We start from the raw sequence: 72089 nt of genomic DNA, 5'->3' as shown, positions 1-72089 counted from the left end.
AAAGAAAAGAAAAGAAAAGAAAAGAAAAGAAAAGAAAAGAAAAGAAAAGAAAAGAAAAGAAAAAAGAAAGGAAAGGAAAGAAAGGAAAAGGAAAAGGAAGAGGGAAAGGAAGAGGATAAGGAAGAGGAAAAAGAAAAGAAAAATTTAATAGATCCCTGTTCGCCACCCTTCAATGATCTAAGAAGCAACATTTCATGATTAGCAATGCAGACAGAATCAGGACTGGAAAGGTGAACTTGCAAATGTGACCTCAGCATCCTCAGGGTAAAGGTGCTTGTCCTTGAATATGGCATCTGCATCCAGTGATCTTGTGAATCACACACTGATTCACCTGCACTAATGGGCAGTCACACCTAAGAACCCCCATGGGAATAAGCAGATGCTGGTTCTTGGTAGGAGACAGACTCCTCAGAACCATTACGCCTCCTTCCAGTACTGAGTATCCAGAGATATGGCCTCCATAGCAAGCACAGGCAAGGTAGACAACTAGAACTCCAACTCTCTCCTACAGAAAAGATGATAAAACACACAAAGAGAAAAGTTAATGCAGGATTCCTCCGAGAAGGCAGGTTGTGAGAGAGCAATCAAAACACTATTTAGGGGAACAAAAAGGAGAGGAATTAGGGCCAAGGAGGGCTGTGGGCCTCTGCCCCTTAAGCCAGGAGGACAGTAAAGCTCACCCCAATTCCATTTTAGTAAGACTCTTTTTAAGCTCCTCCAACCCTTCAATTCACTATCTTCAATAGTCTTTTCATCTCTCAAGATCCAGATCAAATGCCTTCTCTTTTGCGGAGGCCTCCCTGACCCCAGCCCATCCCACTTCCAACCAAAATTAACTGCTCCTTTCTCTACACTCTCACTGCATGCTAATCCTTTCTTTAGCATCTTTTACTTTGTAAGATATGAACATGTTTGCTGTCCCCAAATGATCTGTAAGCTTGCTAATGGCAGGATCTGTCTTGGTGACTTTTGAACAAAAACAGTCCCTAGACTGTACTGGAAGAATATTAAATGCTCAGCGAGTTTGACAATGACAGACTTTTGCTATCGACTGGAAATTGGACAGCCTCCCTTCCCCACTTCACTCTCCTCTTTTTCCAGATATGTCATTGGTGGGAAAGTAAGGGAATCCCCAGTGCAGGGAGAGTTGACTTTCACCCTGGCTTAGCCTCAGTTCCCACAAAAAGTGGAACCTGAGACAAGGACTTCTGGGAAGAGAAGTGGGTATGGAGGGGCTGAGAAGAATGAAACAGGGAAGGAGGAAAAGTCAAAATAAGGGATATTATCAATCTAGTCCCTTCTTGGGCAACTGGGGTCCTCTTCCACTGGGGCTACTCTGAAGAGCCATGTAGAAAGTACCCCACAATTGTCTCCTCCATGGCCAAGAAATGGGAGAAGATATGCATACGCAGCCATTGATCAAGGGCTACCTATGCGATCTTAGCTTCCTCATACTTTGGGGTGTGTGGCTATGTCAGAACGACTGAGCAAATTTGCCGGAGTCCAAGGTGAGGTTAGCAGAGGTGCCCCAGGCCAGAAAGCAAGCTATAAATGGTGCAGCTGAGGTGAGGTGCAGCCAAGTTACACCTGAGCAGCAACAACTAGCGTAGAAAGGTGAGCTAAGAGGATATGAGGGGGTCCACACGAAGTATCTGACACACACGTTGTGATGATTTTTAGTGGCCCTTTGTGATTTCTATCCACGTAGAGACTAAGTCTTACCAATCCTAGCATTAGTCATTGTCAAGTTGTTAGCAAACAGAAAGTGTCAGTTGATATAGCTAGAATTTTCCCAAGCTTCACCAGGCTGTGGGTACAGAGTCATGATAGACACCCAAATTTCCATGGCTCTAACCCTCTAGCTTCTAACTAGCTCTAGCTTCTGAAAGCTCTAGTCCTCCAGCTGTTTGCAAGCTTCTCCCAGCTATTTCTCTAGGCCTGCTGAGAGTGCTTCACACATGCTTAGACAACTGTCGGCTGTCATCGCCATGTGGCATCAGCCATGTTTTCCCCTCCTGCTCGAGATCCCCTCTCGTATATCCTGTCCCAAGCAGCTCCTCCCTGCCACCTCTGCTGCCCATGGCCACAATGAGACCACACTGAGAGCGGAACTTCCCTTGTTCCTGAAGTTGCCAAACCCTCCAGGTGCCAAAATGACACATTTCTTTCCATTTTCCTTGTGCCAGAGCCATGTCATGGCTCGTACAGAAATAGGAAGATGCAGGAGTGCCTGGGTGGCTCAACTGGTTAAGTGCCTGACTTCAGCTCAGGCCATGATCTCACAGCACGAGTTTGAGTCCTGTGTCCGGCTCTGTGCTGACAGCTCAGAGTTTGGAGCCTGCTTTGGTTTCTGTGTCTCCTTCTCTCTCTGCCCCTCCCGGACTCACATTGTGCCTCTCTTTCAAAAATAAATAAACATTAAAACAAAAGAATGGGAAGATGCTTTTTTAAAAAATGTTTATTTATTTTTGAGAGAGACAAAGCATGAGCAGGAAAGGGACAGAGAGAGAGAGGGAGACACAGAACCTGAAACAGGCTCCAGGCTCTGAGATGTTCCCACGGAGTCCCATGTAGGGCTTGAACTCACAAACTGCAAGATCACGGCCTGAGCCAAAGTCAGCCGCTTACCTGACTGAGCCTCCCAGGCGCCCCTGTGAAGATGCTCCTTCCCCCTCTCCCCACCATGTCATACTTTGAGCCAGGAGTCTGCCAGAAGTGATGCTTCAGACCCAGAGGCTCAATCCCTGAGGGTAGTAGCTCCCTTGGCTTCAGTTCTAGTCCAAGAGTTGATTCTCCCCTCTCCCTTGTTCTCTCTCTTCCCACTCTCCACCACCACCACCAATACAGCTCACGCAAAATGACCTCCTTCCTCCTTCAGACAAAAATACATATCCTCATGCAAATAAACTCAAGAAAGCCAGTAGCTTCCAGCCCATCACAGAAGCACTCTGGACATGCCCAGGCAGACTGCAACACCAGCCGTGCTCACAGCCTCAGCACAGGTCATATCTCCCTATCATGGAAACTATTATTTTCAAATTTACGTATTTATTTTGAAAGACAGAGAGAGCACAAACAGGGTAGGGGCGGAGAGAGAGAGGGAGAGAGAGAATCCCAAGAGGACTTCACACTGTCAGCACAGAGCCCAACGTGGGGCTCAATCCCACGAACAGTGAGATCGTGACTTGAGCCAAAACCATGAGTCAGATGTTTAACTGCTTGAGCCACCCAGGCGCCCCATGGCAACTGTTTGATATCTTCTGTACACCAGTGATTACGTGCATTGAGGCTTAAAATCAAGGATGCAGTTTGGCACCAAAAACTCCCAAGCGTTTGTGTGGTGGTTTTTTTTCCCCCCTACAGTTATAAAATGAAATCTCACCAGATGTCCCAAATAGCTTTTTATCCTGGCATTCTCCCACATCACTTCACCTTAAAGAAAAGTGGTTTTGGGGTTGACAAAGGTACTTAACCTCCCAGTGACCTACCCTCCAAGATCCATGTGGTATGAGTTAACTCCAGCGCACACAAAGTTGCACCGGATATATTTCTAAATGACAAAGTTCTCTGAAAGTAACCTTAACAGACCTGCAACATCAGTCCTCAGTTATGCCTATAGAAAAAAAAATGTGTTCACAACATGCTACAGCTTGGTCCAGCTCTTTGAAGAACAATGGCTAATGAAAGCCAGGAGCAAAAGAAAATGGCAATAAAATAAGGTGGCATACTGACAGCTGAGATCTAGTATAATATCTATGGGGGGTTCTGTGGCTCCAGGATTAGATTGCTCTCACTTCAAAAAAGCCACCCATGAACTCTGTCAATCAGCAACTCAGTCATACATACATAAAATTCTTTCCCCTATACCCTGCTCAAAAAAAAAAAAAAAAAATTTTTTTTAAAGATGATGCCTAAAAGACAATGTATAGATGATACACATTCTATTAGTGAACAGGTGCATTTTTCTCCTCAACTAATTTACAAACCGAGTTGAATTTTAATCCAACCTTTAGCATGCCTCACTTTTACAAAAGGAATTCAATTTATCACTCTCTGTGGACTTCAAATAAAAAAGTAACATCAAAGTCGAGCAGAAAATGAAAGCCCTGATTCAGACATTATTTTGCTTTCCTCTCCCAAGTAAATATTTGCACTTGCCGGAGGAGCTTATGCTGATATGTCTGTAAATTGATTACAAATTTTTATAAGGAGGTAAGTAGCCAGGAACAAAGGAACGCAGACTGAAGTTCCCCTGTGCTCTCGTCTGAGTGACCTCCAGCCGACTGTGCAGATGACCTGTTTAGAAGGAAGACGATTTGGTCTCCATGGAAGCTCAGTGTGTGGGCTCTGCTTTGACAGATTGACAGCTGTGCTAAATGATGTTGAAATTACATGTAATAGATTTTAGATTATGACTATTGTCCAGTAAGGACTGAAGAGTCCCTGCAGTGACAGGGGACTCAGGATGGTTATCTTCTTAAGCTCATTCCAGACTAAAAAGGCATTGGCTCTTATAAATTGGGCTTTTTCTTTGTTGTGGGGAGGTGGTAAGTACCAAAGTAGTTTCACTAATTAGAAGCTATAAGCCCAGAATAACCGTTGTCACTCATTCCTAGAATGAAATATAACCACGCTCAGTACATTTCTGGACACAACTCTACCCCAATTTAAAGCTAGGCATAAACGAAAGCTCAAGTCTTCAATGTCATGATAGCCAATTACAGTATAATTAGCCAAATTGGCATTTGGAGTTTGACTCTTTGCAGAATTAGTGGGCTGCTGACCTTATCCTGATATGTCTTTATTGATATGCATGATTCTCTGTTTTGTTTTCCTTGTAGAAAGGAGGAGAGTGGGGCTTGTATGAGAATGGCCAGGAGAAAGGAAAGCAAGGGACAGGATGCGGATGTCAAACCGCAAGGAAATGGAACAGATGAGCAAGAACAGACTTGAACCTGAGTACAACTGAGACGGGTCCCAAGGACCCCCCAAAATGAGGAGGAACCAAGTGCCTATATGAGAAGGTAGAAGTGTAATGCCTGAAAAATGTCCATTTTAAAACACTACCATATTTATTCCCAAAGACTGGGGGCTAGAGGATACAGATGACCTTAAATGCAGGGGTTTAAACGACATTCCCTTTGTCTTAGTCCACCATGACACAGGTCATGCCCGACCTTTATCCTTTGAGAGCACGGTTGGTGTATTGCTCCGGAGATAGCATCCCTACCCAAAGGACTTGAATCTCTGTAAAAAACAAACAAACCAAAAATAAGCAGTTTATTAAGCCCCTGGATAGAGGAGAATAAAAGGAAAAGGGGGGCCAGGAGGATAAAATAAGAAAGATGTTTTACGCTTCATCAAAATACGAAATTACATTTCAGGTGTATCTCCTCCAGCATACTGTCACCACTACCCCAAAATGAAGCATGAGTCGTGTGGAAACAAGTTCCTTTTCTGAATAAACAGAGCAGTTCAGACGAGTATATGTATTGGGTCTAGAAAGACACTTCAAGAACTATGGTCTGAAGTTCACTGAGTGCCAAGGGAAACTGCCATGATGCAGTCACACCCACATATTATCCATGTGGCCTCTAGCCTTGGTCTCACCTGGGAGCCTGTCAGAAATGCAGACTCTTAGCCCCACCCAAGACCTACTACGTCCACCCAGGTGATTCTCATGCACATTAAAATTCACCCCAGCTCAGATTATCAGTCTTCACCCTTTAAGTGTATTGGAAGAAGCCAAAAAGCAGAACTTAAATTTAAAAAAAAAAAATTTTTTTTAAACCCCTGAAAATAGTGAAGGCGGTGTCACATTCTTTCTTCCTTGCCTCTCCCATTGAGAAAAGCATCCCAAAGTGCAGAAGAGCATATTTTGTGTAGGAAAGAGAAATAAGAAAATATATATGTATATACTTATATGTATATTTAAAACAAAGAAGAAAGATAGGACAGATAAAACAAAAAACAACGGTTACTCATAAGGTGTGACGTAAGAGAACTGGGTTTAGAAGGGATACAAGAGGAAGTGACACCTCTCCAAGTATACCTTTCCATATAGTTCTTATCTATGGAAGCATGTTAATATTCTGCATATTCAAAAAATAAAAAGAAACCAACAAGGATGGAAAGAGGAAAGAACAACCTAAAACCAAACTAAGACAAATAAACTAACTGCATTTCAAGTGAATTCTATAACCACAGTGAAGGAGATAAAAACAAAACAAAGACCTAATCTAAGTAACTTATGAGCATAGTATTTGACTGTATAGACAGTCCAAAACTTAATGATCCTTCCACCTGCGATTTTTCAACGGAAGGGCCAACAAACCACAGCTCCCAGTCAGCCGCGTGATCACGAGGGTAAATGTACAACCATTCTGTACACATGCAACCAGTCTGCTTTTCACTTTCAGTACGGTATTCAATCAATTACATGAGAGTCAGCATTTCATTATAGAATAGGCTTTGTACTGGATGATTGTGCCCAACTGTAGTCTAATATAAGTGTTTTGAGCACGTTTAAGGTAGGCTAAGCTATAATGTTTGGCAGGTTAGATGCATTCCATGAATTTTCAACTTACAATATTTTCAACTTACAACGGGTTTGTCGGGACATCGTCCCATCATAAGTCAAGGAAGATTTGTAAGCTCTTGGGTAAGACTGAGTGATGATGAGAGCTACAAACAGATCCTGAACTCTTTTAATAACTTTGTTTCTTGCATAGGTATTGGCACAGCAATCCTGAACCTGTTTTAAATGTATTACAGGAATTAACAAATGAGTGAATGTATGATGTTGTTGAGAATCAAGGACCGGTGCCTGCTTGAGACACACACCAATGGCTGCAGGAAAGAGCTGTTCCCCTGAGCCTGGCATCCGGTATGATTTACATGGAACCAAGTTACACAATAAGAGACAAGCGGGAATTCCAGAGGGACACATGGAGAAGGCAAAGTGAAGATAAAGGCAGAGATTGGAGTAATGTAGCCACAGGCCAAGAAATGTCTGCAGCCACCACAAGCTAGAAGAGACAAGGAACAAATTCTCCCCTAGAGCCTCCAGAGGGACCATGGCCCTGCCTATACCTTGACCTCAGACTTCCAGCCTCTGGATCTGTAAGAGAAACACTTCCAAATGTGTGATAATCCATTACAACCTCCCTAAGAAACCTGCAAAGTAGATGTATTATTATCTCTACTTTCTAGATAGGACAATAGAGGTATAAGAGCTCAAAAAACTTGCTCAAGTTCCAGAACTAGTAAATAATTTAACAATAAATTAACCCAGGAAATGTGATTCTAAAGACAGTCCTTTTATAACCTCCATTGCAGACTCTTTCTGCCATACAGTCATTAAAGATAACAGTGTCATAGAGTAGCCATCTTTCCACATCAAAATGTGATTATGTAGAAAACAAGTCACAGAACAATATATAGGGATATTTTGGTAAGCACACATGGAACCTTACCTTATGAAAAGTTCATAGAGAGACCGAGTAAAGAACTAAAAGCAATAAATATCAACCCGATATCAAAAGAAAGGAAAATCCCCAGTAGCCAGAAACGAAGAAGGAATATAAAACCCAAGTGATAAGCATGTGAGTAAGGGCCGGGGGTTAATATCCATGAAGAAGCAAGAAGCTTAGTCTCACTTTTCTAAAGAAGACATCCAGATGGCCAACAGACACATGAAAAGATGCTCAACATCACTCATCATCAGGGAAATACGAATCAAAGCCACACTGAGATACCACCTCAGTGGCGGTCAGAGTGGCTAAAATGAACAAATCAGGAAACTACAAATGCTGGTGAGGATGTGGAGAAACAGGAACCCTCTTGCCCTGTTGGTGGGAATGCAAACTGGTGCAGCTGCTCTGGAAAACAGTGTGGAGGTTTCTCAAAAAACTAAAAATAGAGCTACCCTATAACCCAGTGATAGCACTGCTAGGAATTTACCCAAGGGATACAGGAGTGCTGATGCATAGTGGCATGTAGACCCCAATGTTTATAGCAGCACTTTCAACCATAGTCAAATTATGGGAAGAGTCTAAATGTCCATCAACTGATGACTGGATAAAGAAGATGTGGTTTATATATACAATATAATACTACTTGGCAACGAGAAAAAATGAAATCATGCCATTTGCAGCAACGTGGATGGAACTGGAAGGTATTATGCTGAGTGAAATAAGTCAGTCAGAGAAGGACGGATATCATATGTTTTCACTCATATGTGGATCTTGAGAAACTTAACAGAAGACTATGGGGGAAGGGAAGGGGAAAAATAGTTACAAACAGAGAGGGAGGGAGGCAAACCACAAGAGACTCTTAAATACAGAGAACAAACTGAGGGTGGATGCGGGGGTGAGGGGCATTGAGGAGGGCACTTGTTGGGATGAGCACTGGCTGTTGTATGTACGCCAATTCGACAATAAATTATATTCATACAAAAAAAAAAAAAGAAGCTTAGTCTCAGAATATACAACACAGGGAGTAGGAATTCAAACCTCCCACGAAGCCAGGACTCATGAAAAGCTATCCCTCAGTGAGGGGGGATGAGATACAAGCTCCACTTACTGGCTCAGGGAAGGGGCTCAGGAAAGGGTGAAGAAAGCTGGTCTGCACACTGTATAAGGGGAAAAGATCCCCCATTACAAACAGCAGCCCCAGGCCTGTTCCACACGTGTATGTAGGGGTCTGAAATCCCCTGCAGTATGGGAATCTCCAGCCAAGAAGTTAATGTAAAAACGGGCCTCATGGAAGTGAAACCCCCAGGCCTTCCCGCAAAAACAAACACAAAGCCCTTTAAAAATAAACTTTCTAAACCCTAAAACATACGGAACATTCTAAGGCACACAAACACACACACAAATAAGTACATTGTGACTGAAAATGAGCTCAAAATGGAAAATTACAAAGCGGTCACCATGAAGAAGAGTCGGCAGTCGCTGCAAACAGGAAGATTTCAGTGGTCAATAAAATGACAACCTGTAAGCGACTGTTAAATAATTATGTTTCCACTGATAAAATAAGAAGACTTGAAACCTTAAGGAAAGAATAGGCATTGTGTAAGAAGAACTAGTAGATCTGCAAATGACCAAACAGAACTTCTAGAAGTGAAAATCTAACATTCATCAGGTAAAAGAGCAGATTGGAGAAGCATGACCAGAACACAGATGTACGGAAATCATCCAAAATACAGCAATAAGAGATAAAGAGATGGAAGATAGGAGAGAGCAGTTAAGAGAGATGAGAAGATTAAAAATACATCTCATTAGAATCCCAGGAGAGAAATTAAAGAATGATGTAGAAGTCATAACCAAAATATAGCAGCTGAGAAATTGTGAGAATTGATGAAAGATAGAAGTATCAGGATCTAGGCAGAAAATAGCTTCCTCAAACTAGGTAATTGAGAAAAGTTTAATAAAGCAACGGTTTACAAAGGTGAGCTGCTTGGGTTTAGGAAATTAACAAGAGGTTCAGGAAATTAACAAGGGGTAGAGAAACACCCACCTGCTAGGAAGAGGAAGGAGTCTGAAAGGGCAAGGTGAGGGAGAGGTGACCAGAGCTCAAAAGAAATAGCTGCATGAACAAGGTCGTCCAGAACAGTAGCTGTGCCTTCAGTGAAGGGTTGCAGCCAACCCCTGGTAAATTAGCATGGATGATGCCCAGAATAAACACACCAACTTCACTCTCCTTAGCCCTTGGAGCCTCTGCTGGTGACTCACACTAACGGAACTCTATTGGAAGCAAAAGGCAAGAAGAGATGCAATCCACCCACTAACCTTCCCAGTTCAGGGTCTTCAAGTAAAGGCTTGCTAGAGGTCCTCACTGTAGCCCCAGGGTGCTTTATGTTTTCCTAAACCCTGCCCCACTTGTAAATAGCCCCTAGGCAGTGTACATAGGCAGTGTGCTACTGCTTCTTGCCAGAATTCTGACATCCTTCACTGGTAGGCGTGTGCCGTGCATGCATTATAAGTGGAAAGAAGAGAAAGGGGAGAAAATACGAAAGTCTATAAGTAAACATACTAAAGTGCTACCATTTTAGTGATTTGGATTCTTTTTCTTTTTAGTTACTAAATTTTCTAATTTTTCTACAGGGAACATGGAGTACAATGTTGCAAAACAGCAATCTTTTAATAATGCTAAAAGTCTACAGAAAATATGGATTCTTAATCAATTCATTCCCCACCAGATTGACATCATCCCTAACCCAGACTCCCTGCCTGATATCAGAGCTAGAGACACAAACAAATGATGTAGCTGAAAAAAAGAAGAAGAAGAAGAAGCAAGATTCAAACCAAGTATTGAAAAATTGTTTTGTAAATAGCAAAAGTTTTATAGACAGGGTTATATGGAGACTTGCTTAAACTCAGTAAAACGTAATCTCCCAACTGGGGCATGGCCAGGTTGTGGAGCTAACATCCAGGCCTGTGAAAGTCAGTAAGAAGTCCTGTGAAACCTAAAAGACAATTTTGTATTTAAAAAGACAACAATGAGGGGCGCCTGGGTGGCGCAGTCGGTTAAGCGTCCGACTTCAGCCAGGTCACGATCTCGCGGTCCGTGAGTTCGAGCCCCGCGTCGGGCTCTGGGCTGATGACTCAGAGCCTGGAGCCTGTTTCCGATTCTGTGTCTCCCTCTCTCTCTGCCCCTCCCCTGTTCATGCTCTGTCTCTCTCTGTCCCAAAAATAAATAAACGTTGAAAAAAAAAAATTAAAAAGACAACAATGAAATCTCATCTTTATCTAGAATGCTTCAAGAAATAGGTGCACCTTCACTGTGGCTAAAATTGAAGCTTGACGTTAAAATGTATAATGCTTGCTAGGTTTTTTGTTTTTTGTTTTTCGTTTTTTTTTATTAATCAACCCACATAGCTAATCATTGCTTGAAACTCAAATACCCATATGCTGAGGCTTGGGGTGACATCTGGCTTTTGATGGATTAGCAGGGAGGTCCTCATTTCATCTCTTGCGTCTGAACGTTGCTACCCGGAAAGTGACACATCCCTTGTCCAAATGCAGTAAACCGACCTGGATTCAGAGGAAAGAGCGCCATCTAGTGCAGCGCCACTCAGTCTAGCGGTTCATTGTGTGCTTCCCTCCCCCCCACCCCCGCCTTGCAGTTGATTGTTCCAGCTCAGACTAGCTCCTGAGATTAAAGATTTCAGCGGGGGTGGGGGTGGGAGGAACGGCTGGAGGAAAGGGAATCTATGGCCACAGACCAACACTTAACTATATTAAAAATCCCAAGTCTTTGGCGAAAACCATTTGTTCTTAACATCGTAATGCTATTAGGCAAGGATAATGATTGATAGAAGTCATTTTACTAGGCAGTCAGATACCAGTGTCAGTTTCTTGGAGTTTATATGAGAAATGACATCATCAGTACAATTCTCTGGTGAGGAGTGCAGAAGGAGTAGAGCCAGCTAGAATCCTTTGGTCCTTAACAGGAGCCACTACTTCCTGACACCCCATCCACACCCCTGGAGAGAATACCTAAATCCTGCTTTTGTCCTTTATCTGAGATAGAAATCTCTGTGCAGGTGGAGAGGAGGAGGCAGTGCAATCACCTGTGGTGAGCCTATAGTCCGCAGAAAGTAGACTTTTGTACATTTCAGGCAGGGCAGAATAATGGGCTTTCGCTTACAGAGCAGCAAGCAATGGGTCTTGGTGGGTCAGACAGGCTCACAGAAGATTCCACCAATCATTGACAGAAAACTTCACAAGGGACTAGCAGTCAGTCTCTTATGAGATGAAATGCAAATGCAGCTGTCTTTGGGCTATGAGTCAAACCCTGATTGGCATGCAAATGCACATATATTCCTTCCAGCTCTAAAATTCTATGGCAACTTACACCCACATTAAACTATGTGATAAAACACAGCTCAGAGCAGCATCAAAACCAGAGTTCCCTGAAATGCAAATCAAAACCACAATGAGATATCACCTCACACCTGCTAGGGTGTCTATTATCAAGAAGACAAAAGATAACAAATTCTGGCAAGGATATACAGGAAAGGAAACCCTTGTGCACCGTGGGTGGGAATGTAAATTGGCACAGCCACTGTGGAAAACAGTTCGGAGGTTCCTCAAAAAATTAAAAATAGAACTAGCCTATGATCCAGCAATCTTACTTGTGAATATACATCCAAAGGAAGTGAAATCACTATTTCAAAGAGATATCTGCACTTCTATCTTCATTGCAGCATTAATCACAATAGCCAATAGAAACAACCTAAGTGTCTATTGACAGATGAATGGAATTAAAATGTGGTATATATACACAATGGAATATTACTCAGTCTTTAACAAAGAGAGAAATTCTGCCGTTTCTGTCAACATGGATGAACCTGGAGGCCATTATGCCAGGAAAGTAAGTCAGACAGAAAAAGACAAATATTGTATGGTACCACTTATGTATGGACTGTTTAAAAAAAAAAACAACAACAAAAACAAAACTCAAACTCCTAGAAATAGGGAGCAGAATTGTTAGCTGAGGGGTAAGGGGATGGGAGAAGTTGGTCAAAGGGTACAAACTTTCAGTTACAAGATAAATAAACCCTGAAGATCTAATGTGCAGCATGGTGACTATAGCCAATAATACAGTGTTGTATACTTGAAATTTGCTGAGAGAGTAGATCTTTTTTTTTCTTATTATTAAATGTAATTTACTATCAAACTGGTTTCCATACAACACCCAGTGCTCATCCCAACAGGTGCCCTCCTCAATGCCCATCACCCACTTTCCCCTAGAGAGTAGACCTTAAGCATTTTCACCAAAGGGGAAGAAAAGATAATAATATGAGATGATGGATGTGTTAACCGGTAATGGGAATCTTTTTGCAACATATACATATACCAAATCGTCATGTTGTACACTTCAAACATATTACAATTTTATTTGTCAATGATACCCCAACAAGCTGGAGGGTAAAAACACAGAGTGCACTCAGCCTTTACTACAACTTCATGAATTCCTACCCTATCACCCAAAAGGCTGGAGGATTTTCTTCTTCAACAGCTGTGCCCTTGGGTCTATACATTTCCCTGGTTGTGTTAGTTCTCTCATTGTATCCTTTTTATTACAGAACTGAAACCTCAGGGTTTAGGAAACAAAAATCCCGGTGCCTCCACAAAGAAAGCTTATATACGTAGTAAGTAATTATAAAAATCCCACATTCCACACCTTTAATTGCTTTGTATTTCATTCTTCCTGCCCAGTTAAGAGTCAGCTCACCACTCATACTTTCACTCATTCATTTGTTGGATTTCCAGCCATCTGTGTTGGATCCTACCATCTGGCTGTCTTAGAGTGCAATGGCATAGAAGCTGGGTTTTATGGATTTCCAACCGAGTGAAGTGCTCTCTATTATTCCAGCAAAGTTTTAGTACTATGAACCGGCAGTATACTTGCAACTTTTGTTAACTCATCTTTGGGACTTTTACCCAAGATTAGACTGTGAAGAGTCTGTAACACATATTCAGCGAACCCCCAGTTTGGCTCGGTGCTGCTGACCACCTTTCCATTCCACGTCAGGACCAGAGAGAATCACACAGGCACACTGTTGTGTGGTGGGGAAGCAGGAGATCAAAAGCCTTCCACTCTCCGTGGTGCTTTGCAATCCCTCTATGTGTTCCACTCTCATTTCTCACACTCACGATGCCCTTCCTAAGTCCTCTTGTCTCACCATCTCCCCTCCTTCTGCACAGAGAGAAAAATGGGGATATGAGGAATGAACTCCTTTCATTTCCTGCTCTCCCATCTCCACCTCTTTGCCTCCACTCCTGACCACACCTCTGGCTCTGTCAGATGTTCCTCCTCTTATTCAGGACTAGTCTTTCCACCTGAGCTTCCATTCCAGCCTTTCCCACTTCCTCAGAGACCTTACCCTGAGAATGAAGGAATGAAGGAAGTGAGGGAGGGAGGAAGGAGGGAGAGAGGGAGAAATGGAGAAAGGGAAAGAGGGAGAAAGAAGCAAGGGAAGGAAATGAAAAGAACCGGAATGCAAAGGGAAGGGAAGGAGAGAGGAAGGGGAGGGGAGGGAGAGGGGAGGGAAGGGAAAGGCAGGAAAAACTCCCTTAAGACATTCCTCTGATTTTCACTCAATCTCTTTCCTTCCCACACAGACCAACTACCCATAAGAGTGTGCTCTCTACCCATGTCTCCGGTCTCTCGTGAACACAGTGCAGTCTAGATTCAGTCTCCACCACCTCACTGAGCCCTAACTGAAGTACTTTTGTGGGACTGTATGGGTGGTGCATGAGGCAGTGCCTGGCATAGGGTTAAAGCTCAGTAAGAAACTTCTCTGGCCAACCTGCCCCTAATTTGTCAACTAGATAGGAGCTCTCCAGTTCTTCCTTTACTGGACTTCTCTCCATCAGTGATGCCTCCTTCTCTGAGCTCTCCCCTATTTGCTTCCAGCTTTCTTCTCTCTCCTGGAGCTTCTCCTCCTTCTGACCACTCCTTATGTCTCCTTTTCAGTATCCTACCCCCTCTATGCCTTAAAATAGGACCCCTTTTAGTCTTCATCTCTTGGCTGAATACTCTTGTTGGGTGACTCGATCAATTCCCACAAAAGCTTTACCATTTTCATTTCATTTGACAAATATGTAATGAGTTCCTACTACTTGCCAGTTCTATATTCCTCCCCACTGGATATCTCCATTGGAATGATACACACACACACACACACACACACACACACACACAAATTATTCCTCATTCTGTACTTCTGGTTTAAGTAAATGAGGCCACCCATCAACCAAGTAAATCAAGTGAGAAACTTAGCAATAGTGTTAAAATTGCCTTTCACCTGTCCCACATCCAAAGAGTCACTGGGTCCTGTGGATTCTACCTCCTCACCTCCCTAGAATCCCTCCCCTCCTCTCTAGTCCACTGGTTGGCTTCAGTTCACACCTCATCCTTTCTCGTCTGAGTTCCCGCAGCAGCCTCTTAACTGGTTTCTCATGTTCATCTTAGTTGCCGCCAAGCCATTCTCCACACTGGCCTTTCTAAACCATGATCTAATAACAGCACTTCTCTGTCTAAAAATAATCTGGTGGATCTCCCTGCCCCAGTACAAAATCCAAACCCGTCAAAGTGCCAGTGGTCTGGCTCCCACCTCCCTGTCCACTCTCATCTTGGCACCCACTCTCCTGCTTCTATTCGGTGCCTGTGGTTTCCCATGCTCTTTCATTCCTCTGTGACTCGACACACCAGCACCTCTACTCTGATCCTCTTCCCCTCCTCCTTTTTGTTCAGGTTTGTGCTCATCTCCAGACTCAGATCAGTTGTCACTCCCTTCAGAATATTTTCTCTGTCCTTCCCCTAATATCCTCAGTCTGAAATAGGTGCCGCTTTCTAGGGAATCCCAATGTGCTCTGTGTTTCCCTCTACCCTATTTACATTTACATATCCATATCCCCTGTGTTTTAGGCTACACTGTAGTTTCCCTGAGGCAAGGGGTCATTGATATTTGGTATCAATAGTACCTATCACGGTGCCTAAAACATAGTAGGTAAATCAATAAATAGACGTTGAATAAATTTTTGTAGAGTGAAAACATTACCAAGCTTTCCCTGGGCTTACTAGCCATGGCACCAATGAAGTCATAGTAACAATATTAAATCAAAGTCCAGTGAATTTAGGCCCCATCTTTTCATGTTAGATTTCAGACTCTGCAAATACACGTGCATATGCACATCGTGCACACACAGTGAAAAGTGCCCAGAAACTGCTGACACATGATTCATTCTGCTTGTAAGAGCTCCCTGTTCCACCTGACCTCACCAGCAGCTCCATCAGTCACAGACAGTCCAAACAGTCACCCGTTTCTGGCACCACCACTGGTGCCCTCAAGCCTTCATGATGGTGGTTCTCGGCAAAGGAAGAGAGAAGGAAGTAAGCAGAGAAAGCCTATCTCCTCTATTAAAGATGCCCCAAAACAATGCAATTTGTGCTATAATTTTATTACACACCTGTGAGTAAAACATCTTTTTACCACTAGTTTGTCCACCGCTGCTCTGCATGGGGCCCCAGGTAGGATCAATGAGGGTTGTTATCTGAGAGAAATCTGAGTATTGGACAATAGGCTGACTTAGTCACTTGTCCTTTCCAAACATTATGGCACTCTTTACAGAGGAATCTCATCTGTCTGGTTCCTCTCTCCCTCTGTCCTGCCCCAATGGTTCTGAGATATGGCTGATTCTCACCTACACCAAACATGACACCTATCTTCACTACACCATGCCTCAGACACTGTGCTCTCATGGGGCACAAATGGTCAATAAGACAGACAGGCCATCACGGAGGCAACATAGAGGTGAAGGGTAGGGTGCTGGAGCTGTGCCGCCTGAGTTTACATCATGGCCCTACCACCTTCTAGCTTGTGTGACCTTGAACAAAATACTTTACCTCTCAGTGCCTCAGTCTCTCCATCTGTAACAGGTGCTAATATAGCACCTACTTTATAGGGTTGTTATAACGAACGAGTTAATTTATGTTAAACAGCATTGTCTGTCACACACCAAGTACTCTATAAAAGTTATCCACTATTGTTATAGTCTAGCCAGAGACAAACAATATAAAATAAACAGACAACTAAGCCAAGTAATTACTAGCTGTAATAAGTGCTAAGAAGGGAAGGAGCCAGCCGCACAAATAGCTGGGAGTACAAAATTCCTGGCAGGGAGACAGAAGGAACAGCGGGTACAGAGTCCCTGAAAGGGAAAGGAGTTTGGTGAATCCTAACACTGAATGAGAGTTGGTGAGCAGAGCAGAGTAAGCCAGGCTCAGAACAGCGCAGGAAGAGGAGAGGGAAGATCAGATTGTGTGAGGCTGATGGGCTGCAGCAGAAAATTTCAATTTCGTTCTATGTCAAATGGAAAGCCATTGGAGGGTTTTAAACGTTATCTGATCTACATGTTTTAAGATTGCTCTGACTAATGGACTGAAGGGTAAGCAAGAGTAGAAACAGGAAGATAATTAGGAGGTTATTACAGTCGTCCCGAATAGAGATGGCAGTGGCTGGCACTAGGGGGTGGCAGTGGAGATACAAAATTCAATGGTCTAGAGTGTTATCTGCAGAGAAAATGCAGTGGACTCTGCAACAGGACAGAGCTGGCTGAAGCATTAAAGGTTAAGAGAAGGCGAATCGTCTCCCTACTGTAACCTGAAAGAGAGAGAGGCCTTTATTTGTAAACATGGTTTTCCATGGGAGACATACAGTCACTACTGTCCATAACACAGAGCAATGATTTACTGAGAGCCTACATAGGATAGAGCTCTGGGGTTGGTAGAAATGACTTTGCTCCAGGATAGATGCACAGATAACTTCTTTTTTCCTTTGATACATGTGCCTGAAAACACTATTTGTAAGTCATCAGAATTATATTTATAAATCTTCTAAATAATAAAAAGGCAAACAAAATAGGTATTAGCTGTAATAATCATAAAAGAATTAACTGATATGTTTTAGGTCAATTACAGAACAATAGACTCATATTTTATAGGTCATATGTGTTCTGTAGTTCTTTGTGGGCCCTTCTCTTGTAAATATATACAGTATATTTATGAATATTTTATAGAAATCATATCATTTTGTTTGAAATGATTAGATTAATTTTACCGTATTTTCCTTTGTAAATATTGACGACCATAGACATGACTGCTTTTTATGTTACACTCTTACTCAAGAATTGTATCCCCAAAAAGGTAAATGAAATTCCCTTTGTGAGAACATTTAGAAACCCACTCTGGCAAAAGCGGGACCTGTCGATGATCTCTATTTACCTTTCCCTGGCTCAGAGTGACACATGACAGAAGTTTTAAAGTCATTGTTGAATGTCTTCATTTCTCTGCTCCCAAAAAGTTTTCTCTCTCATAATCTCTTGTCACTAAAAAAGTAGGGTCCATCTAAGAATAGTATTACAAAAACATTGCGAGTGCAAGAAAAATAATCTAATCAAACCAGCATACGTTTATCGAATAACTAATACTCAAACTCCCTTCTCTGTATGTTTCACTTCCAAACTTCTTTAGTTCACACCAACCAAAAATAAAGTACATGTGGATTGGGCCACCTAAGTAAGAGAATACTTACTTAAATAGAGGAGGGGAGAGGTAGAGTCACAGAAAAATAAAGGAAAAGAAAAGAAAACCAGTCAAACCAGAGCAGGAGCTACCGGCGCCCTGTCCACTTCTCTCAGGATGGTTTTCAAGATAAAAAGTCAAGAGAATTAACATTTGTTGCATGTATGCACTCAGGGAAGGTGAAGCTAATGTGAAAGCAAATGACCTTTTTAGGAGGGTCACGTTTCTTACCATCCATAGACCAGGCAAATTCAGCAAGTGAGTGGAATAATACAATAAGAAGAAGAAGCAGAGCCAGCACTGGGAGATTAGGACAGAGTGCATGAGAAGTCAAGTCAATTTCCATTTATTCAGTCAATGCATGGATGAAGACTAGCAGACGGGAAGCCAGCCAAGGGACTCAAGGTTAAAATGTATACCTTGAGTTAAACATTATGCAGACAATAATTCACAAGTTTTTGGCTGTTTCAAAGTGTCTGAACTAGAAGTTTCTCAAATCCATTGCTGAGCTAGGAATTCTATACACTAAGTTCATAAACATATAAGAGAGAGGATGGGGTTGGAGGAGACTGCATGTCTCCAAAATGGTCATCTTTCATGTTTACATGTAGAGGATGATCTGCTTCTTGGCTAGCTTGATGTTAAGGATCTATTTCACCCATTTGGTCAATATCCAAGATGGCAGGCCTAACTGATTGTCTAAGACAATGGCTCCCAGGGCCAGACTGAAAGCTAGCCAAAGTGCAGGGAAATTATCAAATTTAAATGAAAGCAGGTTTAAAATGGCTATTTTTATATGTGGCACATCATTTTTGAATGCTAAGAAAAAAATCAGTTTAGGGAAGGAAAGTAGGAGTAGAGATGAATATGCTGCTATTAGAAATCCCAACAGAATAACAGGATGCCCATCCCCCCAAAACAAATTTTGAGGAAAGACCCAACTGGTCTCCCTGCTTTTGCCCCGTGCCCCTATAATCTATTCTCAACACAGAATCCAGATAATTATATTAAACACACGTCATATCATGCCCCTCATTTCTTCTAAACCTTCCAATGACTTCTGATATCTTTCAGAGTAATTGCCAAACCTGTAGGGCCCCCAAATGATGTTAAATGGTGAGGACAAGAATAGAAAGCTCCAAAGGACACTTACCCCTTTTTTGGCTCCCCAGTATCTGTGCATCCTTCCCATATAGGATAAATTATCTGCATGGTACGGTCCTTAGTAGGAGGCAGGGCCTACAGCAATGGAAAGAGGGACTGTTCCCTGTCCCTACTCTCTAACCAGTGGAGCAATCTCATGACCCAGGCTAGGCCAGTCTGGTCTGCATTTTTGTAATACTTCCTCAAGATTCAAAGATGGACACTATTTGCAATGATAGAATCAAGGGTAGAGTGGCTGTCATGCTGTATAGGTGGCACCAGCAGTAGGCTGTCCGTCTTCAGTGGTACCACAGTAGCATCCTAACCAGACTGTTCCTGTGCATGACCCTTGCCTTTTGAGCTTTCTTTGGCTCCTGCTCATTTTCTGAGGCTGGTTCTATAACCTCTCCTTTGATTCTGAGAGTTGCTATGAACCTCCAATAAATCTCTTCTCTGCTTAGATTAGCCAGAGTCATTTTCTGTTGTTTAAAACCAAGACTCATGACCAGTAAAATAAGCTTTGTTGCACATTAATGAATCCTTGAATATAAGAGGGCAAAACTGGAGTCTAGTAGTGTGTGCAGAGAGCCAGCTGGCTCTGAATAAAATAGACAGAACTAAGTTTCTTGTAGCACCCAAGGAGGGGTTGCTTACAATGCAATCTTAAAATTTTTTTTTTCAACTTTTTATTTATTTTTGGGACAGAGAGAGACAGAGCATGAACGGGGGAGGGGCAGAGAGAGAGGGAGACACAGAATCGGAAACAGGCTCCAGGCTCTGAGCCATCAGCCCAGAGCCCGACGCGGGGCTCGAACTCCCGGACCGCGAGATCGTGACCTGGCTGAAGTCGGAGGCTTAACCGACTGCGCCACCCAGGCGCCCCTACAATGCGATCTTAAAGGAGAGAGAAGAGTCTGAGTAGTAGGGCTGAGTAACCCATGAAAGAAAGGGATCAGGGAAAAAAATTCCAATGAGCAGCAAGAGGAAAGGCAAAGGGAAGTGAAATTGTAAAAGCTTAATCTAAATGGCCATACCTTTTAGAACCCCCCCTCCTGCCTGCATCTTATCTGCCCATAGTTCCTTTTCTTACTATAACTACTCTGTGAAAGTTAGCAGTTCCAAAGCTTCAGGTGAGATGTCATTTGCTACAGCTGAATAAAATAAAATATTTTTTTAAATCAAGACCTAAGTAAATCTGACTTGAAAACAAAATGCTGTGGAATATGGGGCATGCATTCTGTTTCTACAGGACTATCGATAGTCTTTGTCATTTGGTTGAGTAATCAATTTATTTTATTGCTTGTTGGCCATTACTCAGAGATCGATTTACTGAAACATGAAACACTGGAATAGTCAACAAAGAATGCTACATTTACGAGGTGAGTACTGTTGGGAACTGTGCAAATACCACAGGGAAGTCCCTGTATTACTCAAGTCTCACGTCCCGCATCCCTCTCTGGCCCTGTCTCTGGCCCTCAGCATCTTTTCCTAGTCTCTTCTCCACGTCCCTGTCTCCCTCCATCTGTGTATGTCTGCCTGTTTCTGCTTTGTCAATCCTCACCTCATGTTCAAAAAGGGTTTATTGCATCTCATAAATAGCAAGGTAACATAGATTCAAAGTGGATAAGAAAGGAAAAGAAAAAGAAAAGAAAGATACAGACTAGGGTCAGAAAGAAACTAATACAAAAATACATAATACGTATTTGCAAATGGCATATCTGATCAAGGGCTAATATCCAAAATCTATAAACAACTTATCAAACTCAACACACCAAAAAACAAATAATCCAGTGAAGAAATGGGCAGAAGACATGAATTGACACTTTTCAAAGAAGACATCCAGTTGGCTAACAGAACTTGAAATGATGCTCAACATCACTCATCATCGGGGAAATACAAATGAAAACCATGATGAGATACCACTTCACACTTGTCAGAATGGCTAAAATTAACAACACAAGAAACAACAGGTGTTGGTGAGGATGCAGAAAAAGGGGAACCATCTTGCACTGTTGGTGGGAATGCAAACCGGTACAGCCTTCTGGAGAACACTATGGAGGTTCCTCAAAAAAACTAAAAATAGAACTACCCTATGATCCAACAACTGCACTATTAGTTATTTACCCAAAGGATACAAAAATACAGATTTGAAGGGGTTACTGACCCCAATGTTTATAGCAGCATTAGTAACAATAATCAAACTATGGAGAGAGCTCACTGATGAATGGATAAAGAAGATGGTGTGTGTGTGTGTGTGTGTGTGTGTGTGTGTGTGTGTGTGTTACTCAGCCATTGAAAAGAATAAAATCTTGCCACTTGAAACAACGTAGATGGAGCGACAATGTATTAAGTTAAGCAAAAGAAATCAATCAGGTAAGACAAATACTGTATGATTTCACTCATATATGGAATTTAAGAAACAAAACAGATGAACATATGGGAAGAGGAGGGAGAGAGAAGAGAGGGAAACAAACTACAAGAGACTCTTAATGATAGAGAACAAACTGTGGGTTGATGGAGGGAAGGATTTGGGAGATGGGTTAGATGGGTGATGGGTACCAAAGGAAGGTACTTAGGATGAGCATTGGGTATTGTATGTAAATGATGAATCACTGAATTCTACTCCGAAATCAATATTGCACTGTATATTAACTAAATTTTTTTAAATAATAAAATTAAATAAAAATAAATCTCTTGCCAAAGGAAATGACTTCCTTTGCAACAGAATGTGGAGATCAAGCCTAAAGGAGGTCTCAAAAACAGTGGAGATTGTACTGCGTGGTATAATAAAAATATATATATTTAGTTAAAAAAATGAATACTATGAAGCCGTACTCATAAGCCATGGATGCCATCAATTTTATCCGCACTGTCTAGCAGTCATTTCGAAGATGGAAATACAATTGGTGTTCATAAGATAAAATTATACCAATTGCTCAAGCTTCCTAAATCTGCATAGTAACATAATTTATGAAAATGATGCATCACAATGGCACAATTTATCAGAAAATCCCTCCACCTCAGAAATGGCCCTGCCGCATTTAATAAGCAGAAATAACTGGCAGAGAGTTCACTCACCTTCCCTGGCTGGATGAGCTGGTTTCCCAGTGTGCTTAATGGGAGTATTGCTTCACACAGCAGGTAATAAATTTGTGGAATTCATTACCCCCGGGAGGAGGTGCAGGCAGGAAATAGAAATGGATTCAAAAAGGATTGGTCAAATTTATAAGAGGTAAATCCATAAATGGCTCTTATTTTGTTTGCATTTAATAATATTTTATACTGTGATCAGCCCATCCCTCTTACCTACTATCCTAAGTGCATCCTTACAGCTCCTTACCTTTCCAGTAAGACTTCTGACGTTACATATAATACTTGATTAATATATTGATTAATATACAGAAATACTGTATTTTTTATTCTTTGTTTAGTAGAAATATACTTCAAATTTCAGTAACTGTTCAAATATAGATGTTTTAGCAGTCTTCACATTATCAGCCTATTTTATAACACTTCACAACACATAATTAAATTAGTAATTACAATGGTGTAGTCCCAACTAATACCCTTTAATTATGTAATTATTAGAACAAATTAATACTTGTTTTATTATATAATAATTAAAACAAATTAATTATGTTTTGACAACCGACTTTACTAAACCTGGCTCTGGGAAGATTTGGGAAACTTTCTTATTGCTCAAGGCCCAAAAGGGAGTGAAGAAGGTAATTAGGGTTGGATTAAGCTTGACTGACACTTTGGATGGGCAAGGGCAAGTTATGTCTCTGCTGTGTCCTGTAGCAGCAAGCCCCACTCTATCCCATGATTCTGCCTTCCTGGAAGAAGGGAGATACATGGTGAGTCTCTAAAGGAAACCAGCACATCTCTGCCGTCACCACTCTAGGGATCACCCATAAATATGCAATGTGGCAGTTCTGGGAACCAGACACTGCTCAGCCAGACCTGGGCATTGTATACCCTTTCAAAAGTCTCTGAGCGTTAATGATGAGAGACAGATTCTGCTGGGCTTCAGGTCACTTTCTTCTCTTCAATCTGGGGAAATTGTGGAGCACTAATGAAGTCCTTGAGTGGCTGGGAAAAGGTAACCAGAAGCCACAAGCCTCACTTGTGTTTTAGGGAAAGAACTTCTGGGCACCCAGGGAAGGTATCGATATCAAGGTATCTTGTTTGTACGAGGAGGCACCGAGGTTCACATTGATGGGATTATTTGGCACTTCTAAATGGGATGATTTTGGAGGTGGGAATGAGTGTCATAAACATAGTTTTGCATCAATTAAAGATCTACTTTTTTATGTGTTGGGATTTTTTGTAGCTGTTAACTAACACAGCAGAGGCAGGTCTCATGATCAAATACAAACCAGAAAAAGAAGCTGGTACTATCCTGGTATACCTTCCCATGAGTCTTGCTGGGGCTTGCTCTGAGCCTGATTAAATTGGAATATCACCTCAGACAAATTCCTTACCTCCTCTACATCTTCCTCATGCATAAAATCAGGCAATTAGACTAAGTTATCTTGAAGGATTCTTCCAGCTCCAAGCTCCCATCTCTCTGGCCTGGGCTCATGGTTCTGCTGGTATAAAAAAGTGCTAAGGGTGCTCCTGCCTACTACCTGTTAAACTTGCATGATGCTCCTAAGTAATGATTTTTCTCCTGGTAGCAATAAAGTCATGCTCATTTTACCAGAATATTCTTTTTTTTTAATTTGAGAGAGAGAGAGAGAGAGAGAGAGAGAGAGAGAGAAATCATGAGTGAGAAAGAAGGGCAGAGGGAGAGAGAATCTCAAGCAGATTCCATGCTCAGCATGGAGACCAACGTGGGGCCTGATCCCATGAGAGATCATGACCTGAGCTGAAATCAAGAGTCAGACACTCAAACTATTGAGCCACCCAGGCACCCCCACCCCCAGAATATTCTTGATGAAATGTAAAAACAGGTTTCTATACACTAACATTTGTATTTAGCAAGAATTGTTTGCATGTTTTTAGGGACGTACCATGAAAGAGTTGGGAAAGCAAATGCAGGCTACTCACCTTCCTTCTCTTCAAAATGAAGATGAAAAGGACACCTGTCTCAAGGTGTTGTAAAGATCATATGAATTCATACTTAGTCACCATGGTGTCTTGTGTAAACAATGCTATGAATGCTATGGTGAGCATTACCATGAAGTGACCATAATTATCTTTGCACAGAAGAAAAAACTAAGGTTTAGAGAGGTGAAGAAGATTCCTCAAGGCTACATAATTATGACATGGTGGACTGGTTTTTAAACACACAAATATTTGATTCCACAACTCAATATCTTAACCCAGTGTATGTATGAGTTGTTTGGTTTTGCAATCCTCAACGTGTAGGCTTTGTAGTCAGACAGACAGAGATGTAAACAAATAATGACTACCACACACAAGCAATGATTCTAGATTATAACTCGTTTTTCTGGGCTTTGGCATCCTCATCCATGAGGATTAAAGGAGATTATATATAGAAAGCACCTAACACATGGTAGACCTTCAACAGATGGCAGTTTTCATCCTGAGATTGTAAGTCCTTAAAACAGACCCTGAGAAAAGGGTTTGCATGTAGTAGTTTATTTGGGAGGTGATCCTCAGAAGTACAAATAGTGGTTGGGGAAAGTAGGACAAGGAAGAGAGAAGAGTCAGTAACGTATTTATTAGTGGCTCAAGCCCATCTACACCATCTGAGAAAATGTGAAAGCCAGCTCAGAATCATCCCATTAAAGCAGTGGTTCTCAAACTTGAGGACACAGGAATCTCCTGGAGAGCTTGTTAACACAGATTGATGGGTTCCATTCTCAGAGTTTCCCATTCAGTAGGTCTGGGATGGGGCACAAGAATTTGCATTTCTAACAAGTTCCCAGATGATGCTGATATTGCTTGCTGCTCCAGGGGCCACAATTTGAGAACCACTGTTTAAAAAGATGGGAGACTGGGGCATCAAGCCACTGACCGACTGACTGAGATGCCCCACTGTTCGAGAATAAAACTAACACACACATATTTCTGGGTTGACCTACAGTGGTGAAGCAAGTTTGAGCAGCACCAAATCAAGTTTTCAGGCACAGCAAGAGAGAAACAGATGTTACAAGTAGGAAGCAACTATCTCCCACAGCAGTTGATGAACCCAGGTAAGCTGAGGGGAAGAGGCAGGGCATCAATAATACCTGCTATACTTTCTCTTCATTATTGTTGCTGCATTTGTGGTCATTATTAGTCTTTAGACTGAAAGGCTATCGTCTCAAGGTCATTGGTGGAGAAATCTCTGAACCCACTGGTTATAAAGGCAGAAAACACCCTCACCCTGAGGCTGATAGCAGCCATGAAGGACTCTTCCAGGTCAGTAATTCATTCATCGAATCAAAGAAATGAGGAGGAGAGAAGTGAAGCCAATTCCTGAGTAATTATCAGTGAGTGATTGCAATGACCAGCAGACCCACTGAAACCCAATGCAAACTTCTGACCCCACTGAGGAACTTGCAGGCTGCAAAGAGTATACATTTTACATGCAAATCACGCAGAGCTCAGAGCTCCCCCACATGCTCTTTGTGCCCTGTGGAGAAAATGGCTAACACTGGTGATAAAATGGGACTGCTCCATTATTCTGTTCCGCATCTACATTTAATTGTCAACATTGCAATAGCTTTAACTGCAAATAAGCACAGTCTCATTGCCCATCAATTGTTTGATGGAAGGAAAACAGGCAATTTGGAGATGATTCTAAGATGAGAAACATCATTATTATCTTTTCGTATGAGATTCTGGTTTCATTCTTCACTTCCCTTGCCCTCTCCTCAGTGATTACATTTTCCCACAAATTCAACATCAAAATACTACAGCCCATACAAAATATTCCAGCATTCATCTGAGTCCTGAGGGTTTCATTTACTAATTTCAGATATCTGTACTAGCATTTTTTCTTTCCTCAAAACACTTCATATCTCTTAATCTATTCATCCTCATAACAGTGCCTTGAGCTTGGGGAGTCGCAGAACTATTTGCAAAAGAGGAAACTGAGGCACACAATAGCAAACTGACTTGCCCAGAAGCTAACTGGCACTGATAGACCTGATTCATGCAAAACTGCTGAGTGTTGCATTCAATTTTGCTCATGCTGTTAGAAAATCTTTGCACATATTAATCAATGAGTATAGAGAGTTCCTCACAGTTCCTCTTCCCTTTAATCAAGCTAGGAGCAGAGCTCTGCTCAATGCCCCACATAAGATATGTGGTTCAAAAACTAAAATTACCCCTGGAGAATTCCACGAGTTTCTAGAGGAAGTAGGAAGGAAAGTAGAAGAGCAGAGATGGGGTGTCGAAAAGGTGTAGCAGAAGCATAAAAGAATGGAGAAACATGGAAGGAAAAGACTTCCCCAGACTAGAATAAGACTCTGTGAAATTCAGGAAGAGTGGAAAGAGGGAGCTGTGTCCTAAATCAGCAGGGATCCAGACTCCTCCTTCCTGGCATTGCAGCCAAGGAGGAAGCAACACCCTGAGAAGAAAGTGCTGTGGGTGCAGGACACCCTACGTACAGACCCTGGACTCACATAGATTTTCAGAGTCTCAGCATATTCAGGAAGCAACAGTTTCCCAACACTTGAAAGGATCTTGAGGACAAAGACATAGGATGTCTCAGCTTAGAGACAGATGACCAGTCTCTAGAGGTTCCCCAATCTCCTTATGTCCCAAACCTGGCACCAAATAACACCTGCAACACTGAAGCAAATCCATGAGGCAGAGGCCAGGAGTGGGAGGCAGTGTAAAAGGGGAACCCTCAGAATGCTGAGTATCAATTGTCTATCAGAGTAAGAGTGAATTATAGGATATAAAGTGCTATTTCACACACTTGGAGTTTGGGGCTAGCTTCAAATCTGTTACATATCTGTTATTGCTTTAGTACCGGCAACGTTCTTGAACCAGGGAAAGTCTTAGGGAAAAGAAGTGAAGATTTCTCTGATTCTTCCACCCCAAAATTCTGGTGCCCCCTCCAGGTCTTTCCTCTGCTCCCTCCTGGTTCCATGGCTGCATCTACCTGGATGCTTGCTCAAGACACACCTTCTACTACCACCATCAAAACACCACCTTGTAGTACCAACTAGATTATCTAATAATCATTGTCAGTCATCTCCCCACCCAACCTCTAGGGTATAGAATACACAAATTTCCATCAGCATGACTTCCATCAGAAGCAGTAGATCACTGTGCAGAAATTCTCAGATGAGGATGTAGGAGGGGGGTAATGCAGGGATCTAAATAGAGAGGGACAGAGGTGAGATAGGAACTACTAGTGGTCACCAAAATGGACATGGGTTTGAATACCACCACCCCAGTACAGGAAGAGCATCTTCAAACTCTAGACATGGCCACTGGAGTGCTGTAGACATATGAGCCCTGCGGGACAAAAGGTTCAGAACCACTGTATTATGTTAAGTCATAAAGCCTTGGAACTATGGAAAGCCAGGAGAACAGAGTAGATCCCGACTCTACCGTATACATCTGTGTGACTTAGGATGAGTGTCACAGATAATTGTTCTGTCACACAGGAATACTAATATGATCAGCAGTACCATCTCATCATCATCATCTCCCCTACTACTACTTACAGCTAACATTTGCTGACAATTTCTAATGGAGCAGATATTGTTTTAAGTGCCTTTAAGCTGCACACAAACTGTTTGTCATATTATCTTTATCACTAGTTTCATATGAGGATTTAAGGCACAGAAAGGTTCAATGGCTTGCCCAACAAGATAGTCGTTGCAAGGGCGCCTGAGTGGCTCAGTTGGTTAAGCGTCCAACTTCGGCTCCAGTCATGATCTCACACTTCTGTGGCTTTGAGCTCCAGGTCGGGCTTTGTGCTGACAGCTCAGAGCCTGGAGCCTGCTTCAGATTCTGTGTCTCCCTCTCTCTCTGCCCCTCCCCCACTCATGCTCTGTCTCTGCCTCTCTCAAAAATGAATAAACATTAAAAAAAACCTTTTTTTAAAGACAGTCAGTTGCAGATACAGAGAGAAAACCCCATAGTATGAAGTGAGAACTCTGAACCACACTGCTATACTGTGCAGCAGAGGATTATAGGAGACAATCCAGAACTGTGTTACATCTAGTATAAAGCCATGCAAAGGGGATACAATCATGGGAAAAAACAAGTTCCTTCCCAATCCATGAAAGACTGGTCAGGGTTCTTGGTTGCAAATATGCAACATATCCCTGTAAACCTAAGCAGAAAGGGAATTTACCCAAAGGATTTTGAGTGATTCAGAGTCATAGAAAAACCTGGCAAACAAGACTAGATTGGACACTAAGGGTAGTGATCTATAGTGAGGACCCTGCCATAAAAGTAATCCACTCAGGACCCACCATCAGCACACTGACCATGGCTTGTTGAGCTTTGTTCACCACACTAGACATTCCCTGTCATGATGCCTAACTCAGTCACAGCCATCAGTAAGAATGTCTGTCTGACGACATAACCCACTTCCCACCTTTCGCCTCTCATTCAGGTTCTAAGGGATCATTCAAAAGCAGATGATTGGCCACGCTTAGGTCACAGGTTTGCTCCATATCTTGCTAGAGATCTGTAGCCGTCAGCTATTGCCACAATAATGCTATATAACAAACCACCCTAAAACCCAAGACCTTACAACAATAAGCATTTACTTTCCTGGATCACTACAGGTCAGCTGGAGTAGCTCTGCTTCAGACTGCAGATCAGTCAGGGTCAGGTCTGCTCCATGAGTCTCTCATCCTCTTCGGATCAAAGGCTATATGAAGCATATTTTTCTCATGTACAATGCCATCAGTGCAAAAGCATAAGCTGAAGTTCATGATGCCTCTTGAGGCCTTGGCTTCAAACTAACATACTGCCCCATTCTACTGATATTCCATTAGCAAAAGCAAAGTCACAAGTTTTGTGACCAATCCCAACATCAATAGGAAAATACACTCTCCCCACTTTAATGGAGGAGACTACAAAGTCACATGATAAAGGTCATGGATGTACATAGTTCTAACACAGAAAAGTGTAGTGTATTGTGAATTCACTCTATCACACGGGCCAAAAAGAAGGAATGTGTTTCTGTTCCCCAAGAAGTAGAAAGGGTGTTCCCCTTCTACTCCACCAAGATCAAGCAAATCCACTACTCATTCCAGGGAAGAGGCCTTTTGGAGTAAGAAACCTCAGAAATGAGAAATCCTACTTCACACAATAAGTTATAATCTCAACACAAGGTCCAGCTTAGGGTCAACATTATATTGCAAGTGTTTGAAGATGTGGACTTACATTCAGTGTATTTCAGCCTGTGATACCCATCAATTGTGTTATTTCCCTGGATGATTTTTTTTTCAATTTTTATTAGAAATGACAGCTCTTTTATTAAAAAATCAGGAAATATTATATTGAAAAAATGCAAGCAACAGTAATCAGGTGTTAAAGGATATGAAAGTACTATCTTGTGATAGAGAACTAACCATATCTTTAGAGGATTTGTGGTTTGAGTGGTTTATTAAGTCTGACACCAGGCCTACAATTACCACCAATTATTTGGTCATAGTGTCAGTTCCATTTAAAGTGAGAAAGACAGGGATGACAACAGCTTATTTTTAATAACTGATTTCAGGAAAAAAAAAACATTTTATGTCCAATTGTTACTTCCTCACCTCCTGATCTCCAAATAAAAGACTTGTACCTGTGGGGCTACTGGCATCAGCCCCAACCCTGGAGAGCAATCACAAGATGCTATTACAGCTTGACAGTAACTTACGTATTCGCTCCACTGCCCACCCATCCTACAAACACATAAGTGCACCCACCAGGTGCTAGCCCCTACAGTAAATTCCTCCCAAACATGCCGCATTCAACTGAAATGCTGAATCTGAAAAATCCCACCACGTTGCTAAGAGGGCCTTCATCCTCGGAGCAGAAAGAGACTTCTTAGTGTCTCGTGTTGTGGTGCTTACGTATGAGGAAATGCATCCTTCCAGATCTACAGATCCACCCCTCTTTACTCATTTAATAAAGAATTGAGTGCTTTTGTTGGGTTACTTGCCTTGCAAGCTGTGGGATGAACAAATGGCTCTCAGGTCCCAGGAACATTAGCGGGACAGCATCTTACCCCTCACGAGTTAGCGTAGGCCACTAGGGGAGTATAACTCCGAATACAAAGTTGCCACACTTAAATGAAGTCTCTTTTTAAAAATCCACATTTCTTTCTATCTCAAGAAACAATCTCCCACAAATTACATCAAATTTGTGTAATTTATGGGCTAAGTATTTTATGCCTTAATCTACTTTTAGGCACTTGTGTTTAATACTATATTCAAACCTTTCCCCACCCCCCACCAAGTTTTTTGCTTGAGTTGACTTTAGTTTTTTTCCCTAATCCCTTAACTTACTTCTATGATTCTGGCAACTAAACAACAGCAACAATGAAAACCCAGAAAGCATAAATTTAAGAAATTTTAACCATCCCATCCACTAAGGTGACCGGAGAAATAAGGCATCTAGATTCAATTTTGACATAAAGTGCTACTACTGGTAAGAGATTCGACTGGGGTCATCTTTTCCAAATGTGGTCAGTTGTGATGGAGTAGGAGAGAAAGAAGAGATGAGGGAAGGAGGAGGACATGGGGGAGAAGTCTGTATATTCTTATTTAAACAGACAAGCCAACAAAGACTGAGGAGGACCTTTAAACCTTTTGGTAAAGGCTTCCCACTTGAGGCAACACATGTCATCGTCTGTCTCAAGCTCTGAGCCTCTCTTCAGGATGAATACAGCTGCTTCAGGAGACAGAGACTGAAATAGAAAACCAGCCTTGGTGATGAAATGTGACAACTTGCTTAAGAAAAGACATGTTTGATGTGTTTTCCAACTAGATGTTTCTAAAATTTATGGCAGTTTCAGACAAGATTTCCAAAGAAGTTCTTTCTCTTACTCATTTCAAGCCTCTGAATCTATAATACCCTTATCACTGCTGCAGAAAGGCACCAAAGAAAGTTTCTTCCCCCAGGTTTCACGACGTACATTTCAGTCTTCAGAAGATGTGTCTCTCCTCAGCAAACTCAGGTATCTCTCGCACTTCACCCTCACTCATCTTCCCCAGCATTGTAGGTAAATTACTTGCTTCCTCAAGACTCAGTTTTCTCATCTGTGCAATGAAGATGTTCCATTAAATAATCTTTAATGCCCTTTCTACATATAACATTCAGGGAACTTGATTTTACAGCAAACCTGACAACATTTGAAGGGTTTGTTGCATCCATAATAGTGGGGAGAGGGACATTCTAGAAACATGAAGAGAAAAAACAGAGAGATGCTTTAAAACAAGGATTGAGGGGCAGCTGGGCAGCTCAGTCGGTTGAGTGTCCAACTTCAGCTCAGGTCATGATCTCGCAGTCCAGGGGTTTAAGCCCAGCATGGGGCTCTGTGTGGACAGCTCAGAGACTGGAGCCTGCTTCAGATTCTGTGTCTCCCTCTCTCTCTCTCTCTTTCTCTCTCTGTCCCTCCCCCACTCATGTTCTGCCTCTCTCCATCCCTCAAAAAATGAATGAACGTTAAAAAAAATTTTTTTTAATAAAACAAGGATTGAGCTTCTAGTAATAGCCAAGTAAACTTCCTGCTCCATGTAGGATAAACCCTCTACATAATCCACATAGAATAAACTCTCCACAGATAGATACTATGAAATATGCACATATACAAGAAGCAACTACATGGAGGCACACGAGGGTGAAGAAAAGTAGATTGCAGCGAGGAGTCATGCATGAGAGAGGGCATCACATGGAACAAGTACTCCATTTTGCTGCTTCTCCTATAGCCTAAAGGCAGGCTCCATTAACATACACAGCACATCAAGCATGGGTGGAAAATTGCAATTCTCTGGCCTAGGGAATCAAAGTACTGAGTTCAGGGCAACTGTAGTCACTGGATAAAGGAAAAATTTTGGAAGGAAAAGAGCCAGAAAGGGAATGCTCAGATTCTGCCTCCCCACATGTCTGGCCTACTCCTGAACCATGTAAGCAAGGAGCAGGCTCAAAGCACCTCACCTAAAAGTAAAAGATCAGAACTGAACTGAGTTTGGGAACTACAGGAAAACATAGTTTGGAGCTCATATCAAATCAAGTTTCCTAGAACGAAAAAACATGACTTATTAGAGGGAATGAAAAACATCAACATGTCTCTACAACATGACATTCACAAAGTGCATGATACAATCCAAAATTACTCAAAATGTGACAAATCAGGAAAATGGAGAGCCTCAACACAACAGAGTGAGGTTGGAGAGGAAGGCTATGATATTTACTCCCTTATCTCCCCTCCTATGAGATCTGGCTATGTCAGGCCACCCATAATGTTTTTAATTTCACTCCCTCATCCCCCTCAATCCCAAGAGCCATTTTATTTCTCTAAATTTTGTATTCAGTCAGCTATTCACTCCAGGTGACAATACGGTAAAGGATTCTTTTCACCACTGCATGCCCTGAGAACCCACAACACCATCATCTAAAATGAAGGGATTTTTACCAACTTTTGCCCCAAATAGCAAGCCTGGATCTCTCAACTTCCTTTTGAGGATTGGTTGCTTCCACTCTGTTCCCAGTGGCAGTATTGTACCACCAAGTTTCTTTTTTTTTTTTTAATTTTTTTAACGTTTTATTTATTTTTGAGACAGGGAGAGACAGAGCATGAACAGGGGAGGGTCAGAGAGAGGGAGACCCAGAATCTGAAACAGGCTCCAGGCTCTGAGCTGCCAGCACAGAGCCCGACGCGGGGCTCGAACTCATGGACCGCGAGATCATGACCTGAGCCGAAGCCTGCTGCTTAACCAACTGAGCCACCCAGGCACCCATTTACCACCAAGTTTCTTGATAGCAAGCCACAGAATCGACCTCTAGCTGATTAAACAGAAAAGAAATGTATAGAAAAGAACAAAGTAGTTCAGAAAAGGAAGAGGGAGGTAACTTCTGCTTCCAGCCATGGTAGAATAAGTTTAAATGTAAAGATACTGAAGTTAAAATAAGAAGATGGAAAAATACTATGCAAACACTAAGCATAAAAAAGCCACAGTGATCATGTGGCCATATAGCAAGGAGGCAGCTGTCTGCAAGCCCAGAGGGAGGCCTCAAGCCAAACCTGCTGACACCTTGATTGTAACTTCCAGCCCCCAAAGTGTGAGGGAAAAGAAAGAATTTTAAGATGGTGACAGGAGAGCATTAAGCCAAGCACAGAACCCTCTGTGATGACACAGGTCACACACCCACAAAGCATGTCTACGAAGGGACATACCCATGAAGGTACATGTCCATGAAGGCTACTTATAAATCATAAAAGCCATTTTGCACAAGGAAAGTCCTGCACATATAACTTGGGGGCTTTTATGATAATAGTCTTTGTGTTAACTCTATAGCACTTCTGATGTTATTTCTCTCTATGTATTTAAGAATGCTTCAGTTAAGTTTCAAACTTAACAGAAGACCATGGGGGAAGGGAAGGGGAAAAAAAAAAGGTTAGAGAGGGAGGGAGCCAAAACATAAGAGACTCTTAAAAAATGAGAACAAACTGAGGGTTGATGGAGGGTGGGATGGGGGAGGGAGGGTGGGTGATCAGTATTGAGGAGGGCACCTATTGTGATGAGCACTGGGTGTTGTATGGAAACCAATTTGACAATAAATTTCATATTTAAAAAATAAATAAATAAAATAAATTGAAAACAAAACAAAATAAAAAAGAATGCTTCAAAAGACCAACTCATACCATTTTTTATAATGTTAATGAGGCATAGTTGAAGTCAACTAAACTGCACAATATTTTAAGTATAAAACTTGGCAATTTTCAATATATACATCCACCTAAGAAACCATCACCACAATAAAGTTGACACATATTTCCCTTATCCCCCACCCCCACAAAAAAGGCAAGACTATATATATAAAATCATGGTAAGGGGGAAGATTCCCAATATAAGGACAAGCAGAAAACAGGATCCAAACCATCTGGAAATTATGATACCAAATTTTTAAAAAAGAGGGAGAGAGTGTTAAGTTATAAGGTTTTCTTATTTACTTCTTTTTAATTTTTTCTGTGTTTTCCAAAAATATCTGGAAGTAATCCATGTTATTTTTGTAATCAGACAAAATGTGGTTAACTTAAACAATATTTCAACTAATAAATCTACAATGGTAAGAACCAAGACCCTCATGGAAAGGGAGTGAAAAAAGTAAATAGTGTGTTTTCATGGATGTACCATATTTGAATCAACAAGCAGTTACTGACCCTTTGACATATGCCAGGCAGTCTTCTGGATCTTGAGGACAGAGTGAAAGAAGAATCTATCTTCAGAGAGCTTATCTTTGTTAAGACAGTGAAATTTTAGAGGGTAGAATTGGGAGGGCAAGGACAGTGGCTGGAACATGGCTGTCCACAATGGCATTCAATGCAAGTTATCAGTGTTTGTGGTGTACATAAGAGCTGAAAGCAGTGGACTGGATGGAGCATGTGCTGAGACTCTGCCTCAGGTTGAAAAAACATAAGCATTGGAAATGTTTTCAGCACTATTGCTGTTCTGGGATCTAAACCAGAAGTGTTATATCTGCCCACAGTATGGTAAACAGGAGACCAATCTAATAGAGATTCTCACAAAATGAGTATGGTACATAGTAGCTGGCAGGAGGTAGAGGGGAAGATGGGGAAGAGAGGGAGATAGGATTAAATTTATGTACCTCTCACACAATAGGTGTTCAATATATTTGATATTGATTAAAAGCAGCAAATAAACTAACCTATTAGACTCGTTTTTTAAAAAAGGATAGTAAGTACAAACGTTGTCCTAGGATTGAGATGTCCTACAAATGTGATTAGTTACCTGAAGCCTTTTTTAACACCATGAATTAGATGTATTTTTTACAAAAATTATAGGCTACAGAACCTTTATGGCAAAAGCATCAGGAAGAAATTAAGCAATGAGTCACAGAACCATGTAAAAACAATCAACCAGAACCAATTTTCAAGCTTCTGTCAGGGTGGTATTTATGGCATGTGATAGCTAGGTCAGTCCTCTTTGAATAAGGGCCATGCACTAAGTCCTAATCACCATTCCCCAATGCCTGTTAGCAGGACCCAGATCAGCTTGGCATCAAGTGATACTGTGATTATGTTAAAGAGCTGGCACAGAGAAGGCCTGAAGTAATGAGGGCAGGTTTGGGCTTTAATGAAAGGAAAGGGATGTGGCTGTCATCCCTCTTGGGTGCTGAACATCACGTTCTGTCTCTAAGTCAAGCAACCGATGACACAAGAGAGGTGCCTTCAACTAAAAGGATGCTTAAATAGATCTATAACCACACTGAACACAAAAGTTCACAGGTATATTTTCTATATTGTGTGAAGTCTGTTTTCAATCTGCCTTTTATGATGTTAACAAAAAAATCTCACAAACAATATAGACTTTTTGAAAACAATGTCAGTTGAAAATATTCTCAGTAGACTCCATATTTTCTAAATAAGATTTTTTTAACCTTGGGCAATTTTATTTAAAATATAGCATAGATGTGTTATATATCTGGAGTCAAACCAACTGAGTTTAAAGTCCAATTAAAAGTAGGTGCAACGGACTCCAAGCTGTATTACAAAGCTGTAATCATCAAGACAGTATGGTAGTGGCACAAGAACAGACACTCAGATCAATGGAACAAAACAGAGAACCCAGAAATGGACGCACAAACGTATGGCCAACTAATCTTTGACAAAGCAGGAAAGAATATCCAATGGAATAAAGACAGTCTCTTCAGCAAGTGGTGCTGGGAAAACTGGACAGCTATATGCAGAAAAATGAACATGGACCACTTTGTTACACCATACACAAAAATAAATTAAAAATGGATGAAAGACCTAAATATAAGACAGGAAGCCATCAAAATCTTCGAGGAGAAAGCAGGCAAAAAAACCTCTTTGATCTTGGCTGCAGCAACTTCTTACTCAACACATCTCCAGAGGCAAGGGAAACAAAAGCAAAAATGAACTGTTGGGACTTCATCAAAATAAAAACTTCTGCACAGCAAAGGAAACAATCAGTAAAACTAAAAGGCAACCGACGGAATGGGAGAAGATATTTGCAAATGACATATCAGATAAAGGGTTAGTATCCCAAATCTATAAAGAACTTATCAAACTCAACACCCAAAAAACAAATCATCCAGTGAAGAAATGGGCAAAAGACACGAATAGACACTTCTCCAAAGAAGACATCCAGATGGCCAACTGACACAGGAAAAAATGCTTAACATCACTCATCATCAGGGAAATACAACTCAAAACCACAACGAGATACCACCTCACATCTGACAGAACGGCTGACATTAACAACTCAGACAACAACAGAGGTTGGTGAGGATGTGGAGAAAGAGGACCTCTTTTGTATTGTTGGTGGGAATGCAGACTGGTGCAGCCACTCTGGAAAACACTTATAGATGTTCCTCAAAAATTAAAAATAGAACTACCCTATGACCCAGCAATTGCACTACTAGGTATTTATCTAAGGGATACAGGTATGCTGTTTCAAAGGGGCACATGCACCCCAATGTTTATAGCAACACTATAGACAACAGCAAAAGTATGGAAAGTGCCCAAATGTCCATCAATGGGTGAATGGGTAAAGAAGATGTGGTATATCTTACTTGGCAATCAAAAAGAATGAAATGTTGCCATTTGCAACTCTGTGGATGGAACTAGAGGGTATTATGCTAAGCAAAATTAGTCAGAGAAAGACAAAAATCATATGACTTCATTCGTATGAGGACTTTAAGACACAGAACAGATGAACACAAGGGAAGGGAAGCAAAAATAATATAAAAACAGGAAGGGGGACAAAACATAAGAGACTCTTAAATATGGAGAACAAGCAGAGGGCTACTGGAGGGGTTGTGGGAGGAGGGATGGGCTAAATTAGTAAGGGGTTTTACTCCTGAAATCATTGTTGCACTATATGCTAACTAACTTGGATATAAATTCAAAAAATAAAATAAAATAAATTTTTAAAATAATCTATCAGTAAAAAAATTATTTTAAGTTAGTAATTTCTTATTTCTCTTTCTAGTTCCTTCCTTTTCTGTGAATTTTTGTAATGTATATAATATGTAATGTTATATATATCTAATATACACTCTATCATGTATATATGTACAGTAATGTATCTAATAAATAAATAAATAGATAAAACTTGCATGCTCAAAAGAAAAAAAAAAGTAGGTGCAAGTTTGGGGAAACTATGACCACTCTGTTACTCAGATTCCTCATCTAAAAAAATGAGAAGAGTAATAGTAACCACCTCATGGGGTTGTTATGAGGACCAAATGAGTGACTACACTTCAAGTTCCTGGCACATAGTAGGCACTTTCTTAGTATTAGCTAGAATTCTTATAATTAAGGTATTACAGGATTTTAAAATAGATTTTATGCTACTTCTACTCATAGGTAATAGAAATAGTAATCTATGATAAAATTTAAGAGATATTTATAAAGCACTGTACTCAAAATATGCATTTATTCAAAAATATTTACACAAAACTGAATATGATATGGCCTTACCCTTGAGAAACCAACCTACAAAACTACCTAGGATATTAATAAAATATGTTTATTAACAAAAGGAAAGAGAATATACAAATTGTCTCTTATCATCCATTGGTGCAATATATCAGGCATTTGAAACTTAGGGAAGATAAGAAAAACTACAAGAACAATGAGATTGGTAGTTATTGTCAAGGTGCATTGAGGCTTCTCAGAAATAAACTAGATGCTAAGGAAAATTTACAAACAATAGGAAACCAAGTGTGAAAGCCAGAGGGCCACTTTGGTAACACAAAGAAGTCCCTATCTCTTGCAGAGCAATGAAAAAGAAAAGCAATGTTCAAGGCTGGAATTTAATGGTCCAAGTGAATGAACTTCAAAAATTGTGAAACACCCAACAATGGTGGGTCTGATATACCAAGGTCAGGGTAAGGTCTACCTACTTGGGAAAAGCTAGGAAATGACATGCAATGAAGTCATCTATCAGGATGCCCCTGAAGACTCCTTAGACTCCTCCGAATTTTCTGAGCCAACGTATGTGGCCCATCACCTATTAAGACCAAGTATTACCCCTTCTACCTCATCCTGGAAGACAATGCAAAGACCTCTTCCCAAGAAGGCAATAAGATCTGCCTCACCCACCCTCCTTTCCACTAGGTCTATAACTAAGGTTAAATCACAGCATAACCCAGCTGGGAATATGCTAGGCCTGATAAAGAAAGAAACGGACTATACCTTCAAAATGACTCTAGACCCAGTCCAAATATAACACCATGTACCAAAATACAGCAGGATAATATATGTATATATGGGGCTGGATTCTAAGGGTGTTTAATCAAGATGACTGGAACATAAACTTAAAATAGGAAAGTGTTCATCAGCTTGAAGGTCATCTCCAAAGATACAGAAATTTAACCCTTGGCCAGGACCCCAAGAGACAGTGTGAGCTTGCCATGAAAATGGCTCCTGGAACATTAAAAAAGAAAAATGACAGTGCTCCCTGAACAAAATTGCAATGCCAGTATTATCATGGCAAATGGTACAGGAATGGATTTAAAGACTCATTGAATTTCGGGTGTGGAGTTTGGTGAGTTCTTTAAAGATTTTGGATACTAGCCCTTTGTCTGATATGTCATTTGCAAGTATCTTTTCCCATTCCGTTGGTTGCCTTTTAGTTTTTTTGATTGTTTCCTTTGCAGTGCAGAAGCTTTTTATCTTCATGAAGTCCCAATAGTTCATTTTTGCTTTTAATTCCCTTGCCTTTGGAGATGTGTCAAGTAAGAAATTGCTGCGGCTGAGGTCAGAGAGGTTTTTTCCTGCTTTCTCCTCTAGGGTTTTGATGGTTTCCTGTTTCACATTCAGGTCCTTTATCCATTTTGAGTTTATTTTTGTGAATGGTGTGAGAAAGTGGTCTAGTTTCAACCTTCTGCATGTTGCTGTCCAGTTCTCCCAGCACCATTTGTTAAAGAGACTGTCTTTTTTCCATTAGATATTCTTTCCTGCTTTGTCAAAGATTAGTTGGCCATACTTTTGTGGGTCCAATTCTGGAGTCTCTATTCTATTCTAAAACTCCACACTCAAAAAACAAATAATCCAGTGAAGAAATGGGCAGAAAACATGAATAGACACTTCTCTAAAGAAGACATCCAGATGGCCAACAGGCACATGAAAAGATGCTCAACGTCACTCCTCATCAGGGAAATACAAATCAAAACCACACTGAGATACCACCTCACACCAGTCAGAGTGGCTAAAATGAACAAATCAGGAGACTATAGATGCTGGAGAGGATGTGGAGAAATGGGAACCCTCTTGCACTGTTGGTGGGAATGCAAACTGGTGCAGCCACTCTGGAAAACAGTGGGGAATTTCCTCAAAAAATTTGGGGCGCCTGGGTGGCGCAGTCGGTTAAGCGTCCGACTTCAGCCAGGTCACGATCTCGCGGTCCGTGAGTTCGAGCCCCGCGTCGGGCTCTGGGCTGGTGGCTCGGAGCCTGGAGCCTGTTTCCGATTCTGTGTCTCCCTCTCTCTCTGCCCCTCCCCCGTTCATGCTCTGTCTCTCTCTGTCCCAAAAATAAATAAAAAACGTTGAAAAAAAAATTAAAAATAGACCTACCCTATGACCCAGCAATAGCACTGCTAGGAATTTACCCAAGGGATACAGGAGTGCTGATACATAGGGGCATTTGTACCCCAATGTTTATAGCAGCACTTTCAACAATAGCCAAATTTTGGAAAGACGCTAAATGTCCATCAACTGATGAATGGATAAAGAAATTGTGGTTTATATACACAATGGAGTACTACTTGGCAATGAGAAAAAATGAAATATGGCCTTTTGTAGCAACGTGGATGGAACTGGAGAGTGTTATGCTAAGTGAAATAAGTCATACAGAGAAAGACAGATACCATTTGTTTTCACTCTTATGTGGATCCTGAGAAATGTAACAGAAGACCATGGGGGAGGGGAAAGAAAAAAAAAGATAGAGAGGGAAAGAGCCAAACCATAAGAGACTCTTAAAAACTCTTTAAAAAGGAATAAATTGAGGGCTCATGGCTGGGGGGGGGGGATGGGAGGGGGAGGGTGGGTGCTGGGCATTGAGGAGGGCACCTATTGGGATGAGCACTGGGTGTTGTATGCAAACCAATTTGACAATAAATGTCATATTTAAAAAAAAAGACTCATTAAAGTGGCCAAGCTGAAATGGAAATACTATGTGTGGCCAGAAGGCCTGCTCAATGATTATGTTCCATAGAAAGGCCCAGAGGACTTACCATCTGCCAAAAATATAAAGAATGTGGTGGAGAGGGGCCCAAGCACAGAAATGTTCAGTTATGTCACTCCTCTGTAGGCCAGAGGTAATGGTAGGCAAGGCTGTTATGGGACTTGGCTCTTTAATAGCAATAGGGATTATGGGGCCCCAAAACAACATAGAATAATTGGTAGACATAAGCAGCTTAAAGCCAGATGATTACAGTAATAGTAATGAATGACATGACTGGCATAGCAGTCGAGAAGCCTGAACTGTAGACAGTTATACAGATGGTTAATAGAACACCAAATCTCTACAGGCAAAATAGGTGGGTCCTACTAAGTTTACACCAGCAGAAGAAATCAAGGATAGTTGACTGGGAGACTGAGTACATTTCTCCTAAACAAAAAGCATGATCCCTTACGGAGTTTCCAGATTTGAACCCAATTTTCAAGTCAAGAACCCACTGACTGAAGAGGTTGCCTGATACCTAGGAGGAAGGAGTCTGTAATATCGTAGCAGTATACACTATAATAATTACTCTGATTCTTCCTCCAAAGGGACCTACGACCATTTATTTGGGTAAATGTACCCTTGGGAAAGGGAAACAGGTAGGACTATGAAATATAGTGTTTGAGGACCTAAGCTGATACCTAAAGACCTGAAATATTATCAAAGACCCTTTTAGAGTAGGGATAAATGGGAGACAGGTAATAAATTGAAACATAGCCAGGGTCTGGCTTACAATAGGTTCTTTGGACCCACAGATAAACCTGGTGGTTATTTTCCCAGTGCTAAATTTATAGTTAGCAATTGGCATTACCCAATACAGAGGCGGGGGGGGGGGTGGGGCTGGGCAGGGGAGGTAGAAATTAGTGTTATTCTTAAAGATCTAAAGCATCAAGTGGTAGTTGCTCTCATAATATCTCCATTTAATTCACCTCTCCAGCCCCTACAGAAACTAGATGGATCCTGGAGAATGAATGTAAACCAGTACTCAGCAAACATTTTCTATAAAGGGCCAGATAATAAATATTTTAGGCCTTGTGCACCATACAGTCTCTGTTAGAGCAATTCAACTCTCCCATTGTGGTGTGAAAGTAATTACAAATAACATGTGAGTGGGTGTGGCTATGTGTTCCAATAAAACTTTATTTATAAAAATAGGCAGCAGGTCAGATTTGGCCCATAGGCTGTAGTTTGCTAATCCTTGATATAGACTACCACAAGCTCTGCCAAACAATAGCCCAGCTGGAGCCACTGTGTCAGATGCGATATCTGCTAGAGCAAATTAGCAGACCATCAGGTACATGGTATGTGGCTATTGATTAGATTTGATGAATGGATAAGAAAAGAGAATCAGAAACATTTTGCTTTGTGTGAGATAGACATTGTTTATTTATAGTTTTCCCTCAGGACTATGTCAAATGTCTGTACTTTGTCATACTATAATCTAAAAATATCTGATTCATCTGAACAGCCCATACAATATTGATCCATCACATTGATAATATCATGCTGATTGTAGTAGATACACAAAAGGTAGCCATCACTTAGACTTTGTAAGATACATACATTCCAAAGGGTGGAAGGACCTAATGAAGATTCATAAAGTGACTCAAAAACTGGGGCCACCACTTTAGTAAAAATCTTAGGGTCGGCCTACCTGGACCATACCAGACATCCATTTCAATAATTCATTTAAAAATAAAGTATTGCTTCTTTTACTTCTTACAAGAAAGAAAGAAAGAAAGAAAGAAAGAAAGAAAGAAAGAAAGAAAGAAAGAAAAAGAAAAAAAAAAAAGGAAGGAAGGAAAACACATGCTGAGCCCTTTTGGATTCTGGAAGCAGTATATTCTGCACCTGTAATATTCAGTACAGTGGCCATTAGCCACAGAAGGCTACTTAAGCTTAAATTTAATTAAATAATTAAATTAGAATTTCAATTCCTCAGTCATAGTAGCCACATTTCAAATATGTGAATGCTCAATAGCCACATGTATCCAGTGGCTACCATACTGATAACACAGATAACAAATATTTCCACCAGTGCATAAAGTTCTATTGGAAATAAGGACAATTGTTCTGATCCATATACCTGGTGACCAAAGAGTATCCAGGTTTGGGTGAAGCCCAGAGCAGGAAAGAGTTCAGCAGATCTAAGCTGCTGTAAAATAGCCCTGCCACTTAAGCCATATGATCCAGCAGACCCTATGATAACACAGGTATAAATTGTGGGCAAAAAATTCTTATTGGAGTTTGTGTCATGCTCCAGTAAGAGAATAACAGTGTAGGTCCCTGGGATTCTAAAGCAAGGTTATGCCATCTGAAGTAGAGATTAGTGGTAAGATTAGACTTGGGATATGAACCAGGAAGGGGTATTGTTAAAACAGTGGGGGTGGGGGGCGCCCAGGTGACTCAGTCAGTTGGGCAGCCGGCCGACTACAGCTCAGGTCACGATCTCGCAGTCTGTGAGTTCAAGCCTCACATTAGGCTCTGTCCTGAGTGCTCAGAGTCTGGAGCCTGCTTCCGATTCTGTGTCTCCCTCTCTCTCTTCCCCTTCCCTGCTTGCTCTCTGTCTCTGTGTGTGTGTGTGTGTGTGTGTGTGTGTGTGTGTGTGTGTCTCTCTCTGTCTCTCTCTCAAAAATAATAAACAATAAAAAATTTTAAAAACAACAAACAGTGGTGGGTGCCATGGTCTGGGGTTCTACAGCAAGGCCATGCTGCCTGCCCTAGAGAGTTAGATGCTATTGGATAAACAACTCCTGGTATGCTACATGGCCATGGCAGAACCGAAATATCCCTTGATCTTGCTCATGCTCATTCCCATATGTACCACTTTCATGTTACAATAGATAGCTAGACCCACTTGGTCTCATGTTTCAGTAGGTCTGACAGAACCCCAGTCATGATTGGCAAATCCAGATGCATAGTCACTTGGTATTTCATGATAAGATATTTCTTCTGTGCTAGGATTTGGAGTAGGTCCATGATCACAAAATCCACTGATCATATCCTATTCCACAATACCCAGAGCTCCAGGTCTGATAGAGTGTTTGATAAGCCTATGAAACTCACAGAGAAAGTATGATCTCAGAAGCAACACTCTAACAAAATGTGATGCCATCCTCCAGGACACGGTATAGGCGTTGGACTAAATATCATTACACAACACTGGCTCTATAGAAAGAATATGTGGGTCTGGGAACCAGGAGACTAAAATAAAAATAACTCCATTTACCATCACTCCCAATGACCAAATTTAAAAATTTGTGTTTCCTGTCCCCACAACTTTGTGTTCTAAAAGGATTAAGATCTTGTCCCCAGAGAAGAAACTTCTACCAGAGAACTAGCAGAATCCCCACTGAACTGTAACCTGCTGCCTGGTCTCTTTGGGCTACTTGTTTCTGAGGGCCAGCAGGCAAAAAGAGAAGTCTCCATCTTATCAGAGTAATTATCCCTGATCATGAGAATAAAGTACACTGTTGTTACAAATTAGGGGCAATGAGGAATATGGATGGCATTCAGGTAATTCATTTGGGTAACTCTTGGCCCTTCCTTGCCCAATTATGACTGTAAATGAACAGATACAACAACCTTTGCCCAAGGTCTCAGACCCCTTAGCGTCAGGTTCAAGCCACTACTTAAGCCCCTGAGGCTAGCATACCTGGTCAGTGAAGGTGAGAGAAATCTACAATGGACAGTAGAAGAAGGAGACAATTATCAGTTGCAACCTCAAGACCAACTATGGCAACAGAAACTGTAGTTCATCCCACAAACCTCCCTCTTCTAAGTTTTAAATCATGAAGAGAGTCCCACTGGTATCCTCAGAGCTGCTCCCCCAAAATATATGAAGAAGCGGAGCCATGGAGACTGTAGACTGTGGTAGACCAGAGATGCACCATGCAGATCCCTCTTCAGGGAATGACTTTCTGCCCATTTCAGGGATAGGGAGTCTTTCTGGTGTGCCTCAGCTATACAGAGCCGCATGTCCTTCTCTGAGACAACCCACATCCAGTGGCTGAGTAAGACAGGGGTACAAAGGCGCAGCCATTTCAGCCCAACACGGGACAACCTTGATGGGCAATACTCACTCCAGAGCTCCCCAGTGGGCTGGCTGAAGCTTTGTCAGACCTACACCACAATTCAGTTTCTCCCTCTGCCCAGTCCTGCTTCTTCCCCTTCCCTTGCTCAGGTCTTGATCCCCAATAAACATCTTACATCTCAAACTCAACCTTAAGTGTCTGTTTCTAAAGAACCCAATGTGCAACCGTGTGATTATTTGTTTGTAGGAGCCCAGGCAGATAGTATAGCCCAGCAGAATGTAATATGTAATAGTGTAGAAAAAATAGTTTCCCCTTTCCCCTCCAATAACAGCCTGAAAAATTGTTCCTGAGCTAACATGTACGTCATTCCAAAAGTCACTTTCTTCAGTGGTCAACAGCTATCCCAGACTTCCAAACCACCAGTGTCAATGGCAAGTATGTCCACATCACCAACAGACCTTTGGTAGTGGTCAAGCGCAACATCGAAGCAACATCATGCAGCATCAAGGCAGCAATAGACAATAAATTAGTCAGAGAAAGACAAACACCATATGATTTTACTCATATGCGGCATTTAGGAAACAAAACAAACAAGGAAAGAAAAAAAGAAATGAAAAAAACACAGATTCTTAATTATAGAGAACAAACTGGTGGCTACCAGAGGGGAGGGAGAAAGGGGAATAAGTGAAATAGGATAAGGGGATTAACAATATGCTTACCATGATGAGCACTGAGTTAATGCATAGAATTATTGAATCGCTATATTGTACACCTGAAACTAATATAACACTGTACATTAACTCTATTGGAATTAAAAATAAAAGAACAGCAACAGCAAAGAGAATGGGACTATTCAGCTGACTAGACAGATTTTCTAGTCTTTTTCTGTGGCAGGACAGTGACCAGGACTGAGTCCTAGGGTTAAGTAAATACCCTTGGGTTTTTGAAACTTACCGTGTGAGCTCAAACTCTGACATGAGAAAGAAAGTGAGAAAAGAGAGAAACATGTAAGATATCTTGTGTATTGGAGCCACCAGTTAATTTGACTAGAATATTAGAACTAACGCGAACTTATTTTGTACCTCTACACTGAAAACAAAACATACTGACCACAATTATTAAACGAAAAAAGCAGATTACAGAATAGTATGCACAGTGTGAACAACTATTTATGATATATATCAATATGTTCATTTAAAAGAAAAAAACATCAGAAAAGTCAAGATGTTGTCAACAGTGGTTATGTCAGGATGGTGGATTTTCATTGCATCATTTCCCTTATCTGTATTGTCTGAACTTTCTGTGATGAGTTTGTATTTTGGTAACGAGGAAAAAAGTTATTGTTTTAAATTTACTGAAGTGGTGAACCTGTTTTCCCCTCAACAGCTTTAATTAAAAAAAAAATGGTGTGCATCCTTTTCCTAAGAAATACAAACATTCCCCTTTCTTTCAAGTACAACAGGGCTATCAGGTTGGAGGCCATTTCAGATGTCAACCTACCAAGTAGTCTATAAAGGCAAGAAATAAGCCTTGGAACATTTTAATTGCTTTCATAACCTTGATTACAGAAAGAAGGCATCTCCTTTGTGATTTCTGCTTCTGAGAGAAAGGTGTTAGGGGAAGGGCTGAGCAGCTCACAGAATCCCTCATCCCCTTCCATGAGTGTTATTAAAGAGAAGATAGCACGCTGAGCAATTGTGAGAACAAATACAGTGTCATTCCTATGCTCTGTGAGCTCAGCTGGTCCAAAGAGCCATCCCTTCTGCAAGATCACTAAGAGCTGTCCATGCAATGTCAGCTTGGACATACATCTCTATGAGAAATCACCTCCTACTGGCAGTCCCACTTCGATATACTATAGGTGCCTTGAACCCAAAACTAAATTTACCAACTTTTCTCCCCAAAACAGTGCATTTTTATGTGTTCTACTGTTGCCACTTCCCTGACCCCCACCCTACTAGACTGTGAACAGGTCACTGACCCTGTCTCATTTCTCTATAATACCAGTGCCTGGAACAGGGTAGATAATATAGTAGTTGCTCAATACGTGCTGTGGAATTACTATTGAATGAATAAGAGGTGCCCTAAAAACTTTCTTTAAAAATCCAGTCCCTTGGTAAGCTTTTGTCTTTGATCAGATCCTCTGTTCAATTTCCACTGCCCTTCTTTTGATTGTGACCCTGTGCTATCTTGGAAGCAGTTGGTTTCTGTCAATTTTCTTTTGCTAATTATCTCAGTGCCCATATCCAAGGTCACCTATTTCAAGGACCCTGTTGGGTGTCAACATTCTACATATAGTCATATTCCCTGGTTAACCCTCCTAAATAAGATTTGACAGAAAAAGGCATTTTTGAGATTTAAGGGTGAAAGAGTAGCTCAATACAATAAAAGCCCAGTAATTTGAACTAAGTGCAGGGAAGGTCAGACTGACAGTGAAAAGTACAAATTATAAAAGCTATTTTTTTTTTTAATAAAGAGTGACTGGTCTCATGTACAGAAGGGCTATGACCAAATTCAAAATGTACCTTTAAAAAAAATTAATGGTATATTATGGCTGGAAGGAGAGGGGAAAAAGCAAAAGCAACCAGATGCAGAAAGAAGTAACTGGGCTGAGACTAGGACACAGGCCACCAGGAAGAAGCCAACCATTAAGAATGCAACCTCTCTGGGGGTACCAGGGTGGCTCAGTTGGTTAAGCGTCCGACTGCGATTCAGGTCACGATCTCGCGGTCTGTGAGTTCGAGCCCCACGTCGGGCTCTGGGCTGATGGCTCAGAGCCTGGAGCCTGTTTCTGATTCTGTGTCTCCCTCTCTCTCTGACCCTCCCCCGTTCATGCTCTGTCTCTCTCTGTCTCAAAAATAAATAAACGTTAAAAAAAATTTTTTTTTTTTTTTTAAAAAGAATGCAACCTCTCTGTAGATGCTGTTTGCTGAACTATCCAGAAAGATGAGAGGAAGCTTGGGAAGTGTGAGGTAGGAAACGTCGCCCATGTTTTGAACGGACCTGAAGTCATGACCAAGCAGAGGTCACATTCCACATGAGGCAGGCATCACGCACCACAGTGGTGAGGAAAGAAGTCTGACAGTGAGCAGTGAGCATGTACTAGACACGTAGTGCAGGCCTCTGTGCCATGCCCAGTTCTTAAAGGACCAAACATGTCATACAAGCTTGAGGCATAGGACCTAGGCTGCTCACCTAGACCTCAATCCATGAGGACAAATACCATCTCTTGTGAAACCCTGAAAGAACTAAGGCAGATCCTATAACAAGACATGACAGCGAGACACAGTCAGACTACAGAAACCAGGACTCTGTGGACCAGTGGAAACCATCATGGAGGACATGGATCTTCCCTGGGGAAGGATAGGTAGAATTTGGTTAGAAAGAGAAAAGGAGGGAAGCAGGTTCAGTGGGGAGAACAGTGTGAGAAGAACCCAAAAGCAAGGAGGGGTGTGTGGACTGTGTGGGGGACGACAGCTGAGGGGATGGTGTAGGCTCCGTGCGGGAAAGTGGAGGGTCAGAAAACTGACCAACTGAGGCAGGAGGGGACCAATATGCAGTTCCTGTGTACCAGGCACTGCTCCCCTCCCAGCACCAGGCATAAGGCAGTTAACAAGACAAAGTAAGAACTCAGGCACCACACAGCCACCATTGAGTAGAAACAGAGATCTTATGAAAAACTGGTAGTGAGATGAAAAGCACACATAATAAAAAGAGGAGAGGCAACAAAGAAATCCATCTCAACCCCCCAAAAAAACCACAAGTTTCATCCAGTTGATACTGGCCAGGGAGAGGGAGGTGGTTACATAAATTGGTGAAAACAACCAGCTCCGCCATTGCACTGCTTTACAACTCTGAGTAACCTAGCAAGATAGGTGAATCATGAATATAGGAAAGAGGAGGTTGGGAGGAAGATGGCGGCGTAGGAGGACGCTGGGCTCACCGCGCGTCCTGCTGATCACTTAGATTCCACCTACACCTGCCTAAATAACCCAGAAAACCGCCAGAGGATTAGCAGAACGGAGTCGCTGGAGCCAAGCGCAGACGAGAGGCCCACGGAAGAGGGTAGGAAGGGCGGCAAGGCGGTGCGCTCCACGGACTGGCGGGAGGGAGCCGGGGCGGAGGGGCGGCTCGCCGGCCAAGCAGAGCCCCCGAGTCTGGCTTGCAAAAAGCGGAGGGGCCTGACGGAATGTGTTGCAACAGCAAGCGCGACTTAGCGTCTGGGAGGTCATAAGTTAACAGCTCTGCTCAGAAAGCAGGAAGGCTGGAGGACAAAGGGAAGGAGAGCTGCTGAGCCCCCTGACGACAGAGCTCAGTTTGGTGGGGAACAAAGGCGCTCGCCAGCGCCATCTCCCCCGCCCATCCCCCAGCCAAAATCCCAAAGAGAACCAGTTCCTGCCAGGGAACTTGCTGGCTCCGCGCAAACACCCAACTCTGCGCTTCTGCGGAGCCAAACCTCCGGCAGCGGATCTGACTCCCTCCTGCTGCCACAGGGCCCTTCCTGCAGTGGATCACCTAAGGAGAAGCAAGCTAAGCCTGCCCCTCCTGCCCCCGTGCACCTTGCCTACCTACCCCAGCTAAGACGCCAGATCCCCAGCATCACAAGCCTGGCAGTGTGCAAGTAGCCCAGACAGGCCACCCCAACCCACAGTGAATCCCACCCCTAGGAGAGGGGAAGAGAAGGCACACACCAGTCTGACTGTGGCCCCAGCGGTGGGCTGGGGGCAGACATCAGGTCTGACTGCGGCTCTGCCCACCAACTCCAGTTATACACCACAGCACAGGGGAAGTGCCCTGCAGGTCCTCACCACGCCAGGGACTATCCAAAATGACCAAGTGGAAGAATTACCCTCAGAAGAATCTCCAGGAAATAACAACAGCTAATGAGCTGATCAAAAAGGATTTAAATAATATAACAGAAAGTGAATTTAGAATAATAGTCATAAAATTAATCGCTGGGCTTGAAAACAGTATAGCTGACAGCAGAGAATCTCTTGCTGCAGAGATCAAGGGACTAAGGAACAGTCACGAGGAGCTGAAAAACGCTTTAAACGAAATGCATAACAAAATGGAAACCACCACAGCTCGGATTGAAGAGGCAGAGGAGAGAATAGGTGAACTAGAAGATAAAGTTATGGAAAAAGAGGAAGCTGAGAAAAAGAGAGAGAAAAAAATCCAGGAGTATGAGGGGAAAATTGGAGAACTAAGTGATACACTAAAAAGAAATAATATACGCATAATTGGTATCCCAGAGGAGGAAGAGAGAGGGAAAGGTGCTGAAGGGGTACTTGAAGAAATAATAGCTGAGAACTTCCCTGAACTGGGGAAGGAAAAAGGCATTGAAATCCAAGAGGCACAGAGAACTCCCTTCAGACATAACTTGAATCGATCTTCTGCACGACATATCATAGTGAAACTGGCAAAATACAAGGATAAAGAGAAAATTCTGAAAGCAGCAAGGGGTAAACGTGCCCTCACATATAAAGGGAGACCTATAAGACTCCTGACTGATCTCTCTTTTGAAACTTGGCAGTCCAGAAAGAATTGGCACGAGATTTTCAGTGTGCTAGACAGAAAAAATATGCAGCCGAGAATCCTTTATCCAGCAAGTCTGTCATTTAGAATAGAAGGAGAGATAAAGGTCTTCCCAAACAAACAAAAACTGAAGGAATTTGTCACCACTAAACCAGCCCTACAAGAGATCCTAAGGGGGACCCTGTGAGACAAAGTATCAGAGACATCACTACAAGCATAAAACATACAGACATCACAATGACTCTAAACCCACATCTTTCTATAATAACACTGAATGTAAATGGATTAAATGCGCCAACCAAAAGACATAGGGTATCAGAATGGATAAAAAAACAAGACCCATCTATTTGCTGTCTACAAGAAGAGACTCCTTTTAGACCTGAGGACACCTTTAGATTGAGAGTGAGGGGATGGAGAACTATTTATCATGCTACTGGAAGCCAAAAGAAAGCTGGAGTAGCCATACTTATATCAGACAAACTAGACTTTAAATTAAAGGCTGTAACAAGAGATGAAGAAGGACATTATATAATAGTGACAGGGTCTATCCATCAGGAAGAGCTAACAATTATAAATGTCTATGCGCCGAATACCGGAGCGCCCAAATATATAAAACAATTACTCATAAACATAAGCAACCTTATTGAGAAGAATGTGGTCATTGCAGGGGACTTTAACACCCCACTTACAGAAATGGATAGATCATCTAGACACACGGTCAATAAAGAAACAAGGGCCCTGAATGAGACATTGGATCAGATGGACTTGACAGATCTATTTAGAACTCTGCATCCCAAAGCAACAGAATATACTTTCTTCTCGAGTGCACATGGAACATTCTCCAAGATAGATCATATACTGGGTCACAAAACAGCCCTTCATAAGTTTACAAGAATTGAAATCATACCATGCATACTTTCAGACCACAATGCTATGAAGCTTGAAATCAACCACAGAAAAAAGTCTGGAAAACCTCCAAAAGCATGGAGGTTAAAGAACACCCTACTAACGAATGAGTGGGTCAACCAGGCAATTAGAGAAGAAATTAAAAAATATATGGAAACAAACGAAAATGAAAATACAACAATCCAAACGCTTTGGGACGCAGCGAAGGCAGTCCTGAGAGGAAAATACATTGCAATCCAGGCCTATCTCAAGAAACAAGAAAAATCCCAAATACAAAATCTAACAGCACACCTAAAGGAAATAGAAGCAGAACAGCCAAGGCAGCCTAAACCCAGCAGAAGAAGAGAAATCATAAAGATCAGAGCAGAAATAAACAATATAGAATCTAAAAAAACTGTAGAGCAGATCAACGAAACCAAGAGTTGGTTTTTTGAAAAAATAAACAAAATTGACAAACCTCTAGTCAGGCTTCTCAAAAAGAAAAGGGAGATGACCCAAATAGATAAAATCATGAATGAAAATGGAATTATTACAACCAATCCCTCAGAGATACAAACAATTACCAGGGAATACTATGAAAAATTATATGCCAACAAATTGGACAACCTGGAAGAAATGGACAAATTCCTGAACACCCACACTCTTCCAAAACTCAATCAGGAGGAAATAGAAAGCTTGAACAGACCCATCACCAGCGAAGAAATTGAATCAGTTATCAAAAATCTCCCAACAAATAAGAATCCAGGACCAGATGGCTTCCCAGGGGAGTTCTACCAGACGTTTAAAGCAGAGATAATACCTATCCTTCTCAAGCTATTCCAAGAAATAGAAAGGGAAGGAAAACTTCCAGACTCATTCTATGAAGCCAGTATTACTTTGATTCCTAAACCAGACAGAGACCCAGTAAAAAAAGAGAACTACAGGCCAATATCCCTGATGAATATGGATGCAAAAATTCTCAATAAGATACTAACAAATCGAATTCAACGGCATATAAAAAGAATTGTTCACCATGATCAAGTGGGATTCATTCCTGGGATGCAGGGCTGGTTCAACATTCGCAAATCAATCAACGTGATACATCACATTAACAAAAAGAAAAGAGAAGAACCATATGATCCTGTCAATCGATGCAGAAAAGGCCTTTGACAAAATCCAGCGCCCTTTCTTAATAAAAACCCTTGAGAAAGTCGGGATAGAAGGAACATACTTAAAGATCATAAAAGCCATTTATGAAAAGCCCACAGCTAACATCATCCTCAAAGGGGAAAAACTGAGAGCTTTTTCCCTGAGATCAGGAACACGACAGGGATGCCCACTCTCACCGCTGTTGTTTAACATAGTGCTGGAAGTTCTAGCATCAGCAATCAGACAACAAAAGGAAATCAAAGGCATCAAAATTGGCAAAGATGAAGTCAAGCTTTCGCTTTTCGCAGATGACATGATATTATACATGGAAAATCCGATAGACTCCACCAAAAGTCTGCTAGAACTGATACATGAATTCAGCAAAGTTGCAGGATACAAAATCAATGTACAGAAATCAGTTGCATTCTTATACACTAACAGTGAAGCAACAGAAAGACAAATAAAGAAACTGATCCCATTCACAATTGCACCAAGAAGCATAAAATACCTAGGAATAAATCTAACCAAAGATGTAAAGGATCTGTATGCTGAAAACTATAGAAAGCTTATGAAGGTAATTGAAGAAGATTTAAAGAAATGGAAAGACATTCCCTGCTCATGGATTGGAAGAATAAATATTGTCAAAATGTCAATACTACCCAAAGCTATCTACACATTGAATGCAATCCCAATCAACATTGCACCAGCATTCTTCTCGAAACTAGAACAAGCAATCCTAAAATTCATATGGAACCACAAAAGGCCCCGAATAGCCAAAGTAATTCTGAAGAAGAAGACCAAAGCAGGAGGCATCACAATCCCAGACTTTAGCCTCTACTACAAAGCTGTCATCATCAAGACAGCATGGTATTGGCACAAAAACAGACACATAGACCAATGGAATAGAATAGAAACCCCAGAACTAGACCCACAAACGTATGGCCAACTCATCTTTGACAAAGCAGGAAAGAACATCCAATGGAAAAAAGACAGTCTCTTTAACAAATGGTGCTGGGAGAACTGGACAGCAACATGCAGAAGGTTGAAACTAGACCACTTTCTCACACCATTCACAAAAATAAACTCAAAATGGATAAAGGACCTGAATGTGAGACAGGAAACCATCAAAACCTTAGAGGAGAAAGCAGGAAAAGACCTCTCTGACCTCAGCCGTAGCAATCTCTTCCTCGACACATCCCCAAAGGCAAGGGAATTAAAAGCAAAAGTGAATTACTGGGACCTTATGAAGATAAAAAGCTTCTGCACAGCAAAGGAAACAACCGGCAAAACTAAAAGGCAACCAACGGAATGGGAAAAGATATTTGCAAATGACATATCGGACAAAGGGCTAGTATCCAAAATCTATAAAGAGCTCACCAAACTCCACACCAGAAAAGCAAATAACCCAGTGAAGAAATGGGCAGAAAACATGAATAGACACTTCTCTAAAGAAGACATCCGGATGGCCAACAGGCACATGAAAAGATGTTCAGCGTCGCTCCTTATCAGGGAAATACAAATCAAAACCACACTCAGGTATCACCTCACGCCAGTCGAGTGGCCAACATGAACAAATCAGGAGACTATAGATGCTGGAGAGGATGTGGAGAAACGGGAACCCTCTTGCACTGTTGGTGGGAATGCAAATTGGTGCAGCCGCTCTGGAAAGCAGTGTGGAGGTTCCTCAGAAAATTAAAAATAGACCTACCCTATGACCCAGCAATAGCACTGCTAGGAATTTATCCAAGGGACACAGGAGTACTGATGCATAGGGGCACTTGTACCCCAATGTTCATAGCAGCACTCTCAACAATAGCCAAATTATGGAAAGAGCCTAAATGTCCATCAACTGATGAATGGATAAAGAAATTGTGGGTTATATACACAATGGAATACTACGTGGCAATGAGAAAAAATGAAATATGGCCTTTTGTAGCAACGTGGATGGAACTGGAGAGTGTGATGCTAAGTGAAATAAGCCATACAGAGAAAGACAGATACCATATGGTTTCACTCTTATGTGGATCCTGAGAAACTTAACAGGAACCCATGGGGGAGGGGAAGGAAAAAAAAAAAAAAGAGGTTAGAGTGGGAGAGAGCCAAAGCATAAGAGACTGTTGAGAACTGAGAACAAACTAAGGGTTGATGGGGGGTGGGAGGGAGGAGAGGGTGGGTGATGGGTATTGAGGAGGGCACCTTTTGGGATGAGCACTGGGTGTTGTATGGAAACCAATTTGACAATAAATTTCATATATAAATAAAAAAAAAAAAAAGGAAAGAGGAGGTTGGGGAGCCTGGGTGGCCCCGTTGGTTAAGCATCTGACTTCAGCTCTGTTCACAATCTCATGGTTCATGAGTTTGAGCCCGGCGTCAAGGCTCTGCACTGACAGCTCAGAGCCTGGAGCCTGCTTGGGATTCTGTGTCTCCCTCTCTCTCTGCCCCTCCCCTGCTCATGCTCCGTTTTTCTCTCTCAAAAATAAATAAGCATTAAAAAACAACAACAACAACATAACCACAATGCCTATCACATGTAAAAAAATATACCAAAAATTGTCCAGACAGCATTCAGATTTCCTGGATGCTCTCTGTCTCTCTCTCTAAAAAAAGAAAGAAAAAGAAAAAGAAAGAAAGAAAAGAGGAGGTGAAGGTAGAAAAGAGCCTCCAAAATAATTATGTCACTTTAAAGAGACCACCAAATCAGGGGTGCCTGGATGGCTCAGTCAGTTAAGTGTCTGACTTCAGCTTAGGTCATGATCACACTGTCCATGAGTTTGAGCCCTGCGTTGGGCTCTGTGCTGACAGCTCAGAGCCTGGAGCCTGCTTCAGATTCTGTGTCTCCCTCTCTCTCTGCCCCTCCCCTACCCGTGCTCCATTTCTCTGTCTTTCAAAAGTAAATAAATATTTAAAAAAAATTTTTAAGAGACCACCAAATCAAAATAAATAGACTACTGATTCTTTCTCTTAAGAAGTGCTGACCCATGCCTTAAATTATATCTCTATTTACTTATAAAATAATGAATGTGCCAAACATTTGCAAATCAATCTAGCTTCTAGGAAGAAATTCAAATTGAATGTTTTCTCATTTGCATGGAAAAACTCTTCCTAGGACAAACTAAGTTGAGAATAATAATAGGTTTTTAAGCACTTTTATTCCTATCTATCCCTATCTTCTTACCAAAATAAAGACGGGTTCATCTCAATTTTCGCTGCAAATATTATTTTAGAGAGCTGCCACCAAGTGTAAACATCTTCATTCACTTTCCTTTAAATTGCACTCTTTTATTGAATAAATTATTCAGTGTCAGGGACCTAGACGAGGGACCACATTACTCTGAAAGAAGCTGAAATATAGTATTAGAGACGGGCAAGCTGTCATAGCAAATTGGGCATGACCCACCACCCCTCCTCCCACCTGAGCCCCTACCATGTTCCTTAAGCTTCTGTGACTGAATCATAAGTCTGGAAAACTCAATTTGGTAAGTGTGGGAAGACAGATCTTAATTGAAAAGTTCATTTCTAATAAAATGCAAGGTGGTAAAAGGTTGGGCTGGCAGGGTAGATCATTTGAGTCTTTATTAATAACATCAATTCATTTTAATTCAGTGAAGCACATAATTGGCATCAAGCTTTTCAAGTTCACCACACATTCGTGTGCCTGGAATCCCTAATATTAAAAAAAAAAACACTTTTATTTGGTAATAGATGTTCTAATAATTTGCATTTTAACAAGAGGTTACTTGTAGCTGTCTTATACTAATTATAAGTATGTTGAGCTTTCCTAAGCCAGTGGTACCCACCGGCCAGTGACAAATCTTTCTAAGTCTTAGCTGGAATTCCCTGTAATTATTCTGCAGTCAGCTAAGACTCCAGCAAAGAGATGAATGAGGCCCCTTGAGATTACTGCACCTTGAATAATCACAGGTGGTCGGCGGGGTCAATTACTGTTTCAGTTTGTTCCATAGCTGCTGCATGTAAATCCGTTTACCAGGAGCTTAGAGAAAGCATTTGTTTCTGTTGCTTGTGTCTCTGCAACTACTGTCATTCTGTGATGCAAGACCCTAAGGGCTCACAGGACTATCTCCATGGGAAGTGAGGGCCCTGAAGAATGGCTGTGGTTTTGAGAAGGAAACAGAAGAAAACTTTCTCTTACTCACAGGACGGAAGAGAGGTGGAATTGTTGGCTTAGTGAAAAGGACTTAGGCCCGAGAGTCCAGAGACAGTGTTTCCTAATCCTCCTTGGCTGAGATAACCAACGAGCCAATCACACCAAGACGAGTTTCTTCTGGAATCTTGCACTGTCCTGCAACTCTCTACAGTAAGAGCTACAACGTGGAGTGGCAAAAAAAAAAAAAAAAACAAAAAAACAAAACAAAACAAACAAAAAAAAAAAAAAACAAGAAAAAAGCAAGAGAGAAAAGTAGCCCTACCGTGAAAATAAGAACAAACAAGAGAGTAAGTAACCCATGAAGCTCTTGTCAGCGTAAAATCTAACATACCATCGCCTTCACTTGAACAGAATAAATGTGCACAATGTTCCTGGTTTAATTTAATGATAACTTACTAATACCTACCGGATGTTGTTGAGGTTATGAAGATAACTAAGAATAGCCACTGCCCTCAAAGTCACAAAGCTCATACAAAAAAGACATAGGCAAAGAACATTATTAGCGAACAAATGATGTGGTTAATTACTGCTCATTCAAATAAGGTTCAATAATTTTGCAAGATTCAGGAAGCAAACTTCAGAACTTGGAGGTGTCCAAGCCTGACTGTGCATGAGAATTAGAGCACAAACCTTTTTTGAAAGTTCAGAGGCCTGGATTCCAATCCAAACTTCAGAAGCTATATTTTTAATCAGCTTCCTAAGGCATTTTTATCCAGTCACCCTGACACACCAGCACAGGTTCAAATTTTGAAACCAATGCAGCAATTATCAAAATTTTCCCAGTTCTAAAGAAAGAAAGAAATCACCTTCATTAATCCTCCTGGCAGAGAAATGGAAGAACTTCCTCAGTTAAATCCAGAACTCAGAGTACTTTTATCCCAGTTCACCTCATCCCAACCTTCTGCTCTTCCTGTGGTGTTCTTCAATACAGTCAGGGACAGGAAGGAAGGAGAGGATGTGTCGAATTCTCAACTTTTGCAGATGCTCGTGTGCGATGAGGGAAGCTCGGCAGGCTGCACCGTGGAAACGCATTTAGATTGGGTCTAAGGACAGCTAGAAATGTTTGGGAAGTAAAAGCCACTAATGTGACTTTTAAAGCCTGCCAAAAAGATCCGACTATAAATGAGGAGGCAAGTGAAAGAGCTCACCATAATGACCCCACCTCTATGTGGTGATAACGACGGGACTAAAACCTAGACCCCGGAAACCCCGCAAGCTCGCTCCACAAGGCCTTCCCCATGCCCCCTCCTGGCTGCCACCTGGCAGTAATGGGAGTCAGGCACACATGGTCCCGCTCTCCTGCCAGGACACTTATTTATGTAGGGAATGGATGACTATACATTTAATGCATCGGCACTGTGTACTTAAGATATCCTGTCTCTCAAGGCTGCTTACTTACTTATTCAGCAACCAGAAAGCTGAAGTTCACATTCAGTGGTTCCGTTTCCCCCTAAAAATGTGTTCATGGCTAAGGAACACACACTGAAAATAGTCACCATCCCTAGGCTTTGAACTCATCTCAAGCTGGGAGAGACCAGCCCTGGCTCTGGGCTGCTGGTGGCCACGGGGCAGGATTGTTTAGCATCCCACAGTAAGATCATACAAGACATAATGTTGGCTCAGGGAAAACAGGTGAGGGCAGACAAGGACATATCCTAAGCATGTGTAGTCCATGGGTGACAGTCAAGATGGGGAGGAGCCTCGGCGTGACTGGGCAAGGGGGATGCCGGAGCATCTAATGGCTTTGCTTTTATTTCCATGTGCTTTTTTTTTTTTTTTTTTAATTTTTTTTTAACGTTTATTTATTTTTTTGGGACAGAGAGAGACAGAGCATGAATGGGGGAGGGGCAGAGAGAGAGGGAGACACAGAATCAGAAACAGGCTCCAGGCTCTGAGCCATCAGCCCAGAGCCCGACGCGGGGCTCAAACTCACTGACCGCGAGATCGTGACCTGGCTGAAGTCGGACGCTTAACCGACTGCGCCACCCAGGCGCCCCTTTTTTTTTTTTTTTAAATTTTTTTTTAACGTTCCATGTGCTTTTATTTTTATAGGAGGTGTGCTCCTGGGTCCTCATGTCACCTCCCCAGATTCAGCGTCCCAACAGATGAATTGGCTAAACCTGTGTCAAGTGCCTACCCCTAGGTATCTGGAGCTAATGAGAGGCCTGGTCCCTTCTAGCCTCCTCTTTTCCTCTTTGGAAGGTAGGAAACTACTTCCTATATATCTTCTTGGAGTGGATACAGGAAAACCAAACACACAAATGATAACTGCCCACTATATAGACACCATCTTTCTCCCAGCTACCAAGGCTCAAAATCTTAGAATCATCTCAGAATATGAGAAGTGTAGCTCAATTCTGTACCCCTTTGTCCACTTATGTTCCTCCCCTGAGACTCCTTCCGATGCAGGTAGGCCAGACTGAGGACCCCGAAGGGGTCCCACAGGACTAGCGAAGAGGGTCCTCAACTTCACACAGGATGAAAATCAAATGTGAGCCAGCAGGAACTGAAGGCAGAGGGATTGAAGATATACAGAGATAGACAGATGGAGCATCCAGGAGACTCTGAAAGACAAAGAGCATGAGTCTCATCTTTGCTTGGGGCCTGAAGTTTTTATTAGCGATTGTGTTCTGGTGCACATGTCCTCTTAGACATCCAGAAACTGGTCAGAACAAGGACAGGGTCCAAGTGTCCTTCATAAGTCACTTACTTCCTAAAACCAGGGGTCCTGGCGTCAAGGTGCTTGAAGTGACTGGTCTTGGAGAACCTTATGACCACCTTGCCTGATCACCCCTTAGATGTTATCTATTGTGCTGGAATACTCCAAAGACATCATTACCTCTTTGTCCCTTACAAGGAGGACATATGCTATTTGCATTACAAGGCATGTGTAGAGTGGGATGAGGGTGCAGGTCCTAGCAAGAATAGAAGCTGGAAAAGGAGCAAAGGAAAAAAACAAAAACAAAAACACCTTTTTTTTTTTTTACAAGGTCCTTTAAGTTTCCCTGTCTCACTTCTCACATTCATAGGCCTTTGTGTAAAGCCTATTTTAATCACCTCCAATTGATTATCTCAACACCCCCCCCCACCCCCCCTTCCATCACCTGTCTGACCTGCCATGGCCAGAAAAATGTGTCAAAGGCACAGAGCTCTGGCGATGCCCCTTCTCCCTCCATAACAATTGCCAATCAAATTAGATGTGCATTCTGGGGCACCTGGGTGGCCCAGTGGGTTAAGCATCTGATTTCGGCTCAGGTCATGATCTCACAGTTCGCGGGTTCCAGCCCCGCGTCGGGCTCTGTGCTGACAGCTCAGAGCCTGCTTCGGATTCTATGTCTCCCTCTCTCTCTGCCCTTCCCCTACTCTTGCTCTGTCTCTCTCTCTCTCAAAAATAAATAAACATTAAAAATTTTTTAAAATAATAATAAATGAGATGTGTATTCTTTTCTTCTTTTTCTCAGAAAGCCTTCCATATTGTGGCCTTCCCACCTACCTTTCCAGTCCCTTCTTTCCTACCATTCCCCGTAGCTACAGCCCCTGCTTCTGCATCTTTTCTCAGGCTACACCTTCTACCCAGAAGCCTTTCCCCATAATTTCTGGTTAAAATCCTTCCCATCTGTGATACTGTGATTTATAAGATATCTGAATGACCAAAACTTATATTTCTCATGCATATTTGATCTTCCTCCACAGTTTCTGGCTCATGGCTCCTAAAAACCCTTGGAATTTCCTGTGACAAGGGTGAAAAAGATGTCTTTTGTTGTGTTAACGAGATGACTTTTGGAAAACCCTTAAGTAACCTTAAGAATGGGGGCTGGTTGCTGGGAGAAATGACCAGGTGATTCAAGGTTCTGAACTTTCAGTCCTACTTCCTACCTTTGAAGACAGGGACTAGAGGATGAATCAGCCAATGGCTGACTTAGTCAGTCATGACTGTGTAATGAAGCCTCCATAAAAAACCAAAAGGACTGGGTTCAGAGAGCTTCAGGGTTGGTGAACTCTTGAAGGTGTTGGGGGAGTGGTGCACCTGGAAGCTCCACACCCTTTCTCTGACTCTGGCCTTATATTTCTCTTCATTTGGCTGTTGATTCGTATCCCTCACTGTAGCCTTTAATAAACTGGTAAATGTTAAGTGCTTCACTGAGTCCCGTGAGATGCTCTAGCATATTAATCAAATCTAAGGAGGGGGTCACTGTAACCTCCAATCTATCGCCAGTTGGTCAGAAGCCCAGGTAATAGCCAGAGGCTTGCAGTTGGTGTCTGAGGTAGGGGATGGGGGACAGTCTTGTATGACTTAACCAGTAGAATCTGATGCTATCTTGGAATAGATAGTGTCAAAATTGAACTGAATTCTCAGATACCCTACCGGCTTCTGAGAATTGCTTGGTGTTGTATGTGAGGGAACTCCCCTGCCCCTCCCCTGCCTCTCCCCTGCCCATGTTGGCATTGGTCTGGGAACCTTAAAAGAACATCCCATAAAAATCTCTTCCTTATTGAGCCTTTCACAATGCTACCCACCTCCCAAATTGTATCTCCTTCCCCTGAGTTCAGTCATTAATGTGTCACATTTGTCTTTCTTAGAGTACATTTTGCATTGTTTTGTGCTTATGTCCTATTACCCATCCCCACCCCCAAATCCAAGCCCTTTGAGATCAGGAATCATAGTCTCCTCCTCCTCCTCTCCCCCAAGCCCTGTTTCCCTAGCATGCATCACAATGCCTCCTATCAATTAGTTGCTCAAAAAATGTTTGTTAAATGTAACTAAATTTTGTGGGTTAGGCAGAGAAAATGATCCATGGTTGTCTGAATTTTATGGTAACTTGAGCCAGAGTGAAGTAAGAGCCCTGGACTGGCATCTGCCTTCCCTTCTGGATGTAGTGCATATGTGGATGGCTTTGGTGTCACCCAACACTTCCTTCATAATGGTCATTACTTGTTTTATGTCCAGGCTTCCACTGGAATATCAGCATCAGGAGGGCAGGAATCCTGCTTTTATCTGATTCTTCTCTGTTATTCCTAGTAAGTACCTCAGTTCTCAGGATATAGTAGGTGCTCAAAAAAGAGAACTGAGTCAAACTGAACTGAATCTTATCTAGTCTGATCCAGCTGCATGGAATCTAGAGGGAGGAGGGTGGTAGGCAACATGGTACATGCCTTGCACTGCCTCTCAGTCAGGTGACTCCTGTCAGGAGGGAGGACCAAAATAAAGGAAGAGGACATGGTCTTCATAAGAAAGATTCCTTAATAGAAAACTGAAGCATTGCCTTGGGGCCACAACTGGCAGGGAGGAAGCACGTAAGGTAATATTTCATTAAAGAAACAAGATGGAGATGTGTAATGTTTTGCTGAAGGAAGGTCCACATTGAGGCCCTTCTGTCTTTTCACTTTTGCTTAAAAGAGTTTTAAATGAAAGACTGCAGTCTAATTTTGCAATTCTGTAACAATTAATTAAGAGAAGAGCTAATCTTTTCAGGAAGCTGAATAAACCATTACTCTTTTGGTAAAATTTAAAGGTCACTAAGAAGGCTCCCCCCTCAAAAAAACCTGAGAAATATATCTTCTGATACTAATTGTTCCTATATCCCACACATTAATTAGGTGACTTCTCTGGACTGCAGAGCAAGATGTCTCCCAGTCCTGCTTCACCCCATTACAGATGAACAAATCAACCATCTGTGGCTGTCTTAGAATTCCAACATCCTACCATTAGAGATCCATTCCTATCGGTTCTGGAGGCACCTTGTTAAAAGGAGACCATTTCAAAATGCCAATGTGCCTGAAAAGAGTTGTGTTATCATTGTTTCTGTTTGACTCTGCAAAGTTTTCTGGATCCAGTAGAGAGGGAGAAGTGCTAGAAGAAAGAAGGAAAAATCCAGTATCTACTGGATCCAGTAGAGAGGGAGAAGTGATAGAAGAAAGAAGGAAGGTAGATTCCTGTGGACAAGAGAGATGTTTGAGAGGACCAGGGGTGGAGGAAGAGATACTGACAAAAAAGAGAACATGAATGGAAAATGACTGCCTTTGTTTCTGCAATTTCACTTATAGCCAGGACAACTAGGGAACTTCTCGGAATTTCCTTTTCTCTAAGGAAAATATTTTCAAGGAAACTATTACTTTTTTTAAGGTAGCAAATAACCTCCTTCAACTTGTGGCAAAGGTCTTTTCAAAAATTTAATACCCTCTAGAGATTAAAGTTTATAGACAAATAGATCAGTGGGACAGAATAGAAACCCCAGAAACAGATACGTACATAAAGGGACACAGATTTAAAACAAACATGGTACTGGGGCACCTGGCCAGCTCATTCAGTAGAATATGCAAATCTTGATCTTGAGCTTAAGCCTTGTGGTTGGACATGGAGTTTACCTTAAAAAAAAAAAAAGTTTGAAAAAAAAATAATAAATTTGGCACTGCCTCGCAATGGGGATGGAACAATATTGTCACCAAAGGATGACAATGGGATATCCATAAGAAAGCAATAACATTCGACTCCTATCTCATTCTATGTAAAATTTAGGCCCAGATAGACTGTAAGCACAAATGTGAAAGACAAAACAAGCAGCAACAGAAAAACTTTTAAAAGAGAACCTAAGAGATTTCTGTTATCCAAGTCAAGAAGAGTTTTCTTTTTTTAAATTTTTTTTGATGTTTATTTACTTTTGAGAGAGACATAGACAGAGCATGAGAGGGAGAGGGGCAGAGAGAGGGAGACACAGATTCTGAAGTAGGCTCCAGGCTCTGAGCCTTCAGCACAAAGCCCAATGCAGGGCTCGAACCCACAAACCATGAGATCATGACCTGAACCAAAGTTGGATACTTAACTGACTGAGCCACCCAGGTGTCCCAGTAAAAGTTTTCTTAAATACAACACAAAAAACACAAATTATAAAAGAAGGGATGATGGGAATGATACAGTTGACTATCTTTGAATTAAGAACTTGAAGACAAGAAACGACACTCTGTGAGAATATAAAACAAACCAAAGTGTGGGAAAATATGTTGCAACACATTTCAACAAAGGGTCCTCTCCAGAATACAAAAGAAACTCCTACAAATCAGATTTTTTTAAATCCAGATAGCCAGAAGAAAACTGGGCAAGAGATTTGAACAAGCACATCTGAAGAGAGAATATCCAGACAGCTCAAATAAACACAAGAAATAGTGTTCAATGTCAACTTCATTACTATTGGAGAAATACAAAATCAAACCATAATAAAATACCAATGTACCTCCCAAAATTAACTAAATTAAAGAGAATGGGGAACAAACAGGAACTCTCCTGTACTGCAAGTGAGAATGTCAATTACAATAACCATCTACAAAGAGTGTGGTGCTACCTACTAAAGACATACCTTCTAAACCAGCAAGTCTACTCCTGGGTGTATACCTGGCAGAAACGTGCACACATACACCAAGAGAGCACATACACTTAATGATAATAGCGACATTATTCTTTTTTTTTTTTTTTTGGCTTTTGCATTACACTTTCATTTCATTTTTTTTAGTTCATCAAAGGTTGTTTTTTAATTTATCTCCAAGTTAGTTAACACATACTACAATAATAATTTCAGGAGTAGACTCCAGTGATTCATCCCGTATATATAACACCCAGTACTCATCCCAACAAGTATCCTGCTTAATGCCCCTACTCCTGTTAGCCCATCCCCCCACCCAAACCCCTCAACCCTGTTTGTTCTCTAAATTGAAGAGTCTCTTATGTTTTGTCCCCTTCCCTGTATTTATATTATTTTTGTTTTCCCTTCCCTTATGTTCATCTGTTCTGTGTCTTGAAGTCCTCACATGACTGAAGTCGTATGAGATTTGTCTTTCTCTGACTGAGTAATTTCGCTTAGCATAATACCCTCTAGTTCCATCCACGTAGCTGCAAATGGCAAGATTTCATTCTTTTTGGTTGCTGAGTAATACTCCATTGTATATATATACACCACATCTTCTTTATCCATTCATCTGTTGATGAACATTGGACTCTTTCCATACTTTGGCTATTGTCAATAACACTGCTATTAACATTGGGGTACATGTGCCCCTTCGAAACAGTACACCTGTATCCTTTGGATAAATACCTATTAGTGCAATTGTAGGGTCATAAGGTAGTTCTATTTTTGATTTTTTGAGGAATCTCCATACTGTTTTCCAGAGTGGCTACATCAGTTTGCATTCCCACCAGCAGTCCAAAAGAAATCCTCTTTCTCCACATCCTCGCCAACATCTGTAGTTGCTTGCGTTTTGACTGGTGTGAGGTGGTATCTCATTGTGGTTTTGATTTGTATTTCCCTGATGATGAGTGATGTTGAGCATTTTTTCATGTGTCTGTTAGCCATCTGGATGTCTTCTTTGGAGAAGTGTCTATTCATGTCTTTTGCCCATTTCTTCACTGGATTATTTGCATTTTGGGTGTTTGAGTATGATAAGTTCTTTATAGATTTGGGATACTAACCCTTTATCCAATATGCCATTTGCAAATATCTTCTCCCATTCTGTTGGCTGCCTTTTAGTTTCGCTGATTGTTTCCTTTGCCATGCAAAGCAAAGCCGTGCAGGAGACTTTTATCTTGATGAGGTCCCAATAGTTCATTTTTGCTTTTGTTTCCCTTGCCTCTGGACACATGTTGAGTAAGAAGTCGCTGAGGCCAAGGACAAAGAGGTTGTTGCTTGCCTTCTCTAGGATTTTGATGGCTTCCTGTCTCACGTTTAGGTCTTTCATCCATTTTGAGTTTATTTTGTGTACAGTGTAAGAAAGTGGTCTAGGTTCATTTTTCTGCATATCACTGTCAAATTTTCCCAACACCATTTGCTGAAGAGATTCTCTTTATTCCATTGGATATTCTTTCCTGCTTTGTCATAGATTAATTGGCCATATGTTTATGGGTCCATTTCTGGGTTCTTTATTCTGTTCCATTGATCTATGTGTCTGTTTTTCTGCCAATACCATACTGTCTTGATGATCACAGCTCATCATAAGCTCAAACCAAGAAATCCTTGGTTTTCTTTTTCAGGATTATTTTGGCTATTCAGGGTTTTTCTGATTCCATACACATTTTAGAATTGTTTGTTCTAGCACTGTGAAGAATGCTGGTGTTATTTTGATAGTGATTCCATTGAATATGTAGATTGCTTTGGGTAGTATCAACATTTTAACAATATTTGTTCCTCCAATCTATGAGCATGGAATGATTTTCCATTTTTTTGTGTCTTCTTCAATTTCTTTCATTTCAATGTATAGATTTTTCACCTCTTTAGTTAGGTTTATTCCTAGGTATTTTATGGTTGTTAGTGCAATTGTAAATGAGACCAATTCCTTTATTTCTCTTTCTGCTGCTTCATTATTGGTATATAGAAATTCAACCAATTTTTGTGCATTGATTTTATATCCTGAAACTTTGCTGAATTCATGGATCAGCTCTGGCAGTTTTTTGGTGGAATCTTTTGGGTTTTCCACATAGAGTATCGTGTCATCTGCACAGAGTGAAAGTTTGACTTCCTCCTCACCAATTTGGCTGTCTTTTATTTCTTTGTGTTGTCTAATTGTTAAGGCCAGGACTTCCAACTCTACGTTGAATGACAATGGTGAGAGTGGATATCCTTGTTATGTGAAGGATAACCTTAGGAGGAAAGCTCTCAGTTTTCCCTTTGAGGATGATATTAGTGGTGGGTCTTTCATATACTGCTTTTATGATCTTCTATCCCTACTTTCTTGAGGGCTTTTAATTAAGAAAGGATGCTATATTTTGTCAAATGTTTTCTCTGAATCTATTGAGAGGATCATATGATTCTTATACTTTCTTTTATTGATGTGATGTGTTGGTTTTTCTGCCAATACCATACAGTAACCTCCATACTGTTTTCCAAGGTGTGGCACCAGTTTGCATTCCCACCAATACAAGAGGGTTCCTCGTCTTCCATGTTCTCACCAACACGTGGTGTTTCTGGTGTTGCTGATTTTAGTCATTCTAACATGTGATGTGATATATCACATTGATTTTCAGATCTTTAACTAGCCTTGCATCCCAGGTATAAATTCCACTTGATCATGGTAAATAATTCTTTCAATATATTGTTGGATCTGGTTGCCTAGTATCTTGTTCAGAATTTTTGCATCCATGTTCATCAGGGAAATTGGTCTGTAGTTCTCCTTTTTAGTGGGGTCTTGGTCTGGTTTGGGGATCAAGGTAATGCTGGTCTCATAGAATGAGTTTGGAAGCTTTCCTTCCATTTCTATTTTTTGGAACACTTCAAAAGAACAGGTGTTAACTCTTCTTTAAATTTTTGTTAGAATTCCCCTGGAAAGCCATCCAGCCCTGGACTCTTGTTTTGGGGAGATTTTTTATTACTCTTTCAATTTCTTACTGGTTATAGATCTGTTCAAATTTTCTATATCTTCCTGTTTCAGTTTTGGTAGTTTATATGTTTCTCGGAAGTTTTCCATTCCTTCCAGATTGCCCAATTTATTGGTATATAATTGCTCATAATATTCTCTTCTTACTGTTTGTATTTCTGCAGTGTTGATTGTCATCTCTCCTCTTTCATTCATGATTTTATTTGTTTGGGCCCTTTCCCTTTTCTTTTTGATCACTCTGCCTAGGAGTTTACCAATTTTGTTAATTCTTTCAAACAACCAGCTCATGATTTCATTGATCTGTTCTACTGGTTTTTTTTAAATCTCTGTATCATTGACTTCTACTCTAATCTTTGTTATTTTCTGCCTTCTGCTGATTTGGGGTTTTATTTGCTGTTCTTTTTTGACCTCTTTAAAGTGTAAGGTTAGGTTGAATATCTGATACCTTTCTTCCTTCTTTAGGAAGGCCTGGATTGCTATATACTTCCCTCTTATGACCGACTGCCTTTGCTGCATCCCAGAGGTTTTGGGCTGTAGTGTTTTCATTTTCATTACTTTTTAATTTCCTCTTTAATTTTCAGTTAACCATTCATTCTTTAGTAGGATGTTCTTTAATCTTCAAGTATTCATGGTCTTTCCAAATTTTTTCTTGTGGTTGATTTCAAGTTGCATAGCGTTGTGATCTGAAAATATGCAAGGTATGATCTCGATCTTTTTGTACTTGTTGAGGGCTGATTTGTGTCCTACTATGTGATCTATTCTGGAGAAAGTTCCATGTGCACTTGAGAAGAATGTGTATTCTGCTGCTTTAGGATGAAATGTTCTGAATATATCTGTTAAGTCCATCCAGTCGAGTGTGTCATTCAAAGCCATTGTTTCCTTGCTGATTTTCTACTTACGTGATCTGCCCATTGTTGTAAGTGGAGTGTTGAAGTCCGCCACTATTATGGTATTATTATCAATGGGTTTCTTTATGTTTGTGATTAATTGATTTATATATTTGGGTGCTGCCACATTTGTAGCATAAGTGTTTACAATTGTTAGGTCTTCTTGGTGGATAGACCCCTTAATTATGATATAATGCCCTTCTTCATCTCTTGTTACAGTCTTTATTTTAAAATCTAGTTTGTCTGGTATAACTATGGCTACTCCAGCTTTCTTTTCACAACCATTAGCATGATAGATGGCTCTCCATCCCCTTACTTTCAACCTGCAGGTGTCTTTAGATCTAAAATGGGTCTCTTGTAAACAGCATATAGATGGATCTTGTTTTCTTATCCATTCTGATACCCTATGGCTTTTGAATGGAGCTTTTAGTCCATTGACATTTAGGGTGAGTACTGAAAGATATGAATTTAATGCCATTGTGTTGCCGGTAGAGTGGAGTTTCTGGTGGTGTTCTCTGGTCCTTTCTAGTCTTTGTTGCCTAGGGTCTTTTTGTTTTGTTTCATCTTCTCTCCTCAGAGAGTCCCCCTTAAAATTTCTTGCAGGACTCGTTTAGTGGTCATGAACTCCTTTAATTTTTCTTTGTCTAGGAAACTCTCTCTCCTTCTATTTTGAATGACAACCTTGCTGGATAAAGAATTCTTGGCTTCATATTTTTCCAATTCAGCACGTTGACTATATCCTGCCATTCCTTTCTGGCCTGCCAAGTTTCTGTAGATAGGTCTGCTGCTGTCTTCCCTTAGAGGTTAAGGACTTTTTTTTCTCCATACCGCTTCCATAATTCTTTCCTTGCCTGAGTGTTTTGTGAATTTGACTAAGATATGCCTTGGTGATGATCAGTTTTTGTTGAATCTAATGGGAGTTCTCTGTGCTTCTTGGATTTTGATGTGTATGTCTTTCCCCAGATTGGGAAAGTTTTTTGCTACAATTTGCTCACATAAAATTTCTACCCCTTTTTCTCTCTCTTCATCTTCTGGGACTCCTACGATTTGGATGTTATTCTTTTTAATAAGTCACTGAACTCTCTAATTCTTATATAATTACCTTTTGTCTTAGTTTCCCTCTTTTTTCCTACTTCATTATTCTCCATAATTTTTTCTTCTATATTGCTGATTTGCTGCTCTGCTTCATCCATTCTTGCCACCATAGAATCCATTCAAGATTGGATCTCAGTTATAGCATTTTTTATTTCATCCAGACTTGATTTTACTACTTTTATCTCTACAGAAAGGGATTCTATGCTTTTTACAACTCCAGCTAGTATTCTTATTATTGTGATTCTAAATTCTAGTTCAGACATCTTGCTTATATCTGTGTTTAAGCTCTGTCTATCATTTCTTCCTGTTCTTTCTTTTGGAGTGAATTCCCTCATTTTGTCATTTTCAGGGAAGAAAAATAATAAAATAAAATTAAAAATTAAAATTAAAAAATTAAAAACAACAAAAAAATTGAAATAAAGTAGCTAGATCCTAGGTGTGTTTTGGTCTGGCTGTTCAAAGAAGCTTGAAAGAATAGAGAAAAAAAGGGAAGGAGAAGAAAAAAAGAAAACAAAAGTAAGAAAAGTTTAAAAGTTAAAAATGTATATAATAAAATAGAATAAAATGAAATAAAGAAAGTGAAATAGAATTAAAAATTTTACAAAAACAGTAGAAAAAAACTTTAAAAATTTTAAAGGAAATAAAAAGAAATTTTTCTCTTTCTGTATCCAAGAAAAATAAAAGGAGAAAAAAAATTTTAAACAAAAGCAAAAAAAAAGGAAGAAAGAGAAAATGAATAAATGAACCACCAAACAGAAATAAACCCAGATGAAGTTACATCCAGTTTCCCCTAGAGCTCAAACTATGAAACACTCTATAGTCCGTACACTAAGTAGGCACAGAAGCTTGTGGTGGTCCTCTAGGGCATGTGCTTGGAGGGTGCAGTTGGGCAGGGCTTGGTGTAATGGCTCCATTCTCCACTAGGTGGCCCTACTTACCTTACTGGGGTGGATAGGTGTCATGCACATGCATGTGTATGCACATGCATGGGAGAGGTGGAAATGGCATCACCAGCTTCCTAGTTTCTGGCACAGGAACTTGGTGCTCTCACCGGTCTGCAATCAAGCACCCTCCTTTGTCTCAGGCTTCCGTCCATTCCCCACTTCTACACTATCCATGTCCAAGCTTTCAGCCTGCCAGGCAGCACCTCTCTCCCAAATTTTACCCCAGATGGGGCTGTGTTTCCAAACCCCTCACTTCTGAGAACCCTCTGGCTTCTACCCTCTCTGAAACTCTGGGGAAGGCCCCAGAGAATGTTTGTGTGATCATAGTGCAGCAGAGGTTCAGAGATTACGGCTAGGTGATGGCTTGCCACAAAAAAAGTTCATGCAATCACAGAGTGGCAAAGGTTTAGAGATTATGGGAAATCACAACACACAGTTGGTGCCAGGTTTCACCACATCTGGCATCTTTATTCCAATACCACCAAATGTGGCTGTTCTCCAACATCTGCTGGGACCTTTGCCTATGGAGAGGCCATATGGCCTCTAGCAAATGCCCTCCAAGCAGGGGAACTACTTCTCCCCATGTGGCCCACAGACCCCTTGGACCTCGCTGCCTGCTCCTTCTTCCCCACTAGAGCACCACCAGGCACTGAGCTCTGGAATTTCTGACTCTGTGCTCCCCTGTTTATAGAGTCCTAATGGCATTAAAACCCCATAAATGGTGTTGGGGAACAGATTTTTCATTCAGTCCCTTGTGAGTGTTTCTACTCTTTCTCTTTCTTTCCAGCTACTTTCAGGTGGAGTGCTTTTCCAGCACTCTTCCAATGTGCTTCACTCTCCCCCCCTTTCTCTTTCCTCTCTCTGCAAAAACAGCTCCCTACACTCTACGGCTTCTCTCTCTCCCCCAGTTCACCTCTCCGCACCATTTACCTGCTGAGTTCTGTGGCTCAAGTTATGCAGATTGTTGTATTAATCCTCAGAGCAATTTCCTAGGTGTGCAAGATGGTTTTGTGCTGACCTAGCTGCATTTCAGGGATGAGAGAAGCTGAGAACTTCCATGCTGCTCTGCTGTCTTGGCCCCTAGCTTCAACATTATTCTTAAGATTCCAAATGATAATGACCCAAATTGTCCAACAACAGTAAAATTAAGTATTTATACAATGAAATAACATACAACAATGACAATGAGTGAGCTACCTCTATGTTAAACAATATGGTTGAATCTCACAAACAATATCAATCTGTAAAATACAGAGACAGAAGACTACATACCTATGGATCCATTTATATAAAATTCAAAAACAGGCAAATCTAAGGTATGTTACTGAAAGTCTGGATGGTGTTTGTCTTTGCGGATTAGGTAAGGTTGATGATTGAAGGGATACAAGAGGAAGCCTTCTGGGGGCTGGAACTGTTCTGTGTTTTAAGCTGGCTGGTGATTACAGCAGTGATTTTTTTGTTTTTTACAAGTTCATTTATTTATTTTTGAGAGAGACAGAGAGAGAAAAAGAGAGAGAGAAAGAGAGTGCACAAGCAGGGGAGGGGCAGAGAGAGACGGAGACACAGATTCTGAAGCAGGCTCCAGGCTGTCGGCACAGAGCCTGACATGGGGCCTGAACCCACGAATCATGAGATTATGACCTGAGCCAAAGTCAAGACATTTAGCCAGGTAAGCCACCCAGACTCCCCCAGGAATGTTTTTGATGTCTACTTAGCTAAGCTGTCCACTTAGATTTTGAATACATTTCTATATGTTTGTCATACTTAACAATAAAAAAAATGTTTAAGTGAATATCCTTTAACCCAGCAATTTTATTTCCAAAAATTTAACGAAAAGTGTAACCTAAAGTTGATGTATGGTGTGAAAAGATATTTGTTGCAATGTTATTGATATGGTGAAAAATTGGAAACAATATAAAGATTCAACAATACAGTATTGGATCAATAAGTTAGACTATATCTCCCTAGTGGATATAACATATCTATTAAAATTGTATTTGTTCATGTTTACAGATATCATGTTATATTAAGTGAAAAAAATGGTTTATAAAATAGTACAAGCAATTGAACTCTAATTTTGGAAATACATGCATAGAAAACTATGGTAAAATAACCTGTATGTTAACAGTTAGTATCCCTATAGAGAATTTTGGATGCCACTTCCCAATTGTTCTGCAAATATAGATTATTAAGTTTATAAATAATAATAGCTACCACATATTGAACACTAACTGTGTGACAAATATTGAGAAAGATATAAAACATATTTTTCTTATTTAATCTTCACAAAAACCCAACAGGGTAAGTAAAATTATCTGCATTTTGCAGCTAAGGAGACTGAGTAGAAGTAAATATACAAGATCGAATAACAAAAAGTGGCCAAAGTATTTAACCAGGGTCTGCCTGGCTCCCAGCAAAGGCTCCATTCCACCACATCACCCAGC

The sequence above is a fragment of the Herpailurus yagouaroundi genome, unplaced genomic scaffold, assembly GCF_014898765.1.
Source record: "Herpailurus yagouaroundi ecotype Mexico unplaced genomic scaffold, PumYag 184, whole genome shotgun sequence".
In the NCBI taxonomy this organism is placed as follows: domain Eukaryota; kingdom Metazoa; phylum Chordata; class Mammalia; order Carnivora; family Felidae; genus Herpailurus; species Herpailurus yagouaroundi.
Note: the sequence above shows the minus strand (reverse complement) of the source record.